The 63063-nt window shown below is 41.3% G+C and overlaps 3 protein-coding genes across 3 annotated transcripts; 1 reads left to right on the forward strand and 2 right to left on the reverse strand.

Moving 5' to 3' along the window:
• Nucleotides 1-24369: 24369 nt before the first annotated feature.
• Nucleotides 24370-27779, reverse strand: LOC136700214 (cysteine-rich, acidic integral membrane protein-like). The gene is made up of 5 exons (XM_066675496.1): nucleotides 25688-27779; nucleotides 25400-25513; nucleotides 25030-25189; nucleotides 24812-24937; nucleotides 24370-24529 (listed from the first exon to the last, which is right to left on the reverse strand). The coding sequence occupies exons 1-5, from the start codon at nucleotides 27777-27779 to the stop codon at nucleotides 24370-24372; spliced, it is 2652 nt and encodes an 883-aa protein (XP_066531593.1).
• A 2354-nt stretch (nucleotides 27780-30133) lies between these two features.
• med10 (mediator complex subunit 10) lies at nucleotides 30134-36518 on the reverse strand. The gene is made up of 4 exons (XM_066675353.1): nucleotides 36217-36518; nucleotides 33228-33311; nucleotides 31360-31462; nucleotides 30134-30459 (listed from the first exon to the last, which is right to left on the reverse strand). Exons 1-4 carry the CDS (start codon nucleotides 36336-36338, stop codon nucleotides 30364-30366), a joined length of 405 nt encoding a protein of 134 aa, XP_066531450.1. The 5' UTR covers nucleotides 36339-36518; the 3' UTR covers nucleotides 30134-30363.
• A 2826-nt stretch (nucleotides 36519-39344) lies between these two features.
• On the forward strand, nucleotides 39345-59687 carry ube2ql1 (ubiquitin conjugating enzyme E2 QL1). The gene is made up of 2 exons (XM_066675041.1): nucleotides 39345-40078; nucleotides 53770-59687. Exons 1-2 carry the CDS (start codon nucleotides 39725-39727, stop codon nucleotides 53899-53901), a joined length of 486 nt encoding a protein of 161 aa, XP_066531138.1. The 5' UTR covers nucleotides 39345-39724; the 3' UTR covers nucleotides 53902-59687.
• Nucleotides 59688-63063: the final 3376 nt, after the last annotated feature.

Here is a 63063-nt window from a genome sequence, read left to right on the forward strand (position 1 = left end):
TAAAAGGGAGATTGTTGTTTCTAGTACTATACTCTGTTACAATGGCAAAAGAGCTGAATACATTTTGAATATTTAATTACAATTATTTATAACACAACTATACAAACAAACAGATCTACCCTAGATTCTAAACTCCAGAATAAAACTAAAGTGCATCAAAGCTGGCTTGGCTGTATTATATTTGGTGTAAAAGGAATGTTATTTTTGGCCAATGGAAGAGATCCATTCCCTGTGTAAGAGCTGTGTGTCATTCACTAATGCAGTCTATAAGTGAGCGTCTTCAATTCAGGCTCTGAGTGATGTGTACAGAGAGGTTAATCTCTCTCTATCTCTCTGCTTCCAGACTGTGGAGGAGTTGAAGGTCCAGGCGTGTGACCCAATGCTCCGCCAGCCTATTACCACATTACATCTCACACCTACCTTCAGGCAGACTGCGTCTAAATCCACTAACCCCTTTTTATCCCCTCATTACCCCGTCCTGGAAGAACAACCTTGGCAGGATGTTTTTTACTCCCGCCTTGGAGTGACGCTTCCCTGCTGTAAACAGGTTTTACTCACATAGAGCCACAGACTAACAGTGGGGCATTGGACTGTTCCCAGTGGTGGTTTTTCTGATGCATCATTTGTATTTGTTCTTTTATTTAGCTTTTGGGAGCTTAATGTATTTTTAATGCCATAGACTCCACTCCACTTGTGGGAAATTGAAACATTTCAGATGTAGACGCTTATATTACTTTAAAACAACAAGATTTATTGAAATTAGCACATATTATATTACACAAGCATTCCAGATATTCCACATATGTGTGTGTGTGTGTGTGTGTGTGTGTGTGTATGTGTGTGTGTGTGTGTGTTGTGTTGTTTTATGTGTTTGTTTGTTCTTTTATAGTTTTGTATAGTTGTCTTATGTTTAATTAGTGAGCTCACATCCACGGATGGCAATGTTTAACTAAATCAAATCAAACGATATTTATGAACCTAAAGAAGAGCTACAGAAACAATCCATAAAAAAATATTTGATTGGAAATTTATAATATAGGAGTTGTGTGTTCTCTCTGTGTCTGCGTGGGTTTCCTCCGGGTGCTCCGGTTTCCTCCCACAGTCCAAAAACACACGTTGGTCGGTGGATTGGCGACTCAAAAGTGTCTGTAGGTGTGAGTGTGTGAGTGAATGTGTGTGTGTGTGTGTGTGTGTGTGTGTGTGTGTTGCCATGTGAAGGACTGGCGCCCCCTCCAGGGTGTATTCCCGCCTTGTGCCCAATGATTCCAGGTAGGCTCTGGACCCACCGCGACCCTGGATTGGATAAGGGTTACAGATAATGAATGAATGAATGAATGAATGAATGAATGAATACATTTATAATATAATAAAAATAGTACAGTGCAGTGTGCAGATATCAATACACTCTTCTCAGAAGGAGACTAGGTTGATTGCCAGTTAATAGTAACATTAATGTGTATAAGGTCCCTAGCTGCAGTGGACGAAGTTGTTGAACATGAAGATTGAAGTGAGTCACACGTGTTTTGTGCATTTCAAAGGCACCCATTCTTTCACTGTCTTCCTGCATAGTACATGACACACCCACACGCACACACACAAATACACCCATCTTTTTGTTCCTGAGTGCACTTTTCAGATGATAATAAAACACTTACACACAAATAAAAGCGTGTATGCTCTCTCTTTGTTCACATTTACATAGTCAAATGAATGTGCAGAAATTTTCCTGTTAAAAGTTCTTGTTAAAAGCCAAAGGAAAGAACAATAATGTGTTGTTTTTACCAACAATAAATCTGCTCTTGTTGTTTTAATTTTTGTTCACTGTGTATATATATATATATATATATATATATATATATATATATATATATATACTATGTATTTATGTATTAACACGTTAATAATACATGCAATCACCTTGTAACAGCAACATAACAACTAAAGATATGCTACTGCTGTTATAGATAGTACACCTTTTGTAAACTAAGGTAATATTCCACAAGTACGCCATCATTGTTTAATCAGTATACTTTCTTTTCTGTAATTACATGTATGTAGTAGGGTTCGAATACACACATCTGTACAAAACCAGATGTTTCTGATTGCCTTCTGTTCCAAACTACGTGTGTAATGAAATGTCTATTAAGATACACTTTGCATTTGTCAACATCATGTGTTTACATAAGCTGCACAAGTGTAATCCATATGTAACAGTAATTACACTGTTGTTGCATGAATTATTAATGTGTAACTGCACAGTTATTAGAGGCACTGAATATAAAGTGGGGCCTTTGTTTGTGCTGTCACTTAAAACGTCGTTGATATGTCTGAGAGCATTGGGCTAAACTGACCCGACCCTGCTCGTCTTTGTGAATGGAGTTATCCAATTAGCTGTGTCCGTCAGTGACTACTGTGTGTGTTACTATTTTAATGAGCATTATCTTCACACTGCTAATCCAAGTGGATCTGCTATCTTTGGGAGGCACAGACAGGGAAACAGGGAGACTGTGTGTGTGTGTGTGTGTGTGTGTATGTGTGTGTGTGTGTGTGTGTGCATGTGATAATGTGCACTGCAGCTCAAATCAAAAGTCTAACTGTGTTAACTCTTTGGGTATACTATAATATGAAATAACACACATACTCTCTCTCTCCCTCACACTCACACACACACACACACACTAATCCAATCTGTCCTGTATTCTGCAGCCTCCCCAGGGCGCTGTTAGGTGTAATGGTTACTGGCAGAGAGAGTGAGAGTGAGAGAGTTTTCTGCTTCAGTTTGTGGCATTAACACATCTGATCATGTGACTGGAGCAGTGAGGTGAGTGTTAATCCAGCAGTCATTTTACACTCTGAGCTCATGAAGTCATCTCCCACAGGGACAAGCACTCGTGCTTTATTAATATCAAGTGTTTTATTGGCCTTTGTTTCAAAACCATGCACATCTTTTTTCGTTATTTATTGTTAATATCCCTTAAATAAAGAATTAAATATCTTACAGAATTACAGAGAAGCATGTATAAATATCATCTGTGTACTGTAGTTCTGTACTGGTTTAAAGGAAAAACTGTTCATTATTCATTTTATATATAGTGATTGGATAAGCGGTTACAGATAATGGATGGATGGATGGATGATTATTTATAGGTTATACGACAGTTAGTTCCGACCCTGCAATGTGATTGGCTGAGAGACGTCTCAGGAGTGCCAATATTACATGATAATAGCACTCTGACCGAAGCTCTTCAGGTATCAATCCGCAAAATACATGTAACCTAGCAACGACGCCAGCGCTTAAAAGACTGGTGGACGGGTTCATTTTCCGTTCACGCAACTTATTTTAAAATAAAGAGTAGTAAAGAGATATAGCGCAGTGGATTCTACTGTCTAATTTGTAAACAAAAGAAATTTGGAAAATAAAAAACAGTAAATTGCTAAGTCTATGTGGTTTCAGTCGAGGCGTGTCTTTTTTCACCTCTGCTCTCCTTCACCAGCTCCGCAGCACGGCTCTGGAGCGATACTCTAAAAATACACTTTCAACTTAAACATAGAGAACTTGGCAGCGTTTAGTGTATGATATATATATCACTACGATCTGAATCCGCTGTAAACAATAGTTAAACCCTGACATTATATTGACTTGATGTGTTTATCTCTGCTTTTGTCCTGATTTAGACGGATTTTACATGGAACTATTTTTCCTCGCGGAAGGTTAATAAACAAACTAAATTTCCCGGTCTTCTTTACCATAAAACCTAATAATAAACAACGACAACGAACTGTGGTATAATCGAGATCTACGACCGCAGCACACCTGTGCTTATATCTCACGTTATTGCACAAACCTCGAGTGCATTATTGCTTAGTGACCGCAGATGGAGTTCATTTTAATACTCCCATTTTTGAGATATATTTGTTTTTCTTCACAAATGATTATTTTCCAAAACAAAATTCTAAATGGCTTAAATGATTTTAATATCTGAATAGATGCCATAACTTTCCTTCATTTTTCAAAGGCGTAAAACCATTTTTAAAAAGACCTACTTTTCTTGTCAAAGATCAATTTATTCCTGCAGTGACTCGGTCTGTTCTCTTTTTTATGGGTTGTAGTTTTGTGGCACTGGATGCAGAACAAACTGCTCCTTTATTATTATTATTGTTTTTTTTTTTTGGTAAAATATTAAAATATGAAGTGTATCATTGGAAAGCAGTGTAGATCGTTTTAGTTTGTCCTGTTAACACCTGCAGAAACACACATTCGGGAAGTGCCCCCTGACATGGCGGTTTAATAGACTTTAAGCATGCAAAGGCACTTAACCTATTACTGCAGGCCCCTCTAATGGTCATTCCACCAGTGAAGTGGAAATCAGCTGATACCACCTTTTTTAAAAAACTGGTTTAAATCTGGCACACAGTGTGTGGACATTCAGGCTGCACAGAGGGAAATACATAAGAGTAGAATCAGACGTGTGTGCTGCCTAGACTCCCATCCTTAAATGATGAACAAAGCTTTCTTCAGTGCTAGGTTTACTGCAATTGTTTGTGCACAAGATCTGCCTTTAATGAACATGTTCAGTAAATATCACATACATTACACAATGTCAGTGACACTTCATGCTGTTACCAGAGAAAAGCAAGAAAAGTCAGTGAAGTCATGATGTGGAACATTTGTGTCTGACCACACAAATCAGATCTGGACTTTTAACTTGGAACGCAAACACACAGCCTATACTTTACAGACAGAGAATATAGGAGAGAGAGAGAGAGAGAGAGAGAGAGAGAGAGAGAGAGAGAGAGAGAGAACGAGAGAGAGAGAGAGAGAGAGAGAGAACGAGAGAGAGAGAGAGAGAGAGAGAGAGAGAGAGAGAACGAGAGAGAGAGAGAGAGAGAGAGAGAGAGAGAGAGAGAGAGAGAGAGAGAGAGAACGAGAGAGAGAGAGAGAGAGAGAGAGAGAACGAGAGAGAGAGAGAGAATGAGAGAGAGAGAGAGAGAGAGAGAGAAGCCTGTCAGCCCCCAGCCTGTTACAGCTGACATATGGCTGTCCTCCTGCTCGATTCATCAGCAGCATGAACAAGGAAGAACAAGAGGAAATGCAAACACATGGCGAAAAATCAAATGCAAAGCCCTTCAAATCTTCAAAGGATTGAGATGAGCCCCCCTCCACTATAATGGACCCTTGTCACTTTAACACTACCCCCCCAAACACACACACACACACACACACACACAAAAGGTCCCTTCCCCATATCTCATATTCAATGCAACATTCATTTACTCCATATTTATACAAAACAGTTTGTCACACTGTAAAATAAATTTACAGAAAAAGTCTGGCAGCAGGAGGTTGGCAGAATTTCACCATAAAAATACGGTCGAAATGTACACAATATTACAGCATAACATTTGGCATTTGTGCATTTTACATTCAATAACTGTTTTGTTTACAATACTTTTCTTAAAAAAAAACTAAACAGATACACACTGCAAAAAATTAACATATAAATAGTGTGACAAAAGAGAGAATGGAGACTGAGATACAGCCGTACTGCGAATAAGCCTCCTATATTCAGTCCTTAAAAGGAGTGCAATGGAACATGCAGTATCTGTGTGCCACACTCCAGCACTCAAACACAGGCTGATGGTGAACTTTCCTGACCAACACACATATCACTAAACACTAAACACGCACAAAAAAACAAATACACACACAAAATAAACACAGAATAATGGCCCCAATGCAACCAAAAAAGCAAAAAGCCTCAAAGAAAGGGAAAAACCAAAAAACTCTGAAAATGACAGAAAATACAGAGGTGCTAGGCATGCTGGGAGCTCCCCTATGCTCCCCATTGTACTGCCCATAATGATTTGTGCATTTAACAGTGACAAAATGTATATTTTACACAAAATAAAAGCACAAATTTCAATGTTATATCAATATTATGGAATATTTTTTTTGTTATAACAAAAGTGTATTTAACTTTGGAATAATACTTTTTTTTTCAGTGAAAAGATTGTTTTGGCTGATATTTACAGTATTTCATCGTTTCCGAAACTGTATTTAAACTTTCACAGTTTATAGTCATTTACTGTCATGGGTTTACAGTTTTTTTACCATAAAACAGACATATTTTTAGTTTTACTTCTGTTTTTATTTTAGGGAACACTTAAGAGTCAGTCCTTTTCATTCATTAATTATCTGTAACCCTTATCCAGTTCAGGGTCGCAGTGGGTCCAGAGCCTACCTGGAATCATTGGGCGCAAGGCGGGAATACACCCTGGAGGGGGCGCCAGTCCTTCACAGGGCAACACACACACATTCACTCACACACTCACACCTACGGACACTTTTGAGTCGCCAGTCCACCTAGCAACGTGTGTTTTTGGACTGTGGGAGGAAACCGGAGCACCCGGAGGAAACCCACGCAGACACAGGGAGAACACATCACACTCCTCACAGACAGTCACCCGGAGGAAACCCACGCAGACATCAAGAGAACACACCACACTCCTCACAGAGAGAACACACCACACTCCTCACAGACAGTCACCCGGAGGAAACCCACGCAGACACATGGAGAACACACCACACTCCTCACAGACAGTCACCCGAAGCGGGAATCGAACCCACAACCTCCAGGCCCCTGGAGCTGTGTGACTGCGACACCTACCTGCTGCGCCACCGTGCCGCCCTAAGAGTCAATCAATTTGAATATTTTCAAACTTTGCTTCATGCCTTAGAAGAAAACAACATGCCTTTATGATCAATGTGAATTAGCTGCGCTGTGATTTACTGCCTTATATGATTATTTGGTGCACACGAGTGGATCAGACACAGCAGTGCTGCTTTGTAGTGGTACTGTGTGGGTCCTGGCCCTTGAAAAACAGGGTGAAAGTGGGCCAGTGTTGTCTGCGAAGCAACAGATGAACTACAGTGTGCAATTGTAAAACACCTGAGTGCACCTATGTAGCCAGTGGAGTTGATAAATGAAACAGTGACTGTTTAAGTGTTTATTTAAGTGTTCTAGCTGATCAGTGTTGGTTTTGGACTCAGGGTGAATGTTACACTTGGAAACTTCATTTTGAACATTTGTATTTAAGACAAAGAAGGGAGCTTTGGTATTCCTGTGGTGAAAGTGGCCCTTTAAAGGATTCCGATAACCTCCAGCAGCAGCAGGCAGCTGAGTCATGGTGGGGACATTTACTGGAACAGCGTCACCTTGGACTAGAACTCATCCGGGAGACGTCAGGCATGAAGAACGCTGACCCAGAGACTCGTCCAGTTACATCACTCAGGCCTTTGCTTCATGCAGTGTCATACATCTTTAACAAAGCTGCGGTGTGAGGCGCAGGGCACTGGAGTTCATAGACACCTACTCGTCCAAACATGAAATTTAAGATACTAATAGGAAGCTTGTCTTACTTTACTACAGTTACAGCCACTATATGACGGCTAGGTGCTGGAACATTGTTGTGAGGATAAGATTATACTTTTTAGGCCACGTAAGCAAGGTCAGGTACTCATCCCAGAGGTATTGGACAGAGCTCTATCACTCAGGAGAAGGCTTTAAACCCTTCCAACCAAACCTTGGCTTTGAGTATGATGACTTTACGCTCATGTGTTGCTGCTCCAGTGCTTCCCATTACACAACCGGACATCAACACTCAAAGATTAAGGTGCTACAAAAGGTTCTTTCAGCGATGCCATGGAAGAACTGAGAGACACCCACACATCTCTTAAACACACTTTTTTTATGAAATAAAAATTGGTTCTACTATGGCATTGCTCAAAGGACTTTGTAGCACTTTTATTTTCTAAAGTGTGTATCCACAGTGAGTGCATCGAAGTAGCTGAAATCATTTATTCTAAGAGGGGCTTACTAACTTTTGGGCATACAGTGTATATGAGGTGCAGAAACAATGCTGGCAAACAAGACCCATATTCTAAAATGCTGCTGCAGCTCCACGTGGACCTCGCAACTATTTCATGAGCTTGATCAGACCATCAGCACGAGAGAATGAACTGGGCCAAAGAGAGGCTTCCTGCAGTAAAGTATTCCCACTCTCATTCCCCACTATCTGTTTGGAGAAAGACAATTCGCTGACTCTGGGTTTGTGGTAGAGTCAGCGTTTTCAGCCTATCTAAATTTGGCTGGCTTCACTGCATTTACAAAAAAAAGAAAAAAAAAGAAGTAGAAGAAAAGCCATCCCCCTCTCCAGGGACAAGCAGGGAGCGGTTATTAATTCTGTCTCCTCATCTTGTGGCAAAAACTAATGAAAATGGATGGAGTAATATATTTGTGAGAGATGCATCAACATTCTGGAAGCTTCAGTGAACACAGGACCGTGCAGCCTCCAGACAGCAGCCTTCGTGGGCTTCGGTCCCAGTCAGAGCATTTATGACGTACAACATTTTGATTCTCAGCACTGGCAAAACCAGTAGAAAACACATATTTAAGAGAAAATCCCACAGAAGCCTTGACAGCTTAATAAAAATGGTCGTCTAGTTTTGCCTGTCCACTCTATGGCTGTTATTAGAGCCTCCATTTTGTTTGTGAGATCTGCTTTGTTGTTCTGAAAAACCCTGAAGAGATATTTCTTAGTTCAGTCCTAGTGTTTTTGTGTCACCATTTCACCCTGTTCTTCAGTGGTCAGGACCCCCACAGAGCAGGTATGATGTGGTGGTGGTGTGTTAGTGTGTGCTGTGCTGGTGCGGGTGGATCAGACACAGCAGTGCTGCTGGAGGTATTACAGCACTCAGTGTCACTGCTGGACTGAGAACAGTCCACCGACCAAAAACATCCAGCCAACAGCGTCCTGTGTCACTGATGAAGGACTAGAGGACGACCAACACACACTGTGCAGCTACAGATCAGAGCTACTGTCTCTGACTCTACATCTACAAGGTGGACCAACGAGGGAGGAGTGTCTCACAGAGTAGACAGAGAGTGAACACAGGGTTTAAAAACTCCAGCAGCACTGCTGTGTCTGATCCACTCTACACCAGCACAACACACACTAACACACCACCACCACGTCAGTGTCACTGCAGCGCTGAGAATGATCCACCACCACATCACACCTGCTCTGTGGGGGTCCTGAGAGACCAGGAACAGCTTGTTGACAATGACACACACTTGATTTTCAGACTCTCACGCTTTTATTTTCAAAGATTCTCAATTAAAGACAGTGGTTCTATGTAAAAGTAGGATGAGAACATATGTATGTGTTAATGGTTTTATGAATATTCATCTACTTTATAATAATACGGAAGTAAATTTACTTGATGCTTTTCCATCACCCAGAGCATTTCCAGATCCACAAACACCAACAAGGAATATAGATGTCCAGGGAGAGCAGGAGTAGTTAATGTGTTCAGGGGATTCACAGTGTGGATGCAGAGTGTAGTCATTATCTATCAGTGTGAAAGCTGTGCAGCGATGGCACAAGAGAGCTCAGTTTACCAACACGAGGGAGTTCTCCTCACCAGCAGGTAGGCGATAAAAGCAGACGTCAGCCAGAAGGACAAAAAACAGGCTCCTACAGGTCCGGGACATGGGAAAAAATGTGAGCCTGAGTGAGCCGTAGTAGGCCGAGCAGCAGTGAATTCAGTCTCTCCCTCTTTGCAGTAGTTAGCATCTCACTCGCTCCACCTTAAATTGTGCCAATGAACATTGTGTTTTAACACAGAGAGAAGTAAATAAAGCTTGGTGTAAACACCCTGAATGGAAAAGAAATGAATAAGTTTGTAATATTTTGTAAAGAAATTTGTAAGATTGTAATATTAGGTGTTCAATTTACAGTAGCTTTTAAGGTGGAATAGGAAATCTTAATAATGAACTGATAAGACTCTAATTTCAGACTTGTGAGTTCATTCATTCATTGTCTGTAACCCTTATCCAGTTCAGGGTCACAGTGGGTCCAGAGCCTACCTGGAATCATTGAGCAGAAAGTAGGAACACACCCCAGAGGGCAACATACACATTCATACTTACAGATACTTTTTGAGTCGCCAATCCACCTACCAGCATGCGTTTTTGGACCGTGGGAGGAAACCGGAGCACCCGGAGGAAACCCACGTGGACACAGGGAGAACACACTAATCTCCTCACAGACAATCACTCGGAGAAAACCCACGCAGATACAGGGAGACCACACCAACTCCTCACAGACAGTCACCCGGAGGAAACCCATGCGGATACAGAGAGAACACACCACACTCCTCACAGACAGTCACCCGGAGGAAACCCACGCGGACACAGAGAACACACCACACTCCTCACAGACAGTCACTCGAAGGAAACCCACTCAAACACAGGGAGAACACACCACACTCCTCACAGACAGTCACCCAGAGGAAACCCAAATGGACACAGGGAGAACACACCACACTCCTCACAGGCAGTCACCCGGAGAAAACCCACGCAGACACAGGGAGAACACACCAAACTTCTCACAGACAGTCACCCGGAGCGGTCCCTGGTCCCTGGGGGTCCCTGGGGGTCCCTGGAGCTGTGTGACTGCAACTCCTACCTGCTGCACCACGGTGCCGACCCGACTTGTAGGTTACATACAATATTTACCTGCAGCAGGATTTAAGGTGGGAACATAAATCTTCCAATCCCCCATGTGCCACACAACGGTGAGTAATGCTGAAATATACCTAACGAAAGGAATTAGAAAAAAGAAAGCAGTATTTTTCAGTGCGCCAAAACATTACATCAGTGAGGAGAGCAGTCACTGACCCGGGAGAGCGCTTCTAGGAGAAAAAGTTCAGAATCCCACTGGAGAGTTTCAGCAGAGTTCTCCATATCGCAAAAGTCAGTCCAGCGTTGATTCTGATCTTTTCTCACTCAGTTAGCGGCTGGTTTTGCAGAAGAGTGCTGGGTTTTTTTCTCAGCAGAGGAACATGTGAACTGGTGTAATATACTAAATATAATGAAGTGCAAATCTTGCTTAGAGTAAGCTTTGTGGGTGGTGAGGGTCCTGTTGGCAAGGTCAAAACAAACATGAGGAGGGCCCAAGTGTCTAGTAGGTGGCCTGTCTTTTGTCCAGAGGGTGAAAATAAGGCCTTGGGAAGAGCAAGACAGCGCAGTGGCTCCTTTCTCTGATCATGACACCTTAATTCCACGACACCTTTACATTGAAATGAGTTGTTTGATGCTAAATAAATGTGTATAATCTCAGATAGTGCACCTTTAATCCAGAACCCTTGAAGAACCACCTTTGTTTTTTAAGAGTGTAGTGTTGGGTTGTTCTTCTCACAATGAAAAGGCAGTGCAGAGCTGGATGTTCTTGCTCTTCAGCTGTTTTCAGCGGTTTTGAGTCCTTTCTTTTATTATTTATCCCATTCTTAACCCTAGTTTTAGCAACACCTGTCTTTTCATTGGTTTATTCTGACTCATGCATGGGTCTCTGTTGTATACAGTGCTGTTTTTCTGATTATGACTATAACGCCATATTCAAAATGTGCACATCAGGTTGTGAAGCTGTTGGATTGGTTCTCTCGACAGCCTGTTAAAGCATGACCCTGCCTAAAGAAACAGACAAGAAATCTTTACTTGAGTCCAGCGCGCTCTATGCTTCCAAGGTTGAGCTCTATGCTTCATTACCTTCAGCAGGTGTTGTTTCACTCAGGTTCGCTCAATAATTTAGAGTCATCGCATCCCACAAACATTCGGGACGCCTTCTGACAAGCACGGCTTTGCTTTTCTGAAAGAGGAGAGAGTCCTGACCCGCTGCTTTTGCTTTTCATTATTTCTTCGGGCCTCTGCATTGCAGTGCTATGAGTTATTCATGGCCAACTACTATTGACTCTTCTCCAAAAAAAAAGCTTGAATCTAGATCCATATTTAATCTCCAGGTACTTATGAAAACCTTGTTTTCTTTCTTTATTTATTTATTTTGCATCCTGCATCCAAACAATCACATCTCTCTAAGTAGCCCGCTGCATTGTTTGCTAAATCTATTCAAGCCCCCTTTTTTTAATTGAATACAGCGTCCAAATAATAACAGGCTGAGCTGCATGCCTGCAGATGTGGGATATGCCTTTGAATGCAAATAAGCTGGGCTTTTAATACATGTGTGCGGCTTAATAGGGATTAATTGGATTACTGTAGTTCAATCAGAAAGCACTAAATTATTAAGTCTTCATGAGGAAATCCTATTTCCGTCTCACACTGCAGTGCAGGCTAACGGTTACATAACATTACGTAATGACCCATACAGCCGCACTGACCTCTGCTATAGCCAAGGCAGGCACTTAAGTACAGAATTAGTGCTGCAGTTAATTTAGCTCTGTTTTTACAAGCTTAAAGTGGGCAGCGCTGACCAAAAACAGAGTTAGCCACAGTGTCATGATAGTATCCATACACCTGTGTACACACTGGCAAGCGGGTATATGTACGTCTTTGTATGTTATAAATTCTGTGTCCTATAGATATTACCTTTATATATAAGAACATGTGTGTAGTACGTATGTCCCTTATGCCTTTGAACACATATGTGACACCCTAATGTTTGGGTTAGGATTAGGAGCATTAGGTGGAGGGCGGGGCTAAGGGTTAGGTTTTAGTTCCTCGCATTAGGAAAAACAATGTAGGATGAACAGCCCTTTCTCACAAAGCTCCTCAACTCTGGAATAGCCCTCCTGTTACTGTTCAGGGCTCAGACATACTCTCAGGGCCCGTCCACAAGTCCTTGTCTGAGTTGTGGCCTCCCGTAGCACTTTTGGTTACTGACTTCTGAGATTTTCAAAAATGGCTGACCAAGGTGGAGATGTTTGAAAACTCCATTTGTCAGTGGTGTCATGTTTACAGGCAGAAACGGAGCCTTTCAAAAACGCTGACGTCACACAGCATATAGCTCATCGTTAGCCCCCAGATAGTGAATTACATGAGTAATAAAACTGCAATGCATATATATACAGATAGCTCTAGGTTTCAGATTCCCATGTATGAATAAATATAAATGTTAAACTGAAATATATAATGCATTATTATTATCTAGATTCAGCAAAAATAGTTGCTCTATTGTTACGATGTCAAGCTTGTTATAATAGAGGAACCATTTTGTTAGGACTGGCGCCCCCTCCAGGGTGTATTCCCGCCTTGTGCCCAATGATTCCAGGTGCCTAATGATTCATTACAGATAATGAATGAATGAATGAATTTTGTTATGATAATGCAACTGATTCTTTTATCAAAGGATCGTTTACTTTCAGGCTACTGCTTCTATTCATATTGCCACTACTTTGTATTAACCCTGTCTTATTTGTATTTAGTTTTCTGGTGACCATCTACCAGACTGTATACAAACTTCTCTCTCTCCCTCATGTCTGTTACCTGTCTGTCTGTCTTCTGACTTTTCTGCTGGGTGATTGTTCCCCTTTTTTTGCCATGAAACCCCTTGTTTTGCCCTCTTCTCTGGTTTTTTTTCTCCTGTCTCTCTCATGCATCAAGATGTTCTTTTCTTGTTGCTCTCCTTGGTGTTGCCCTGATCCAGCCCCTGCCCCTAGGAATCCTGTTTGAGATCTTGGCCTTGCCTCTCCTAGAGTTTACATGAAAACATAGTTTTCATTCTTCCACACTCTCACTTACCACCTCTTGCTCCCTGTTATATCTTCATAACTTAGAGTATATTGTACCTTCATATTACCATAACACATTATCCACTGTTTTATTATTTGTTTTGCTCTCTGCTGTCGACCAAATAAGGAAGGGTTCCCCCTTATGAGTCTTGGTTCCTCTTAAGGTTTCTTCTTCGTGTGCTGAGAGAGTATTTTGTTAACATGGCCTCCCCTGGCTCCCTCATAAGAGGCTTGGACTCAGATCTCTGTAAAGCTTTTTTGTGATTACTTTCTGTTGTGTAAAGCTCTATATAAATATACACTGATTGAGCCACGACACGGTGGCGCAGCAGATAGGGGTCGCAGTCACACAGCTCCAGAGACCTGGAGGTTGTGGGTTCAAGTCCCGTTCCGGGTGAGGAGTGTGGTGTGTTCTCTCTGTATCCACGTGGGTTTCCTCCAGGTGACTGTCTGTGAGGAGTGTGGTGTGGTCTCCATGTGTCAGCGTGGGTTCCTCCTGGTGACTGTCTGTGAGGAGTGTGGTGTGTTCTCCCTGTGTCTGTGTGGGTTTCCTCCGGGTGAATGTCTGTGAGGAGTGTGGTGTGTTCTCCCTGTGACTGCATGGGTTTCCTCCGGGTGACTGTCTGTGAGGAGTGTGGTGTGTTCTCCCTGTGTCTGCGTGGGTTTCATCCAGGTGACTGTCTGTGAGGAGTGTGGTGTGTTCTCCCTGTGTCTGCGTGGGTTTCATCCAGGTGACTGTCTGTGAGGAGTGTGGTGTGTTCTCCCTGTGTCTGCGTGGGTTTCCGCCGGGTGAATGTCTGTGAGGAGTGTGGTGTGTTCTCCCTGTGTCTGCGTGGGTTTCATCCAGGTGACTGTCTGTGAGGAGTGTGGTGTGTTCTCCCTGTGTCTGCGTGGGTTTCCGCCGGGTGACTGTCTGTGAGTAGTGTGGTGTGTTCTCCCTGTGTCTGTGTGGGTTTCCTCCTGGTGACTGTCTGTGAGGAGTGTGGTGTGTTCTCCCTGTGTCTGTGTGGGTTTCCTCCGGGTGACTGTCTGTGAGGAGTGTGGTGTGTTCTCCCTGTGTCTGCGTGGGTTTCCTCCGGGTGCTCCAGTTTCTTCACACAGTCCAAAAACACAGATTGATAGGTGGATTGACAACTCAAAAGTGTCCGCAGGTGTGAATGTGTGTGTGTTGCCCTGTGAAGGACTGATTGATTTGAGGTTTAGGGTTTGAGTTATGGTTAGGTTTACGGTTATGAGTGATATGTCCATATGTCCGACTCTACATCAGCAGAAGAAGGTGGTGAACATCTGCCAGAGAAACACGCTCAAAGGAACCTCCGCCAGAGCCCTGCTGCTGGAGATGTGTGTTTCTGACCGCTTGGGGATTCAATGCCCAGAATCATCTGAATCTCCTAATGAAATCCTGCCTGACAACTGAATTAATACTCATTAACAAAACCAAGACGGGAGACAGCCTCCAGAGCAGTTAAGGGCCTGGACGCCACTGACTAACAGAGCAGTGCTAAGAGAATTCTTCAGCAGTGAGAGAAAAAGATGCAGGAAGGTGTTTTAAGTTGACGTTAGTGCACAATGTAATGGCACACTCAACTATATGGGGTTTATTTATATTTTTTAGGCAAATGGAACAGGTCATAACAGACCACACGAAATGTAGCTATTCCTCTGGGCTCTTTATTGTCTTTATTACTGACTTTGTGATAATACAGTGTAGATACATGGTTCAAAAATGTCCTGTATCTGAAGAGACTGCCCTTTCAGCCATGGTCATTAGATCTACCATTATGGGATACACATCACCTCCCTCTGATCATACGTAATCAGTGGATTCCTGTGACCATTTAAAAGTTGTGTGAAGCTGAACAATGGACACTCGAGGGCAAAGGTCTGTTTTCACAGTGATGTGAAGGATTTCTAAACTTCAGCTTTTTAGACGTAGGGCCGAATAATCATTTGTCACAGTGTTCTGGGTTCAAACAGGCCCTCATTACTGAGAGAACTGAGACTCTTCTAAGCAGTTTGATATGAAACAGATGGATATTAAGGGGTTTAAGGGTGAATTTACAAAGATTTGTGAAAATTGAGAGGGGTTCATCTCTATTAACGACAGTCATTGTAATTTTATAAATTCAATATTGTACTGCTTTTATCCTTTGGTTCTTGTACGTGTATGGACACGGGAACCTGTGAGAACACACCGATTTCCCTTCAGTAATCGATAAAGTGTTATCTTGTCTTATCTTATCCTGATATAATCCAGTTCAAAAATGATGGGAAATAAATTCAGAACATTCAAAGACAAAATGTAAGACACATGATTCTGTCCATTTTTTCATATCATTTAATAAAGCTCCACCGAAATATTACTTACTGCAGCATGAACTGATGAGCCATTTTTCCCAGTGCAGAAGTAAGTGTATTAACAGAAAGAGTGGAAGGACATTTCTATGGATCCACAATAATTAACCGATTAAACCCTCAGGCTTTCTGACTTTCTGATTTTCAGAGAAATCGGAACAGAAATTTCTCCCTTGGCCAGCGGTGAAAAATGCGTTTAATGAGCTGAACCCTTTCCTTTGTCTGGATGTTAAGTGAGGAGGGCTAATCCGAACACAGAGTCAGTGGGGCGTTCTCCTAGCTTTTATTATAACGCACCAAAATTATAGAAATTGTAGCATTAGACAAAGAGGAGGGGCCCCGTTATCGCCAAAGTGGAGTGGAGAAGGACAACAGGGAGCTAATTAAACACTGAGAGGGGAGTTCAGCTTTAAGAATGTGAAACTGCGAAACTTCCTGCCACAGCGGAGGACGGAGGTGATTAAGATGGAATGTTTTCATGTGTGGGATAAAGTGTGTGGATGAAAGGCCTTGAGCTGGAGAAGTGAAGGTGTGAATCATGTGCGTGGGTTTTGTAGTGGGCATCCTCGCTCTTAAACTCCAAATAATCACAGGTTACACAGCCATCTTAAATATTTCTGTTCAGTATCAAAAGTGATGAGCTTTTTAATCTGTGAAGGAGTACCACCTCGTACCCTCGCCTTCAACTAGATTTGCTTCTTTGTATTTAGCACAGCATGATCATGAAACGCATTTGAACAACTGAATGTGTAGAATTTGGAGGCGTCTAACTGTGAACCTTTGTGTTTTCATTCACTTTGAATAAGCCCTTCGTCCTTACACAGGGAGCAGGTCATCTTCCAAAAGAACGACGCATGTTGCACCACAGTGTTTCTACAGTAGCAGATGGAAACCAATCACTGAGTCTGGAAAGTGCCTTTTTAAGCAGCAGCTTAGAAAGGAATGGATGAGGGAGGGGTGTTCATTGTGTTGAAGTCAGCAAACTCACTGCTACATGCCATTGTAATATAGGACTCTGTGCGTTATGAAAATTTCAGCCTGGTTCTGCTTACTTCACTACAATTAAGAATTCATTTTTATCCCGCTTTCTCCGGAATGTGTGGTCATTCACACAACTTTAAATACATCCCTACATTATACATTCATTTACCGTTTTTAGAAGTATTTCCATTGGGATTCTGAAGGGTTTTAGATGTTAAAAATCACATGGAACTAACTTATAACATCCATCCATCCATTATCTGTAAGTGCTTATCCAGTTCAGGGTCGCGGTGGGTCCAGAGACTACCTGGAATCATTGGGCGCAAGGCGGGAATACACCCTGGAGGGGGCGCCAATCCTTCACAGGGCAACACACACACTCACACATTCACTCACACCTACGGTCACTTTTGAGTCGCCAATACACCTACCAACGTGTGTTTTTGGACTGTGGGAGGAATAGCTTATAACAGTATACATACACTCCCAAAAAAAATAAAGGTACGGTAAAGGTAGATTATTGGTCACTAAAGGTACAAACAGTGAAAATGTACCTTTAAAGGTACAACAATGTTTAAAAGTCCAGTTGTGTTCCCTGAAGGTACGTTATATTCTGTTCACCAGAAGCAGAGCGGAACATTTGTTTTCATTATAGAACTGTGTTAAATAAAAAAAGTCCTGGAAATATGGCGTATGAAATCAACTCCATTATAAAATCTACAATTATAACAGAAAAACATACAATTATGTTCCCAAATTATAGGTACAAATATGTACCCTTGAGAGTACCACAACAGTGATAAACTCTCTGACCGTGGACATGCTCACTCACTCTCACTCACTCACCACTCTCCCACATACTCACTCATTTAGAAACTGCTCCACAAGGGGCGCTATTCAGTGCTCTGCATCGGAGACATTCTGAGTCCTTGTTTAATAGGAATGCACTGTTGTGTAATGTCATTTCCAGCAGGGATGACCTACCCCCTATAATACAACAAAATTATACAGATAAAAACAATTAAACAAAATAAAGGACAGGTCAGTGTTGTAACCTAGGATCGTCTAAGCATTCAAACATCAAAAGTGTGATTATATTTGGTTCATAACCATTTATTTTAAGTAAATATCTGCTGATACTGATGTTTTTATCCTTTCTTTCACTAACGTATTATGTAATCGCTGAAAAGTGATGTACTGTGAAGTTAAGTGCTTTTTAATGATTTGACCTTTAACTAAATACTACATTTCCTCAGTCATTCATCAGGACAGTCTGTAGATTGCTAGATCACTGCTTTAATGCATAGTGACAGCTCTAAAAACAATACACATATTGTGCACATACAATTCAAATAACATAATGACGGCAAGATCGGCTCCGAATTAGAGTGAACTCACACACGACCTCCCTCAGAGACTAGCAAACACACACACACACACACACACACACACATGCTCAGGGACAGCGTGTGCTCATGATGGTGGCCCGGAGAAGAGCAGACAGTGATTAATTATGGTCAAATGGCTGAGTGTAGCCCAGCATCTGCTGCAGCACGAGTCAGGAACAATGCGACTCTTTCAGATTACTGGAGCAGGACGAGCGTATCCTCCCTCGATCTCCATTCATACTATTATACATATCTAATCATCACAAGCCTCAATAAACTACCCCACTATAGACCAATAAACTACCCCATAGTCCTTCATCTGGTCTTGCACACACATATGTCTAACAACCATCATCTAACCAGCCTCCAGACAGACGTCATTCAAGTTACACCTAGTGACTTAGATTTGCTCTGTAACTACGAGGCCTTGTCAAATATCAAGGAGCCTCCTTAACCACACTAGCTGCCTACAGCTACTTTTCATGGCCTATATACTTTGGTGAACAAGGTATTCATCAAAGTTTGATATTACCTTGAATCATATCATCAGCTGCTATTGAAAGGTATAATCTGTGTGTTCCCAGTCTGGATGACGGGAGGACGTTATTGTCATTGAAGTGAAGCGCAGATATCCGTCCACAAAGGCGCCTGAAATACGCAGCAAATGGCGACACAAAGGAGGGCAGGGTCCAGCGGGTTTATGAGTCTGGACGTATGCCGTGTTTTGTGTGCGAGTTTTCAGCCGGATGCCTCGGTCACAAAGGAGCGCCTGTCCCCCATATGAGCACTGGGATTACCGCTGATACAAATTAACATTTTAATCAGCTGAATGATTTGCATGCTAATTCTGACCTCTCTCAGTCTCGCACTCTTGTCTAAATAACATCAGGCCTAAATGGGCAAAATGTCTCGTTGTCCAAGATACACAAGGTTCAATACGATTTATATATAAACTTAATATGTACTGCTGTGTCCTTGGAGATCTGAGGAAGTGTATAGTTATAGCTGTATATATGTTGGAAAAATGCTAAAAATTATTAATGAAAGTAAATAATAAATAAATAAACAGTACATTTAGTGGAATATAGATGTTGAGGTTTATTCCAGTGTCATACAGTCTTTTGGAAAAATATCCTACAGCAGTGTTTCCAGCACTGCTTATAGATAATTACTTATGTTTTATTGCATATATAAATATTTGTATTTATATATTATGTTATTGTGATATTGTATAATGGCACGGTGGCGCAGCAGGTAGTGTCGCAGTCACACAGCTCCAGGGGCCTGGAGGTTGTGGGTTCGATTCCCGCTCCGGGTGACTGTCTGTGAGGAGTGTGGTGTGTTCTCCCTTTGTCTGCGTGGGTTTCCTCCGGGTGACTGTCTGTAAGGAGTGTGGTGTGTTCTCCCTGTGTCTGCGTGGGTTTCCTCCGGGTGACTGTCTGTGAGGAGTTTGGTGTGTTCTCCCTGTATCCTTGTGGGTTTCCTCCGGGTGCTCCGGTTTCACACGTTGGTTTGTGGATTGGCGACTCAAAAAGTGTCCGTAGGTGTGAGTGTGTGTGTTGCCCTGTAAAGGACTGGCGCCCCCTCCAGGGTGTATTCCCGCCTTGCGCCCAATGATTCCAGGTAGGCTCTGGACCCACCGTGACCCTGGTTGGATAAGCGCTTGCAGATAATGAATAATGAATATTTACAAGATATGAGAATTTGATTGAAACATGAAAATTAAATTTCAGTTATATGAGCTTACATAAATAGGCCTGTTTTCTCTGTTTATCATCTGTGAAACTGACAGATAGAGCGAACATTATGTTTAATAGTGTATAGAACATGCTCTAGCAAAGATAAACTGTATTTTGTGGGTTTATTTTATGTGCTAGCTGAACATTTTCTGCTTTCTCCTGGGGGAAGAGCTGTATTTATTTATTACAGCACCAAATTTATTGGAGTAATCCTTCATTAAATAAATATGTTTCAAACACAAAGAAGTTGTGCTTAGGGCCTGCAGCTCTAATAGATATAATGCAGAAATGTTTGTGCTATAATTAATTATTATTTTACATTGCTGCTGTCAGGTGAAATAGAACATTAGGAGAAGGGCAAAACAGTGTCAACTTTGAATGGAAGTCAGTGAAACAAGTGTCTTATGGTATTTGATATAAAAGGCAATACTGATATTGTTTTACACTAATAACTAATGCCACACACAACGCAGAACACACCCTATCCCTGATCTGATCCTTACAGCTAAGGAAGAAGCTGCAAAGCGGTCTACAAACTGTTAATTAAACCTGTGGGAACTCAAAAGTGTACGTGCGCTTCCTCGCTTTGGAATTTAATGCAACCTACAATCCACATGTCAGCAAATTACACTAATTCTATTTAAACATAACAGCCCCTCAGGTGGCAGGAGAATACAAAGGTGGGAAAATAAAGAAAAATCTAGTTAGAAACCTAATACCTGGCACAAGAAAAACAGCAAACACCAGCAATTATAGTGCCTCCTGGTCTGATTTTAGCTCTACTTCCAATTCCAGTTTATAATGTGAATAACACACACTTTGAAGGGCATCTGTTATTTTTGAATGATATATTATGATGCTAGATTGTTTAGAGTGGTTTTCTAGAGGGGTATGTTTTGTAGCAGATGTTTGATGTAACTGTAGAGTATTATAAAAAGGGTATGTTCTTTTTATTATTATTATAAATATAGTAATATCAAGAGAATGTATTAATAATCTGCATTAATACTTTCTCTGTTCTGAGTTTGTCCTCTCTGCACAGGTTCCTCATTCTCTGAGAAATCAGCAGTCCAGTCCAGAGCCTGTGGCTTTTTGCCTCATCTTCTTTAATGAGGAAAAGATGGATGAGGTGAGACCACCTATCTCCATGGAGACCAGTGAGATCCATAGCACTGGCCTTTCTCTCCACAACCCTGCACCTCTGCCTCTACACACACTCACATCAGCCTATACTACTGACCTAGAAGAATATGCTCTGGGGTAACTATTGTAGCAACAAACCACATCAAGACAGATCCAAGTCAAAAGACATGGATTAAGTGTGAGGTGCGGTGCTTGCAGTGCTCTCGCTACACTGCATTTGCCTCTGGTGACACTGATGACTAGATGAAGGCCAGGTAAGACCCACATAGAGCCATGAAGGAAGCCAAGAGACAAGACAGACAGAAACTGACGCGCCATCCCTCACAAAAGCCTCAGTACTCATCTTCTTCAAGGCAACCCCCATCGTCTCCCTCCCCGGTAAAAGCTCAGTCACCTGTCTCAATGACTACTGACACTGTTGCACTGAAGTCGACTATGACGAAGAGCTTACGAAGGCTAGTCATGACCCATATACGAAAGAACATACCAGACACCTTAGAGCATCCCCATTTGGTCTACAACTGAGGCTACCTCAGCCCTCTCACAAATGGAGAACAAGGAGTTACGTGAGAATGCTCTTCACTGACTACAGCTCAGCACTTCAGCAATCTTGCCATTACCACTGACCACAAAGATCAGCACACTCAGTACAGCTTAGATCATACAACCGTTGGGGGCACAGTGATATTACATACAAAATCTGGCCAAAAGCTGCCCTGCTGATCCAATAGTTTCTTCTGTAACTAAGTGTATTAATAGGTAGTGTCTTCCCTGCAGCTGCAGCAACAGCTCCTACTCTTCTCAAAAACATTACAGAGGTCAGGTACAGATTTTGAAGGACATTCCAATAACATTCCAAGGATATTACATGGTGCTCTGTCAAACTATCACATGGAGAGCACAGTTCTGCTCTTCCATTGCCCAGGTTGGGGGTGAGGGTGGGGGTCATCAGCTGACATCCCACTCCACTGGCAATGCTCTTCATTAGACAAACTGCTGCATGCACTGACCTCCACATCAATGTCCGGTATGGATACACCTTTTTAAAGGCTGGATTAACTTATTCTAAGTAGTGTGTGCAACCTTTGGGACATATATGTTTCATATGTGGTAAGTGTGTAATAATGTCTAAAAATATAACCTTAAATCTAAAACAAAGCTCATAACCAGAACTTTATCAGGGGAATTTCCTACAAAGAGGGGATGTGTTTTACACCATAAAACACTTACACACACACACACACACACACACACACACCTCCTGACAAACACACTACAGATGTTTAGTGCACCAGGGTATAACAGCTATCAGTCATTGCCTGGAGACACACACAAGATCGCTTTGGGCCCATTTTGGTGCTGGACTATGACTCACAGGAAATCTTTAGCGAATGTAATGAGTTTCACAGCGACACGCACTACTCTCCTGCCCCGAGACTGACCAGGCCACTGGGTTTGATTCATTCTACATTGTTTTGTTCTTGGACCTGAATAACACATCTGAACTGTGGCTGCAAGTGTGTGGACATGCCAAAGTGTGTGTTTGTGTGTGTGCGTGCATGAGGTGAATATTTTTTGTCAATAAAACTACATCTAATCTAATGATTTAATTAACTACATCTATCTATCTATCTATCTATCTGTCTATCTATTTATCGCCATGTGTGTGCTAATGTACCAATGTTAAAGCTCTCTCGCTTACACACACACACACACTCCTCCTCTCCATCCTCTCCCCCAATCCTCAGCATGAGCCTTTGTCTTTCTCAGGGGAGGGCAGAGGCGTTGCCTTAGCGACTGCAGCAACAGAAGGCTGAGGGGTTTCACTGCCTTGTGACCTTCACAGAAAGAGGGGGACCATCTCACTCACACACACACACACACACACACTCCTCTTTTGTCTGTGGAAAGTGTTAAATCACCAACAAATAAGTAAATTAAACCCAGCTACTCTGTATTGTGTGAACAGACACATGCGTACACACCCTCACACACACACACACACACACACACACACGGTCAGCTTTCGACCACCTTTCATTAGCATTACAAAGACATTATGCTAATAAAATAAAAGGAAGCATTATGCAGCCCACTGGCTCTCTAGGGACAAGGAGCACACACACACACACAAAGAGGTTTACCTACATTCAGTCCACATTTAAAACCGTGATCAAAGGCACCAGAGAGGAGAGTTACTGCCTCAGTCCCGTTTCAGTAATGAGCTTCTGTTCACAGCCAGGACATCCACACTGTTCTCAACATCTTCATCCTCCACCCTCTCATCATTCACTTCAACATCTTCATCCTCCACCCTCTCATTTCATCATCTTCATCCTCCACCCTCCCTCCGTTCACTTCATCTTCATCCTCCACACTCACTTCAACATCTTTATCCTCCACCCTCTCATTTCATCATCTTCATCCTCCACTCTCTGTTCACTTCATCTTCATCCTCCACACTCACTTCAACATCTTCATCCTCCACCCTCTCATCGTTCACTTCAACATATTCATCCTCCACCCTCTCACTTCAACATCTTCATCCTCCACCCTCTCATCGTTCACTTCATCTTCATCCTCCACCCTCTCACTTCAACATCTTCATCCTCCACCCTCTCATCGTTCACTTCATCTTCATCCTCCACCCTCTCACTTCAACATCTTCATCCTCCACCCTCTCATCGTTCACTTCAACATATTCATCCTCCACCCTCTCATTGTTCACTTCAACATATTCATCCTCCACCCTCTCGCTTCAACATCTTCATCCTCCACCCTCTCATCGTTCACTTCAACATCTTCATCCTACACCCTCTCATCGTTCACTTCAACATATTCATCCTCCACCCTCTCACTTCAACATCTTCATCCTCCACCCTCTCATCGTTCACTTCATCTTCATCCTCCACCCTCTCACTTCAACATCTTCATCCTCCACCCTCTCATCGTTCACTTCAACATATTCATCCTCCACCCTCTCATTGTTCACTTCAACATATTCATCCTCCACCCTCTCGCTTCAACATCTTCATCCTCCACCCTCTCATCGTTCACTTCAACATCTTCATCCTACACTCTCTCATCGTTCACTTCCACATCTTCATCCTCCACCCTCCCTCCGTTCACTTCATCTTCATCCTCCACACTCACTTCAACATCTTTATCCTCCACCCTCTCATTTCATCATCTTCATCCTCCACTCTCTGTTCACTTCATTTTCATCCTCCACACTCACTTCAACATCTTCATCCTCCACCCTCTCATCATTCACTTCAACATCTTCATCCTCCACCCTCTCATCGTTCACTTCAATATCTTCATCCTCCACCCTCTCACTTCAACATCTTCATCCTCCACCCTCTCATCGTTCACTTCATCTTCATCCTTCACCCTCTCATTTCATCATCTTCATCCTCCACCCTCCCTCCGTTCACTTCATCTTCATCCTCCACCCTCTCATTTCATCATCTTCATCCTCCACTCTCTGTTCACTTCATCTTCATCCTCCACACTCACTTCAACATCTTCATCCTCCACCCTCTCATCGTTCACTTCAACATATTCATCCTCCACCCTCTCACTTCAACATCTTCATCCTCCACCCTCTCATCGTTCACTTCATCTTCATCCTCCACCCTCTCACTTCAACATCTTCATCCTCCACCCTCTCATCGTTCACTTCAACATATTCATCCTCCACCCTCTCATTGTTCACTTCAACATATTCATCCTCCACCCTCTCGCTTCAACATCTTCATCCTCCACCCTCTCATCGTTCACTTCAACATCTTCATCCTCCACCCTCTCATCGTTCACTTCAACATCTTCATCCTACACTCTCTCATCGTTCACTTCCACATCTTCATCATCCACCCTCTCACCATTCACTTCAACATCTTCGTCCTCCACCCTCTCACCGTTCACTTCAACATCTTCGTCCTCCACCCTCTCACCGTTCACTTCAACATCTTCATCCTCCACCCTCTCACCGTTCACTTAAATATCTTCATCTTCCACCCTCTCACCGTTCACTTAAATATCTTCATCTTCCACCCTTTCACCGTTCACTTCAATATCTTCGTCCTCCACCCTCTCACCGTTCACTTCCACATCTTCGACCTCCACCCTCTCACCGTTCACTTCAACATCTTCATCCTCCACCCTCTCACCGTTCACTTAAATATCTTCATCTTCCACCCTTTCACCGTTCACTTCAATATCTTCGTCCTCCACCCTCTCACCGTTCACTTCCACATCTTCGTCCTCCACCCTCTCACCGTTCACTTCAACATCTTCATCCTCCACCCTCTCACCGTTCACTTAAATATCTTCATCTTCCACCCTTTCACCGTTCACTTCAATATCTTCGTCCTCCACCCTCTCACCGTTCACTTCCACATCTTCGTCCTCCACCCTCTCACCGTTCACTTCAACATCTTCATCCTCCACCCTCTCACCGTTCACTTAAACATCTTCATCTTCCACCCTTTCACCGTTCACTTCAATATCTTCATCTTCCACCCTCTCATCGTTCACTTCCACATCTTCGTCGTCCACCCTCTCATCGTTCACTTCAACATCTTCATCCTCCACCCTCTCATCGTTCACTTCAACATCTTCATCCTCCACCCTCTCATCGTTCACTTCAACATCTTCATCATCCACCCTTTCACCACTCACTTCAATATCTTCGTCCTCCACCCTCTCACCGTTCACTTCTACATCTTCGTCCTCCACCCTCTCAGCGTTCACTTCCACATCTTTGTCCTCCACCCTCTCACCGTTCACTTCAACATCTTCGTCCTCCACCCTCTCACCGTTCACTTCAATATCTTCGTCCTCCACCCTTTCACCGTTCACTTCCACATCTTCGTCCTCCACCCTCTCACCGTTCACTTCAATATCTTCATCTTCCACCCTTTCACCGTTCACTTCCACATCTTCGTCCTCCACCCTCTCATCGTTCACTTCAACATCTTCGTCCTCCACCCTCTCATCATTCACTTCAACATCTTCATCCTCCACCCTCTCACCGTTCACTTCCACATCTTCGTCATCCACCCTCTCATCGTTCACTTCAACATCTTCATCCTCCACCCTCTCATCGTTCACTTCAACATCTTCATCATCCACCCTTTCACCGTTCACTTCAATATCTTTGTCCTCCACCCTTTCACCGCTCACTTCCACATCTTCGTCCTCCACCCTCTCACCGTTCACTTCCACATCTTCATCCTCCACCCTCTCACCGTTCACTTCAACATCTTCATCCTCCACCCTCTCACCGTTCACTTCAACATCTTCGTCGTCCACCCTCTCATTGTTCACTTCAACATCTTCATCCTCCACCCTCTCACCGTTCACTTCAACATCTTCATCCTCCACCCTCTCACCGTTCACTTCAATATCTTCATCTTCCACCCTTTCACCGTTCACTTCCACATCTTCGTCCTCCACCCTCTCATCATTCACTTCAACATCTTCATCCTCCACCCTCTCATCGTTCACTTCAACATCTTCTTCATCCACCCTTTCACCGTTCACTTCAATATCTTCGTCCTCCACCCTTTCACCGTTCACTTCAACATCTTCGTCCTCCACCCTTTCACCGCTCACTTCCACATCTTCGTCCTCCACCCTCTCACCGTTCACTTCAATATCTTCATCTTCCACCCTTTCACCGTTCACTTCCACATCTTCGTCCTCCACCCTCTCATCGTTCACTTCCACATCTTCATCCTCCACCCTCTCATCGTTCACTTCAACATCTTCTTCATCCACCCTTTCACCGTTCACTTCAATATCTTCGTCCTCCACCCTTTCACCGTTCACTTCCACATCTTCGTCCTCCACCCTTTCACCGCTCACTTCCACATCTTCGTCCTCCACCCTCTCACCGTTCACTTCAACATCTTCATCCTCCACCCTCTCACCGTTCACTTCAATATCTACATCCTCCACCCTCTCACCGTTCACTTCCACATCTTCATCCTCCACCCTCTCACCGTTCACTTCCACATCTTCATCCTCCATCCTCTCACCATTCACTTCCACATCTTCATCCTCCACCCTCTCACTGTTCACTTCCACATCTTCATCCTCTACTCTCTCACCGTTCACTTCAACATCTTCATCCTCCACCCTCTCACCGTTCACTTCCACATCTTCATCCTCTACCCTCTCACCGTTCACTTCAACATCTTCATCATCCACCCTTTCACCGTTCACTTCCACATCTTCATCCTCCACCCTCTCACCGTTCACTTCAACATCTTCATCCTCCACCCTCTCACCATTCACTTCCACATCTTCATCCTCCACCCTCTCACCGTTCAATTCAACATCTTCATCCTCCACCCTCTCACCATTCACTTCCACATCTTCATCCTCCACCCTCCCGCCGTTCACTTCAACATCTTCATCCTCCACCCTCTCACCATTCACTTCCACATCTTCATCCTCCACCCTCTCACCGTTCAATTCAACATCTTCATCCTCCACCCTCTCACCATTCACTTCCACATCTTCATCCTCCACCCTCCCGCCGTTCACTTCAACATCTAACCACTGCATCTTCATCATCATTGCTATCCACAATTCACTGCTGACATCACTTTGTAGCCATCGTGTGTAACTACATGTTTTTAACATTTTCACATTGACTCAGTCAGGGGTTTTCAAGAAAACCTAAACTCTCTGATCACAAGGACAGAAGGGTTTAAAAGTAGTGCAAGGAGCCATAGCATGAGGCCTTCTAAAGTAATGAACTTTAATGAATCTGAAGGTAAAAGGCAACACTTCATACAGTAAACTTCTGCGTTAACTACGTAAATCTGAGAGTACCCATCATCATCTAACAATGGCCCACAGAAATGAAACTGAACGTGCCCTTGACTGCTGCCCACCAGCCTAACGCCTCTGCTGCAGCTACGCGTTCCTGTGTGGAGAATAACATAAAGAGAAATGTGTACTAAGAGGTAAAAGACTGGATTCTTTCACCTTGCTGCCTCTATAGGAACGCTCACGTCATCCTCCCATGACGTCCTGAGTCCTGCAGTCAAGGGTAATGACTAAGCAGGAAACCAGAGAATATACAGCAAAGGACCAATAAAGGTGGCTTAGATAAAACCCAAAAGACTACTCTATGAATTTCTACAAAATCTAACCCTAACATTGTGAAAAATAAATAAATAAATAAATAAGCATTGGCTAGAAGATTATAGAGCCCCCCTCACCACCGCTGCTTAATTTGGAGGGATTTATCTCCATTTAACGTCAACCAATAACAGCACCCGTCTTTGCTAATGTACTTGGGCTAAAGGCTATGAAATCCTCACAGAAATTTACAAACAAAGTAGAGAGCCTTCTAAGTAGAGGCTGTTAACTGCAGCAAATGGGTACAAACTACCAGCTAATGGAACAGAAGCAGAACATGATTTCATCATCACTGCACAGAAATAGAATGGAAACCACACATACACAAATGATTAGAGGCAGTAAACATACATAGTCAAAGCTGCAGGCAGCCATGTTGTCGCATAGGGAGCAGTTAGGGATTAGAGGCGCTGCTCAAGAATATTTCAGTCGTGGATACTGAAGGCGGAGAAAGCACTGTTCAATCACTACCCCACCCCCACTGTTCCTGCTGGTTAAGCGGACAAAACTAGAGACGTCCAAGGCCCACTTCTATAACATTTCAGCCATGGCTGCCCCACTTCATGCCCCCCCCTTGATTTCAGAAGAGTGCTGTAAAATTTAATTACACTTTTGTTACTCTAGGGGAAGACCAGGAGACAAAATATCAAATCTTACCTTGTGTTCCTTTAAATTAACTGTCTGAAACACAGCGGGTCCATTTCCTGGACAGGGAGACTAGTCCTGCTCTACATTCTCAGCATACTGGAGAATCTCCATTGAGACCGCTGTATAGCCCAGGACTTGGATTAATCCCCGTATATATATATATATATATATATATATATATATATATATATACACACACACACAGGGGTTGGACAATGAAAGTGAAACACCTGGTTTTAGACCACAATAATGTATTAGTACGGTGTAGGGTCTCCTTTTGCAGCCAATACAGCGTCAGTTCGTCTTGGGAATGACATATACAAGTCCTGAACAGTGGTCAGAGGGATTTGAAGCCATTCTTCTTGCAGGATAGTGGCCAGGTCTCTACGTGATGCTGGTGGAGGAAAACGTTTCCTGACTCGCTCCTCCAAAACACCCCAAAGTGGCTCAATAATATTTAGATCTGGTGACTGTGCAGGCCATGGGAGATGTTCAACTTCACTTTCATGTTCATCAAACCAATCTTTCACCAGTCTTGCTGTGTGTATTGGTGCATTGTCGTCCTGATACACGGCACCGCCTTCAGGACACAATGTTTGAACCATTGGATGCACATGGTCTTACTGGTGCAATGTGGAGTTAATGAAGATTGGCCACCAGGCTGCACCAGTTTAGCCTTGAAACCTCCCACACTACAATGACAGGTGTTTCAGCTTCATTGTCTAACCCCTGTATTCTATATAAGTTACTTGGCACAGTCTCCCAGATCCAGATCTGAAGCAGGGGAGGGTGACATGACAGAACTCTCATCATATTTCAGTAGATTTTTTGTAATGCAGCAGACTTAATGTGCTATTACAGAAAAAATCTGCAGTTCAGAAAACTGCTCAATGTTTATGAATGTGATTTTCACACGCTGCACTAAATCTAACTATAGTCTCTTTAAAAAAAAAAAAACATGCAGTGGTTCAGAGCTCAGAAAAGCACATGGTGACATCATTAATGGCAGCAAGAAAGTGCTGTCATTGTACATTTGTGTTTTCTCAACTCTATAAAACCAACCCAGACCGAGGCCTTGTTCTGAAACTGAATCCAAAGTATCTCACACTTTTTATGATGAATATTAAATAGTTCTTTATTAAAAAGAAAAAAACACAAAGAATTACAATATTTTATGCAAAAACCAAGCTCTGTATCAAGTGTATACAAAACATCCCACATCCTTCTGACGCATCTTCACGAAACACAAACACACACTGGAAAATCTGTAAATGAGCAAAACAAGACGAATGATCTGAATTTTATAAAATATATCAGCATTATCTACAACGTGGCTTTAATAAAGCTGCTCAAAGGGCTGGTGCGTCTATGAAGGGGGGTCATCTCCATGGATGGCCTTATACTTGGCCATTTCCTCTGGAAAAACCTTCCCCAGCTCAGTGATCAGGAGACTTTTAAATTTCTGCAAAAAGAAATAAACAGAATTTAAAGAACTTTTCCACTGCAGTATTCCAACTGTTGTATTTGTATTTCACAGTCAAGCTGCTGGGTCATATATAGACTTCCTGTTGTGGACTAGAGCTGAACCAGCCCAGATCACCATCAGTCATGAAGAACTCGTGTCAGATGCTATGTATCAAATACAACCAACATTTTGCTTTTGGTGATAGAAGAATATAGGAAATCTGGGACAAAATTAAATACGTCTCAGGCACATTGTTGTGTTGTATTGCATTTCTCCCGCTCTCATATCCTCAAACTGAATGTGATGTTTCAGCTATTTATTTGCGTTCTCGCTTTATAAAGCACTGTGTTTATTTACACTGTGTGCTGGACTCGTCTCCCACACGAACACTATGGGGAGTCGATTTAAAAGACACAAATCTTTCACTCAGGACATGTCCTGCTAGGTCCTTCTTATGTGTCATTGGCATCTCAACACCATCTGAGCTCCTATTTTCTACAGCAGGCTGTGTAGCTTCAAAACAGAGAGCCAGCCTCAGCCCAGAACATGGGACATGTTAATATCTTTAAACTGGAATAAAATTAACTGTAGAAAGAGGAAGGGGTGGATGAGCGCCATTTTGAAATGTTGCAATAAATGTACTTTAAGCCTTGTTTAAATATAAATGTATCTGTGGCTCGTTAGTTTTTCGTTTATCTGGTTTATTTATTTATTTTTTAAATTAAAATCAATCACCAAAGCTGATCATTACTTACAATGCTAAATATTTCCTGCTGACACTGATATGATTCTGATTTCATAGTGTGTCACTAGTTTATAATCATCTTTTCAGAACAGAATCTAGTTGGCAAAACTGAAGCTGTTACACTAGTAAAAACGGTTAAAGGGTTGACTCACCGTCATTGTGTCTATCTTCCCCTTCACTTGCTCGTTTTTAGCCAAGGCTCTTTCCAAGCACTCTTTAGTGTAGAGCTGAGGATTGCGACCCTGATCAATGTATCTGTGGAGAAAGTTAAAACCCATACTCCTCAACTGATGAAGGGCAAAATCCAAAGAGATTTTAACACTTGAAGAATAGCCAATCACATGACCAGCAGTTAATAATTTAAAATGAATGCATTACATAAAAATACTACATATTCTACCATTGACCAAAGACAGCATATGTCCCTAATTTATCAAAGGGTGGGTCAAATGAAATAGTCCTGCTCCATCATATGTATATGAGAGCTCAAAGACGAGGTTAAACAGAACAAAGTAATCATAATGAGCACGGAGAAATAAGGGCACAGAGTATAAACAGAGAAAACGAGAAGAAAGAGAACAGAGCAAAAACAGCACAAAACCAGAGTTTCTGCTCCTCGCTCCTAAGCTGTGGCTCATTTTTATTTAAAGGAAAAGACACTGGAACTGGTCTTTCTGAACAGGGCTGTTTAGACGGGGAGAACGCTGCTGGGGACGCGATCCTTGTGGCATTTTGACCAAAGCATGTTTCATTAAGATTCCAGTACCATGTTACATTGTGGAAACGGGAGGAATATATCTCTTTTAAGCAAGAATTCATTACCCCAACAATTATCGTTGTGTTCATTGTGAATGTTTATTTATTACATTGTTATCGTCTTCCAATGAACGGCCATTTTTTAGTGAATTATATTCTGCCTGTTTGATTCATGGTCTATTGTTTTTAAAGTAATTAACAAAGTAGGTCCTTCTTGCAACCAATAAACAACTCCAGCAAACTGTTGCATCTAAAGCCCCTACCTGCAGTAAATACTCAAAAAAATTTACATTTGGGGTGAATCCCATGTCACCCCTCAGCCCTATGCCTCCATTTTGCCTCCTAGGGGTATGGGTGTCTCAGGGGAGGGCGATAGTTCCTTCAAATGAAATGTCAGTATTTTATCCTTTGATAACTGTTGTATTATCTTAGTTTAATGTAGTTTTAGTGTGTCCAGTCCCTTCACTTCAAAACAAGCATAAATCATTGCTAGAAGTTTGCTGATTTCTCTGAATTTCCAGTTTCACCTTGAATAGTAAAACAATTACATTCTGGCGCCTGTGGCTACTGCAGCATTTAAGGTGGAACTTGAAGCTTCATAACACAGAGCTAGGAGTGGGTGATAAAATAGGATTGTGCAGCAGGATGCCCTAAATTTAACTATGTTAAAGACCAGAAGCACTTCTCTGATACCGAAGCACTACTCGTGTTTTGTGTGCTCTGATGATGTATAAGGCTCCTGAAAGTTTGACCCATTTTGCAGAAGATGGGTTTAACCACTACAACTTGTAACTCAGTTCAAGGTGGCAATATAATATTCTAAAATGAGGGGTAGGTGTAAGATTATAAAATGGGATTTACACATAGACCACATGAAAATGTACAATTTTAATACTGTGTAATGCCAGGGTACAGCAGACTTTATTGATTACGGGTTGTATACCTTTTTCTCCAGTGTTTTAATCTTTGATTTTAATAATATTCTCATCTTCCATTTGTTTGTTGTACAGGCAGAAATGCTGATGAAATCTGAATTGAATGAAAAACTAACACGCGCTACAGTACGGAGAAAGAAATGACATTCTAATCAGATCTACTGTCTAACAGCAATCTGGCTGTAGATAAATTCTACCTCTTCATGTTTCCTTCTTATCACAAACCACACTTATCTATGAGATATTAATTTCATAGAGGAAACATAAAGGACATTCTGTAATTCATTTACAGGTTGCAGACTTGTGTTTTAAATGGTCAAAACACTCACTCAAATGCTTCCAGAGGTACGTGGATGTCATTAAGCTGCTGTCGACATTTCTCAATGTCCTGCAGTCCTGTGATCATGAAGTTCCTGCAAAGCAGCAACACAAAATTTAGTAAAAATAATGCCCACCTCTAAACATATAATAGAAATTGGCAAGAAAAGTTTGCAGGGTTCTTTATTATGTGAGCAGAGTTACAAAAGTTTGTAGATAGATAGATAGACAGACAGACAGACAGATAGTTTTTACAAATGTTTTTGGCTCACAGTTTTTGACACTGTTTGATGTATTAATATATAAGTGTATAGATGTAGAGCTCAGTTTCTGGCACTGTTTGATGTATTAATATATAAGTGTATAGATGTAGAGCTCAGTTTCTGGCACTGTTTGATGTATTAATATATAAGTGTATAGATGTAGAGCTCAGTTTCTGGCACTGTTTGATGTATTAATATATAAGTGTATAGATGTAGAGCTCAGTTTCTGACACTGTTTGATGTATTAATATATAAGTGTATAGATGTAGAGCTCAGTTTCTGGCACTGTTTGATGTATTAATATATAAGTGTATAGACGTAGAGCTCAGTTTCTGGCACTGTTTGATGTATTAATATATAAGTGTATAGACGTAGAGCTCAGTTTCTGACACTGTTTGATGTATTAATATAAAAGTGTATAGATGTAGAGCTCACAGTTTCTGGTTGAGCACTGTTTGGTCTATTATTAATAAATTAATGTATAGATGTAGAGCTCACAGTTTCTGGTTGAGCACTGTTTGGTCTATTATTAATAAATAAATGTAAAGATGTAGAGCTCACAGTTTCTGGTTGAGCACTGTTTGGTCTGTTATTAATAAATAAATGTAAAGATGTAGAGCTCACAGTTTCTGGTTGAGCACTGTTTGGTCTATTATTAATAAATTAATGTATAGATGTAGAGCGCACAGTTTCTGGTTGAGCACTGTTTGGTCTATTATTAATAAATAAATGTAAAGATGTAGAGCTCACAGTTTCTGGTTGAGCACTGTTTAGTCTATTATTAATAAATAAATGTATAGATGTAGAGCTCACAGTTTCTGGTTGAGCACTGTTTGGTCTATTATTAATAAATAAATGTATAGATGTAGAGCTCACAGTTTCTGGTTGAGCACTGTTTGGTCTATTATTAATAAATAAATGTAAAGATGTAGAGCTCACAGTTTCTGGTTGAGCACTGTTTGGTCTATTATTAATAAATAAATGTAAAGATGTAGAGTTCACAGTTTCTGGTTGAGCACTATTTGGTCTATTATTAATAAATAAGTGTATAGATGTATAGCTCAGTTTCTGGCACTGTTTGATGTATTAATATATAAGTGTATAGATGTAGAGCTCAGTTTCTGGCACTGTTTGATGTATTAATATATAAGTGTATAGATGTAGAGCTCAGTTTCTGGCACTGTTTGATGTATTAATATATAAGTGTATAGATGTAGAGCTCATACTTTCTGGCACTGTTTGATGTATTAATATATAAGTGTATAGATGTAGAGCTCAGTTTCTGGCACTGTTTGATGTATTAATATATAAGTGTATAGATGTAGAGCTCAGTTTCTGGCACTGTTTGATGTATTAATATATCAATGTATAGATGTAGAGCTCATACTTTCTGGCACTGTTTGATGTATTAATATATAAGTGTATAGATGTAGAGCTCAGTTTCTGGCACTGTTTGATGTATTAATATATAAGTGTATAGATGTAGAGCTCAGTTTCTGGCACTGTTTGATGTATTAATATATCAATGTATAGATGTAGAGTTCACAGTTTCTGGCACTGTTTGATGTATTAATATATAAGTGTATAGATGTAGAGCTCATACTTTCTGGCACTGTTTGATGTATTAATAAATAAATGTATAGATGTAGAGTTCACAGTTTCTGGCACTGTTTGATGTATTAATATATAAGTGTATAGATGTAGAGCTCACAGTGTCTGATATTGGTCTATTATTAATAAATAAATGTATAGATGTAGAGTTCACAGTTTCTGGCACTGTCTGCTGTATTAATATATAAGTGTATAGATGTAGAGCCATACTTTCTGGCACTGTTTGATGTATTAATATATAAGTGTATAGATGTAGAGCTCAGTTTCTGGCACTGTTTGATGTATTAATATATAAGTGTATAGATGTAGAGCTCAGTTTCTGGCACTGTTTGATGTATTAATATATCAATGTATAGATGTAGAGCTCATACTTTCTGGCACTGTTTGATGTATTAATATATAAGTGTATAGATGTAGAGCTCAGTTTCTGGCACTGTTTGATGTATTAATATATAAGTGTATAGATGTAGAGCTCAGTTTCTGGCACTGTTTGATGTATTAATATATCAATGTATAGATGTAGAGTTCACAGTTTCTGGCACTGTTTGATGTATTAATATATAAGTGTATAGATGTAGAGCTCATACTTTCTGGCACTGTTTGATGTATTAATAAATAAATGTATAGATGTAGAGTTCACAGTTTCTGGCACTGTTTGATGTATTAATATATAAGTGTATAGATGTAGAGCTCACAGTGTCTGATATTGGTCTATTATTAATAAATAAATGTATAGATGTAGAGTTCACAGTTTCTGGCACTGTCTGCTGTATTAATATATAAGTGTATAGATGTAGAGCCATACTTTCTGGCACTGTTTGATGTATTAATATATAAGTGTATAGATGTAGAGCTCAGTTTCTGGCACTGTTTGATGTATTAATATATAAGTGTATAGATGTAGAGCTCAGTTTCTGGCACTGTTTGATGTATTAATATATAAGTGTATAGATGTAGAGCTCATACTTTCTGGCACTGTTTGATGTATTAATATATCAATGTATAGATGTAGAGCTCAGTTTCTGGCACTGTTTGATGTATTAATATATGAATGTGTAGATGTAGAGCTCACAGTTTCTGACATTGGTCTATTATTAATAAATAAATGTTTAGATGTAGAGCTCACAGTTTCTGGTTGAGCACTGTTTGGCTGCTCGGCTGAAAGTCGCTGACTATAATCCCCAGCTGGCGGATGTTCTCGATGAATTTCTCCAGATGTTCCTCCAGATTGTCGAACTTCTCCGCCATAGTGAGAGAGGAAGATCACGGAAACAGAAAAACAAGAATAAAATCTTCACAAAAAATCGGCCTCATATCAGCGCCGAGCTAACGCTGCTACTGCTAACTCCAGCACACCGCTTTCCGGCAGCTCTCGGACCAATCAGAGAGCTGACGACAGGCGACGCGGACTGCTGAAAAACGCCGGACAGACTCAGAGGGCACAAGTGCAAATGAATCCCTTCTCCCTACATTTCCCTCGTTCACACCTACTTCACGAAGCTACGGCTTCTACACCCAAAACAGGACAATACGTGTTCGTCTGGGTGTCGCACGGCGTATAGTGACTTTGTATAGACATAACATTCAGTATTAAAACCCTTTTTAAAACTGTTATTACTGAACTATGTAGTGCACACTACATAGGGACAAACATCATTTGGAATTCAGCCTTTGGTTATCGTATATAATATATATTTTGCTAAAATTTCACCTAAACGTAATACCACATAAGCTTTTGTTCTTGAATTTCCTTTTATAATTTTCTTATTGTATTATTCTTCAGTGCTTCAACTTACCATGGTAGAATATACACATGCATTTACTTTACTTCGCTTTAGAAGCAAATAAAACATATTTAATGTAATAGTTTAAAATATTAAAGGAATGTTTTATTTGCGTTATTTCTGAATAGAATATTTCCTCCGATCCAGTTCTTCACAGTGAATCATTCGAACCGATTCACAGGTCTCAGTGAAAATAACCTTCTGTGATGCAGTGTTTATGTGAGGAAGACTAGTAATAAATCTCGCTTATATTTCAGAATCCCATATTTTAAAAAAAAGCAAAGTAACACATGCCAAAATATTTTATTCGTAACATACTTTGAATACAAACCTGTGTGACCCGTGTGGAGACTGAAACTACATGGTCCTCTCTGGTTATTGTGAGTTTCTGATGGGGGCTGTTCGAATGTATCTTTTCGGTATGTGTCACTGACAATTCAAAGATTCGAATCAATTGAATCAATTCATTGTCATTAAAAAGATCCATTAATCTTTCTTTAACTGTAATAAAAAAATTCTTATACCCTTGTGTTCGAGATTCATTGGAACGTAAACTGTTTCTGAAAAAAAAAGTGTGATTAAAAACCAATGAATTTATGTTATTTTTGGATATGCTTCATATTTCATAGCTTTGCATTATACACCATCCATAATATTATGACTACAGCTCCACTGAACATACAGGAGCACTTTGGAATTTTATAATTACAGGGTGTTGTCCACCTGTTTCTCTGCGTATCTTTAAAAATTCCAGTAGCACTGCTGTGTCTGATCCACTCGCACCAGCACAACACTAACACACCACTGTAACATCAGTCACGGCAGCACTGAGAATGATCCACCGCCCAAATCATAACAAAGTATGCATAGCAACTACAGCCTGTGTGCAGAACAACAAAGTGGACCTGTATGATCAGTGGAGCTGAGCGGATGGACACTGACGGATTGCCACGGGACTAGTAGTTCAAATGGATCGATTCAAGGGAATGATTCATTCTGTGGGAGGAGCTTTGTGCTGACGTATTACAAGCTCCTCCCACTTCTCCTCCGCTCACATTCCCAGCACCACACACTTCATTATTCATTCTGTGCAGGTACAGCGGAATAGAGCTGAGCTTCGGACACACAGCCTCAACCCTCCAACGCTGTGTGTCTATGTGTGTGTCTTTACGCTCCTTCGGTACCGGATAATCGGACTGTTTTTTCCACGGAAACATTAGAACATCCAGAGTGCTTCCAATTCGGTCAGAGCAGAACACAGAGCCGCAGATCAGGAGGGAGATCTCCGGAGCGCTACATCTCCATCCGTCCGACCATTTTGAACCGTGCAACACAGGGCAATCAACAAGGGTAAGTCCTTAAGGGCAGACGAGAACAAACACTCGCCTTTTCTGGGAACGCACAGGAGCTTGGATGATGCTTGTGGGCTGTTGGGGTTTGTTGATAGTGGACAGGAGGCAGGAATGGAGCTGCAGCGAAAAACAAAACAGGCAGTGGGATGTCGAATTAAATGAATGTAGATGCTCATATCCATATCTGCAGTAAAAAAAAAAACAAGGGACCAGGGTATAAGCATATGTGCTTATATACAATAATAAGGGGGACCCAAGTACCTGTGTACATATATAGAATAACAAAGACATAGATGCTGTAGACAATAATAATAAGGAATATGAATGCATGTATATTAATATACGACAACAGGGACATAGATGCTCATATACATATACAGTAAAATGGACATGGAAGCTCAAGCACTGACATACAATAACAAGAGGCATACAGCCTCGTATTACAACAGCAATGGGGACATTAATGCTGATATGCTGATGTTTGTAAGAGCTAAGGACATATGCTTACGTCCAATAAGTGACACAGATGCTCTTATGCATCTCATATGCATTTGTCTGGTGCTGATTTTCAGCTCCGGAACTGCAGCACCTCAAACAAGAACATAGATGTGGATGTGTGTGTATGAAATAATAAGGGAGACGGAGCCATGTCATTTGTCTTAAGCTGCATTCCACTTTCTAAGCTGATGTGAGACGGCAAAAAGGGACAGAATCAGTTCAATTGTTGATGTGCATAGTGCTCAGACATACTTGAGCCTTTGCTGCATTTTGCTGCATCTTGCGTTTAATCTGCTGCAATGCAAAAATAAAAATATAAAAATAAATAAATAAAATACTTCCTTAAATGCTTCTTTTGCATTTCAGCTTGACTGGAAGGATGCCTCGCTGAAATAACCAAGGGGGGCTGCTCGTGCACATCCGAGCTGGTTTCATCTCCCCCTTCCCCTTCTCCTCACCTCCCCTCCCCCCTCCCGCAGTGTTTGGCACCCCCCCCTACAGACCCTCCTCCCACCCCTCCTAACTTCCCTCCCCCCCTCTCCCCACCTCCCCCCACCCTCCCCGCACCCCAACGTCACAACTCATGGCTACGCTCCTGCGGAAGATCGGCCTCATCCGGCTGCACGACCGAGACACGGAGGACCCCAAGCACCAGCAGGGCTCGCGCAAGGCAGCCAAGCCCGCCAGCCAGAGCCAGAAGGGGGGCACCAAGCACTGCAGCGCAGGAGGAGACACCAGCATCCTGGGAACGCCGGAGATTAAGGCCAAGAAGGCCTCGGACGTCCGGGAGAAGAAGGCGCCCAGCAAGGAGGGCAAGGAGAAGCAGCAGCAGCAGCAGCTGCAGCAGCAGGAGAAACAACAACAACAGCAACAGCAACAACAACAGCAACAACAACAGCAACAGCAGCAGCAGCAACAACAGCAGCATCACCATCAGAAGCAGTTGCAGCCCCCTGCGCCTAACCGTCAGCACTGCACACAGGTGCGCACCCGCCGGCTCATGAAGGAGCTGCAGGAGATCCGTCGCCTAGGAGACAACTTTATCACGGTGGAGCTGGCCGACGACAACCTGTACGACTGGAACGTGAAGCTGCACCAGGTGGACAAGGACTCGGCGCTGTGGCAGGACATGAAGGAGACCAACACTGAGTACATCCTGCTCAACGTCACCTTCCCGGACAATTTTCCCTTTGCGCCACCCTTCATGCGTGTGCTGGCGCCTCGGCTGGAGAACGGCTACGTGCTGGATGGAGGTGCCATCTGCATGGAGCTGCTCACGCCCCGGGGATGGAGCAGTGCCTACACCGTGGAGGCCGTCATGAGGCAGTTCGCTGCCAGCCTCGTCAAAGGGCAGGTGAGGTTGGAGGTAGAAGGTGCTGGTATATGGGTGAGATGTGGGTGTTTTGGTGGCAGTAGAGATCATGGCTTGAGTCTTCTAAAGAAGAGTTGCTGATTTGAATTGCTGAACTGACACCGAGCTTTTGAATTATAGGAGAATTCCTGCTGTTTTTCAGAATGTCTGTATAATTGAATCATTCTGGTGCAGATACAGTCATTCAGAATAGTTTGATGGCAGCTGGTGCATTGTAGAGAACTTGCCAGCTTGGATTTTTTTTAAAGTGGTGGTGGCAGGACAGAGGGGTCAAAATATTTGATGTAAATATTAGGGTTAGAAAAATGTGTGTGTGTGTGTGTAAAATACGGCCAGAATGGATTTAAATTTAGTGTGATTTGCATGACAAACTGCTAAGAGGCAACAACCCTTTTTTTACTTTATTATGATATCTTTGTGTACAATTGATGACTTCATATTAGAGTCTCTTAATTTGCTGAGTAAAAGTTGGAGGAAACATTAACACAATAAACACCCCCAAATTCCAGCTTCAACAAATTTTCAAGAGATAAATGAAGAGAGTGAAAGTGAGAGAGAGTGAGAGAGAATGGAGTTAATAGGAAGTTGTGGCCAAATTTAGTAAAATGTTTAATTAGCATGAAAAATAAATGTGTTAAAATCCTGTGTGTTTATGTGCGTTAACTCATTAATAGTGACAGAGCTAAAATACAGCTATTTCTTTTACCATTCAACTCAAAACAGTGAATCTGTATGTATTGCTGATAATAAGAAAAATAACGGTAAATCCCGAACATCATACGTTTCCGTTGTGTGACAGGGTTGGGTGTTTTTGTTTTTCTCACTCACTCACTCACTCACTCACATTTAGCAGGCTGAAAATCCTCCACAAGGGGGGGCTTATAGTGGTAGTAGTTCTTTTATTATTCATAAGAATGGTGTTCCACATCAGGGAAGCTCTGCGTCACTGGTGTTAAACACCTTACTGAAGTGACTCCTACAGTGCTGCAGTCACTCTTACAGGCTTCATTTTTCTCAGACAGGAATTACATAAAAACTATGGGTCAGTTTCCTGGACAGTGATTAAGCCAAGTCATACACTTTGTTTTCCTATCAGTGGATGATCTACATTTCCAATGCTGTGTAGTTTAGGATTAGGCTTATTCTCTATCTAGAAAACTTAACCAATAAGTCGTTTTTAAACACTAGGTATTTTGCTGTGATTATCTGGTTGAAGTGAAGTGAATCTCTGAGAGGTTTGATGTGCAACATCTTCTTGCTTGTAGCTGACTTGGTGTGAAATGGTTAATTGTACGAAAGCTGACTAATACAGATTTTTTACAGGGCTGGGGATGGGAATCAGCTGTCTTTGAACCATTTAAAATGTGCAGAAATTCTCCTTTTAACATCTAAATAGTTAATTAAATGAGCTGTTAAAAACAGGTTAAAAACAGGGGAACATTTATTGATATTAAAACCTGGTCTTAAAGACATCTAATCACTCTTACAGTACTGAGTTGGCATCTACCGTGTTAAATCTACTTTGCTATATATGTTGAATATCTATATCAACACATCTATATATGTTTAATTAATATTTGCAGTGTTGTCAAATCAAAATGGGTCAAACAGATCTTTATTGTCATCACAGCACTACACAATGCAGTACACAGTGAGATGAAAAACAACATTCCTCCATGACCTAAGGTGCAGCATACATACATACATGGGAATAAAAGCATGCAGGTCAGGGAAAATACTGACAACAATCAGGGGCATGTCATACCATCAGCATGACTATTAGACACAGTAGTGTTGAATTTACAGCTGCTGTGTTGAATGAAAACGGTGTGTTGGGTATTTGTTTGAATAATTTTGCTGTATTAAAGTATGTGGTGAAAAGTTGGCTTGTGTACTACTGAATCAATACCTACTATTTATAGTGCAAGTGTTGGCAGAATAGAAAAACTTAGAGATGCATCACAAAATGGTAAAAACAATGAGTGCAAATATTTTTAGTCATATGTTTAAATACTGGGCGGCACCGTGGTGTAGCAGGTAGTGTCGAGTCACATAGCTCCAGGGACCTGGAGGTTGTGGGTTCAAGTCCTGCTCCGGGTGACTGTCTGTGACGAGTTGGTGTGTTCTCCCTGTGTCTGCGTGGGTTTCCTCTGGGTGACTGTCTGTGAGGAGTGTGGTGTGTTCTCCCTGTGTCTGCGTGGGTTTCCTCTGGGTGACTGTCTGTGAGGAGTGTGGTGTGTTCTCCCTGTGTCTGCGTGGGTTTCCTCTGGGTGACTGTCTGTGAGGAGTGTGGTGTGTTCTCCCTGTGTCTGTGTGGGTTTCCTCCAGGTGACTGTCTGTGAGGAGTGTGGTGTGTTCTCCCTGTGTCTGTGTGGGTTTCCTCCGGGTGATTGTCTGTGAGGAGTGTGGTGTGTTCTCCCTGTGTCTGTGTGGGTTTCCTCCGGGTGACTGTCTGTGAGGAGTGTGGTGTGTTCTCTCTGTGTCTGCGTGGGTTTCCTCCGGGTGACTGTCTGTGAGGAGTGTGGTGTGTTCTCCCTGTGTCTGTGTAGGTTTCCTCCGGGTGACTGTCTGTGAGGAGTGTGGTGTGTTCTCTCTGTGTCTGCGTGGGTTTCCTCCGGGTGACTGTCTGTGAGGAGTGTGGTGTGTTCTCCCTGTGTCTGCGTGGGTTTCCTACAGGTGACTGTCTGTGAGGAGTTTGGTGTGTTCTCCCTGTGTTCGTGTGGGTTTCCTCCGGGTGACTGTCTGTGAGTAGTGTGGTGTGTTCTCCCCGTGTCCGCGTGGGTTTCCTCCGGGTGCTCTGGGTTTCCTCCCACAGTCCAAAAACACACATTGGTAGGTGACTCAAAAGTCACCAAGTGTGTTGCCCGGTGAAAGACTGGCGCTCCCTCCAGGGTGTATTCCCACCTTGCGCCCAATGATTCCAGGTAGGCTCTGGACACACCACGACCCTGAACTGGATAAGGGTTACAGATAATGAATGAATGTGTTAAAAACCAGGTTGACAAATCCAAGCTCTGTTGTCTTGGTGAAATTCCGGACCAATGTAAATTTAACAGTGGGTCTTACTTGTGGCATAAAACAAGCAATAAAAAATTCTAAAGAACAGTGATACAGAGATCCTTAGTACAATACAGCACCTGTTTTAATGATTTACTGTTTGAGTGTATCCTGACTGATCATGTCTGATTTATTATGTGAATGCCATGTACCCAATCGGTGCTCTTTTCAGCTGTGGTGAATTGATGTAAAATATATTGTTGCTACTAACAGAGGAATCCATTTTGCTTTGCTCTTCTTCCCTTCATCAGACACCGTGTAAAGAAATGATGCGCTGAAATGAAATTTTGACTAATGCCAAACTGAACAGAACACAATCTGAAACTAAAGCAATAACAAGGTCAGAGAATAAAGAAACACAAAAACAAGCCAGGATTCACAAATATCTGCTCCACCTTAAATGGTGCAGCAGTTACATCACTTCATATTCCTCAGGGTTGTGGTGGGTCCAGAGCCTACCTGGAACCACTGGGTGCAAGGGAATAGCCCACACTGGACAGGGCACCACACACTCATCCAATCACACACAGGTATGGGCCATTTTGCAAAGCCAATACAACTACCAACAATGGTTTTTGTTTGTTCATCAGTCCACCTTAAAGGGTGACACATTTGCATTCTGGCACACAAGACTTTTATTTGAATTTATTCAGTTTGCCTTAAAAATCCATCCATCCATCCATCCATGCCATTTTTAGGCATCATGGTCATTTTTGTTGTTTTGTTTTATTTTTAGATTTTTTTCCATAGCTGAAATGTAGCTACCTTCCTGGTGTGAAGGTTCCTCAGGGTTAAAAATTGCATCTTGTTTTATTTCATATGAAAAAATCTTGCTGTGTGTGAAAAGGCCTTAGCTCTGCAGGGTTTTATATCTTCAGGAACAGGGCTGCCATCTGTCTTACACAAGTTCTTTTTAGCCTCAGTGGGTGGGAGGTGGGCTGCAAAGGCTATAAATTCATTACAGTGTGAAAAAATGCTTCATCTATTGTTTGCTGAGTATAAATTCTTCTTCGTATAGTGAGCAGTGGATTTTTTTTTTTTTACATTCCTAGCATTGCTGTTTCATCACTGCCTCGTATCGCTATTGTTACGTGTTACTGTCCTGGAAAAAAAACCTTTCATCTCTCTCTTTTAATTTTCTCCAGATTTAAATTCTTCTACTTAATTAGAACTCACCAGCTGCTCTTCACACTGTGTCATAATAAATGCACCAGTAAAAACCGTCCAGAAAAAACTTTCCATTAACTTGAATGTAAATTTCAGAATGCAGTGGTCTGCTTAGTGAATGTAACAGAATCCATGACAGCACAGGAGAGTGAATGGGACTTAACTGTTAACATACCTAGCTGCTGGAGGGCTGATTTCCACATGAAAGTACGTTAAAGGAATAATATCAGGGGAAAGATGCTGACCCGCCCTGTGTCAGTTTTGAGGTGATAATTGTGTTTGTCTGTCCTTCAAGGTGAGTGCAAAAGGCTGTGGGCAGCTTTACAGGCCTCTCGCCTTCAGGAGAACCTTTTCATTAAATTGCCAGAAGCATTCAAGGGCAATTACCAATCGAGACACTGCTAACACAGCAGACTCCCCCAGGAGCTCAAACGGAGGTCTGCTGCATAGAAATGCTGAGATTGATTGCAGATACTGAGAGAGATACATTATACGACCTGACGTATTTAGACACTCACTCGGCTAATGTTTCTTCTTAAATCAAGGGCATTAATTGTAGGTTTATTCAGATTGTTGTGGCAAGAACATCGAATGCTATTTTTGGAAGGTTTTACACTGAGTGTTGGAACTTTTCTGTTAGCATTAGACTGCGTTTAGCCACCTAAACATTTGTGAGGTCAGTTGCTAATGTTAGATCATCCGAACTCATTGGATGGGCATCCATTACTCCAGAGCAAACATATCGCCACTGCTCTGCAGCTCAGTGTTTGGGCTGTACACCCTTTTGGCCGCTATTTAGCATTGGGTATGGTGAAATTGTGCTGTAGAGATCTTTTCATTCATTATCTGTAAGCGCTTATCCAATTCAGGGTCACAGAGCCTACCTGGAATCATTGGGCGCAAGGCGGGAATACACCCTGGAGGGGGCGCCAGTCCTTCACAGGGCAACACAGACACACCTATGGACACTTTTGAGTCGCCAATCCACCTACCAACATGTGTTTTTGGACTGTGGGAGGAAACCGGAGCACCCGGAGGAAACCCACGCGGACACGGGGAGAACACACCAACTCCTCACAGACAGTCACCTGGAGCGGGAATCGAACCCGCTGGAGCTGTGTGACTGCGACCGCCCGTGCTGTAGAGAATCTCATTCTATTCATGTGTGCAGTTAAATTCCTGTGTCAGCATTTAGAGGTGACCCTTAAATGAACTGAAATTGCTCATTAGAAACGTCTACAAAGCCTCGGACATATATTTTAGATGCTTTTTTTTCGGCTGTTGACTTTATCAGGTTATGTTTGTAGCAATTAGATGGTGAGCTTTATTAAACCTCATCTATGAATATTTTATTTGCAGGTTTTCATTAGTTTTATTCCAGGATAATGCTTTATCAACTGCTTCTGTCATAAGAGAGTGTTTTACGCAGCTCTGTGATGTAACCAAAGTAGGCTACTGTCCTCTGCAGCTTGGAGATGTTTGTGTAATTTTAATTAATTAAACGTGTTGCTGTAGCTACTGTGGCTGAGGATTATGTGTCTCCTTAATGGTACAGACATGCTGGAGTGAGGCAGTGAACACATGAGGAGAAACATCATGTGTGAAACGTGATCTAAGATCTGGACGTCTTGTTATTATATTGTGAATCAGATTTAGCAGCACATTTGATAGATATTATATTTAATATCCATAATAATCTCCATTTAAAAAAGTCTCTGTCTCTATGCAGTTTTTATTTGTTGAATTCTATAGCAGGCTTTGGACTGAAAGACTGCCGGCTTGATACCCAGGAAAAAATGGGGGCAGGGCAGTGAAGGGGTATTCATGGCTGAGATGCCCTCAAGCAAGGCACCTAACTCCCAAACTGCTCCCCAGGTGCCGAGGTGTCTGCCCACTGCTCCAGGTGTGTGTGTGTTCACTGCCTTTAATCCAAATTTCACATTACTGCTGTGCAAAGATGACAAAAATGCACATTTCAGATTTTACACTATCACCAGCCACTGGTATTCAGCATCCATTTGTTTAACAGAGCTGCTGTTTACACTGCGCTTGTCTAGATCCTGTACTGACCCAGAACATAAGGTTAAGGAAATATTTCAAATGGAATTCTGGCTCTAAAAGCCAAGAGACTGGTTCCTGTCCAGGGTTTAGACGTGGAAATGATACTTCCATTTGAAAAGCTGCTGGCTGTTTTGCCAGGTCTTTCTTGCTGAGAGTGTGAGCAATTCTCAAACAGTGCGAATCACTGAAGGGTTCATATTTATACCACATTATATATTAACTGTAGATTTTGTAGTTTTGTTGATTTCATGTGAGTCCTTTTATCTACAGGAATAATATGCAGATTTTTTTATTATTATTTCATGCAGTTCTATAAAGAAAGAAATGTTCACTTCTGTAGAAGAGAGTGTAATGGACTTTAAATCACTGCTGTATCTTTTTAAAAAGTACATTTATTGTAGCTTTAGGGACAATAATGTACCTGTACAGTAACTTGTTTTCTGACAGTGTATAAACATCACAATTAGTGTGTTATTTACAGAGGTTTATAGAGGACTATTAACTCTAACCTTATTATTCTGTTATTTACCTTAAAGGCTAAGCACCACTTAATGGACCTCCATGAATATTTCACATTATTTTAATTACTGACATATGAATTAAAATGAAAATAGCAGCTTAATTTGCTTTAAAAATGACAATTTTATTAAATTGACGGAAAAACCCGAGCTCGCTACGGAAATTCTTGAACGCGACCGTGACGTCACTGGTGGACAACAGCTGAACAACGCCGCGGTAAAACACCGTTATGACTGACTGTTATGACAGTATCTAGCTAAATAACCAACATTATTCATGACAATAGCCTAGCAATAAGCTACACTCAAATGTAGAGGTACCATTATTCTTGTAAATGTGATCGAAGTCGAACTCGAATTCCTCCGACACTATAAACCTCCGTAATGCAGCTACGTAGCCGAGTATAATCTGAGACACCGAGTTTAGCGAGTCAAGCTAACGTTAACTAACACCAACTAAAACAGGCGAAGTGAGTGTCCTTACCCTGTTTACCTCCATGTTACAGAGGCTCTTGAACACCTTTCGTTGGTGTCCTTACATGCCCATATTGTTGGAAAAGCGCCAGTGAAATGAGCTACAGATAACGGAGTGAGCGGAGGGTCCTTTCCAAAGTGCCCGTTTAAAGTTGACAGATTTAGTCCATTTTCTGGATATTTTGGGATCTTTGGGTCATTTGTTCACAGATGTCCCACTGTACATTGAATGATTGCAGCCAAAAACAACACACCTTTTCATCATTTTGTATTAAATTAAGTGCAGCTTCTAGAGTGTTGTCCACCATCTACGTCACAGGCAAGACGCCTATTAGAGTTTCCCAACACCGTTTTAAACCTTATTCCTTCAATTAGTAAGAAATAACGTGTTTTCTGACTCTCAATAAACACAAGTTAGGAACTCAAATTCCACTGTATTTAGTTGTTTGACACTTTCATTAGAGCTGGTGCTTAGCCTTAAAGGTGACTTTCAGGAATGTATTGAATAAAAAACTTCAAATATTCAGATGTTTCCTCACCATTTGCTAGCGCTGCAGTCTGTTTCCGTGCTCAAAAGCATGAACCCAGATGAGATATTGCTGTATTCTTGCTCCATAGGTGCATAATACTGACGTATTTTTGATGTTTTGGATTAATTAATGTGGAAATATCTCCAAACGCGGGAGACGATTAACTGCATTATCGAAGGTGTTACACAACTAAACAACTCGAGTTACAAATGAGTTTCTGTGGTGATTCAAACAGTGAATAAACTCACAGGTATAGTAAACTTCAGCCACATACAAACAAGAGTCGTTATACTCCTCAAACCTACTGTTCCACATGAAAAAAACGCAGAGCTTAAAGTAAACAAACTGCATCCCCTTTAATTCGTACTATTCAGTAATTACTATATAAATTATGCACTAATCAGAGTGAGGGGTGAAACTGTTGATTGAGTTTAATTGTATTGCTAATCCACATAAACATAGTCTCGGTTTCTATATTTCTTAATGTTTATGAACTACCATTGGCAAAGATGTACAAGGAAATATGTTCAACATCTCTGCATGGTCCAGTATCTATCCGTCCCATATTGCTTGTACATAATTAAAATGCCAGATGATGTTTTAAAATGGAGGACAAAAAAAAAGTAAGAAAACTGTTGTAGGTGTTTTTGATAAGACTACAGCAGTACAAAGAGATCTGCTTAGTCAGTTCATCTTCAGCTGTGCCTGTGTAAGGTCACTAGTAGGACGTACCCACGATGTCTTGATGTGGTTTAAATCCCTCGCTGGCCTCGTGTGTGTTATGTAAGAATGGCAGCTTGGGTTCACTCACAATGCACAAAGAGCAAATGCGTTCACTGACTGATCCCCATTCAGGAGATTACCCATCTGGCACCTCACACACCTCTCTCACAGCTTCCGCGTGGAGCTCGAAACATTCTGCACTAAGGCAGCTCACGCTAACAGTCACTACGCCTACAAGCGCTACAGTGGTTCTGTTTGAGTCTGAGCAAGAATGATGGTCTAACGAAGCAGTCATCACAGAAAGAACATGGTTCAGTTGTTATAGTCTAACTATGGTATTAGTCAAGCTTAGTTAGGCATGATTAAAACATGGTCCAGGCCAATAATATCCCGGCTATTTCAGATTCAGACATGCAAATGCTTAGATAAGTCTTCTGGCTTGGGGATGGTGCTTTTGTAACACATTGTGAAAGGATCTGGGATTTTTTTGTAGATCCAGTTGGGCCCTATACAATCTGTTTCCTTTTTTACAATTTTCTTTGTTATGGATTTTTTTTTTCCATCGTTCTGAATTTTAGGTTTTTAAAAGTTATTATAATTACAACAGACATTAACATTTGTATTCTTAACAATCTGTTTGTCCAGTCTGTGCAAGCCAAACACTCTCTATGACTGGCATACTTTACAGTTAACACTTACTATAGAATCACATAAGCAGTAGCCAGAACAAAATGGTGGGGTTATTTGAGTCAAAAGCAGATTTCTTCAGATTTTACCAATGATTTCAAATAGCTGTTGCTCTGATTTTAATTTTGTGTTTTAAAGCTTCTCTTCAGGCAAAGAGTAACGAGCCTGGTCTTGTATGAGTGGAAACAATTACTCAGTATTATTGCCAAGATGGCTGCCGAGTGGACACAGCGTCCTATCAGAACTGACACAAATCGCAAAGGGGTTTCCCTTTTGACCACCGGAAGTCATGTCCTTAAACATTTGAGAAAAAATGCTATTTGATATTTAAATGGATTGAGGAAAGAGGAACATAGATACGAACAGGAGGAGTGAAAGAACAGCTCTGTCTCCTCCCTCAACATAGCTTGAGTAAGGCGCCTAATCCTACAACTTCTCCCCAGGCCCTGGGATGAATATCCCACCCCTCTGGGAGCATACTCACTACTCCTGGTGCACTAGTGTGTGTTATTTATAAAGCATGTCACTTGTAGTAATTCCATTGTAAATGTGAGGTTTATTTATTTATGTATTTATTTATTTACTTATTTATTTACCCTGAATAAGAAGTTGCAGTTTTATATGAATGTGGAGCCTGGAAGCAAACCTTATACATGTGTGTCAGCGTTCTTTGGGGAGCCCTCAATAATATTCTCATATACAAAGGGGGCACTGGAGAAGAAATTTGGAAATTTGTAATGTCTTGTTTTATCTCTCCGAGATTCTAGAGCTTCCTTGGATTGCTGCTTGTGTGAAATTTGCTTCATTAATTGTATCAAATAATGGATGTGTGTGTATTTTATGGGTTAAACGGGCAATCGACACAGCCTTGTGTCATAACCACACTTCCAAACCATAACTAAAGCCTACTATATAAACTCATTCATCCATTATCTGTAACCCTTATCCAGTTCAGGGTCGCGGTGGGTCCAGAGCCTACCTGGAATCATTGGGCACAAGGCAGGAATACACCCTGGAGGGGGCGCCAGACCTTCACAGGGCAACACACACACACTCACATATTCACTTACACACTCACACCTACGGACACTTTTGAGTCGCCGATCCACCTACCAACGTGTGTTTTTGGACTGTGGGAGGAAACCGGAGCACCCGGAGGAAACCCATGCGGACACAGAGAGAACACACCAACTCCTCACAGACAGTCACCCGGAGGAAACCCACGCAGACACAGGGAGAACACACGACACTCCTCACAGACAGTCACCCGGAGGAAACCCACGCAGACACAGGGAGAACACACCAACTCCTCACAGACAGTCACCCGGAGCGGGAATCAAACCCACAACCTCCAGGTCCCTGGAGCTGTGTGACTGCACCACCGTGCCGCCCTACTATATTAACTGTGATCCCAAAACATAACACGGTTACATTAAAACAGTATAAAAACGTGTCTTTCCTGCAAACCAAAGCAGGGGAAATTATGGTTCGGTCTGTGTTTGATCTGTTTAGTCATCTTTGGTCCTCTTTACTTTCACACTTCAAATGAACCACACCAGAGTTCGTTTGGAAGTGGACGGACACCGACCTCCTCAGTGGCTCTTGTTCTATTTATTTTGTCTGCAGCAGTTCCAGTAGCAGTGTTCTCTAATGAGCCGCTCTAATGGAGAAACCAAGCCATAGTTCATTTCAATAATAATAAAAAAGACTGTAGTAAAGCTTTTGTCTGCATATAAACCTAGTTAGTGGCAGTTTAGCAGGAAATGGCTCAGATGGACCAATTCTCAGCTCTGTTCTCACACCACTCTTTCTCTAGTGAAGCCAGAAATTCAGTGTGGCTTAATTAAGGTCTCGTTTGCTTGCGTTAATCCAAAAATCACAGGCTTTTGTGAGTGCGGTTAGGACACTCTCCTCTCAAGTGAGTGCACTGCATTACTTCTGGGCCATTACACTGCATCCCGCCCGGAGAGAGCCTGTGGCAAGAGCAGTTATTTCTGTCCCTGTGTCCCTGCTGCCTTACATCAGCATTGGCACCGCTACGACCTCATGGCTCACCACACCACACTCTCACAATCAGTGCAATATATGATTAGTTAATTAGTATCAATACATTTAGACTTTCCACAGCTATATCACATTTACACAGAGAGCTAGGATCAATACGCTGCTAGGTGTCGTGAGTTGATATCAGCAGAAATGCAGGATTGCATGTCAAACGGAAAGAAGCACTAAGCTTATTTAGTGCTGTAACAAATCTAACCTGAAATAGCACAAACTGTGTGATGTGTTGTTGTCAGCTGTGTGTTTCTTTGCACGTTTCAGTCAACAACACAAATGGAGGCCTTTTATTTGCTGTCCAAAATGACCAGTAAATCTACACGTGCCTTCTGTGTTTTATAGTAATATTAGCGTATGATATACAGTGACAAACCTGAAATCTGAGTTTCTTCTTGGCTCTAATTTGCCTCATAATGCCTTTAATAGACCTCTCCGTCATGAAAGGTATTACAATGTCAAATCTCAGAGCTATCAGATTACACTGACTTACGCATGCATTCATAGCTGTTTCATGCATTAACCCGTGAAAATTAGCACTTAGAGACATTTAATGATTTGAATGAATCTTATGAAGTAAAACCAGCTTTGGTTCATGGATCAGAGCATTGATAGATCACATCTGTTTTCCTCAAACATACCGTTTATCTAATGAGAGTTGCCATTAGTCGTCAATAAATTCATTTATAATGCTAATACCAAAGAGTCCCAGTAATTGTGTCCATGTGATGAAGCCTGTGTGTGTGAGAGAGAGTGAGAGCCCTTTAGGCCCAAAATTGAAACTCTGTCCAAAATAATAGTGAGGCAGCATATTTAGTTCATTACTAAAGTTATATAAGGAGCCATTGTGTTTGTGTCTGAGGATGTGTTAGCGTTCCATGCTAACTTTAACCCTGCACAGAGACTCATAATTAGCTCAGTGAGCTAACTATTTAAAAATATAGATTTTACACTTTTTACAAGTTGCAAAATGATTTACTGAGAATGTATGGAAATAGAGAACAGGAGTAAATAGAATTTTAGCATAAAATTATATATACATTTATTTATTACTTATATAAAATGTAACTGTAAAATAAGGCAGTGCCATTTCAGGAAGGCCTTCATTCTATTTAAATGCAAAGCGTCTTTGGGCACTTTAATGTGAAGTCATCTTTAAAATTATGGCTCGTGGTCAACAGCCATTTTGATCAAAATCAAGCCCTGAGCAGACTTTCTGCTCCGCTGCACTTCTCAGAATGAGAGAAATGCTAAACGTCTTTCAGGGCCAAGTGATTAAGATGATTGCTGTGAAAAGCTTTAGGACTGACTTATTTTCCCCTTACTCTATATTAAGGGACTCTGAGTGAATGCAGTTGTGTTTATCAGTCTGTTCAGACCTTATCTTGTGCTGGAATAGGTCTCTTTTTAAATCAACTTTTATACATTCAACGTTCAACATTTTCATATTTTTTTTTAAATAATTCAAATGATGTAAAGATGTCTTTCAGGGTGATTTAGCCATTATACACATAGCCATTATAAGTGTAATATAATGCTGATAACTGTAATTTCATTTAAAAATGTAATCATACAACAATGTCTCAGAGAGTGTGTTCATATCCATTTCGGGTAACGTTTTGAAAAACAGCTTTAAAAAGCATTGAACTTTGGCTCCTATCAAAAACACTGAACAATTCAGACTCTAGATTTCTCTAGAAAGGAACATTCCTCCATCAAACCACTCTGAATGATGTGCTTTGAATATTGACTGTTACATTATTCAGAAATGTTGAAAAATCAATGGAATTCTCCTTTAATAAACACCCTGAAGAGCAGGAGTGGATTTTCCACTGCTCTTCTTCACCACTGAAAGTGTCCCGTTGCACTCGTACACGTCAGGATCAGATTATCTTGATATGACTGGACTTGGACTCGGGCCACTGCTTTCTGGAGAAAAGCCGGCGTCCTAAACCAATGTCAGAACGGCTGACCTTAACATCTAGCCCTACTCAGCATTACAGCAGTTTATTACATAATGAAGTTAGCTGTTTTCCCTTGGTGTCCTCTGATGATTTGCAGCTCTTTTTAGGCCGGAGGACACTGTGGCCTTCTGGGGATTAGTCACAGCTCCCAAGCAGTACCAAACAGTAACCTGATGGCTTTAAAGGCATAGTTTACAAAAATGCGTATATATATTGGATCAGTCAAGCTGTGTTTGGGGTTTTCAAGTGTGCTTCTTTAGTTATGCACTTTATCTATGAATCTAATGTGGCTAACAAGTAATGGAAGGGTATAGCCACCAATTAGCAGTGTGTTGACTGTATATTTCACATGAAAATAATCTTTAAAGAACATCATTCACTGTGTATCATCTGTTTCTATGCAATTTCCAAAACAGTTGTTCGTGTTTCTGTCCTAGGGCCGGATCTGCAGGAAAGCAGGGAAGTCTAAGAAAGCCTTCAGTCGTAAGGAAGCTGAAGCCACCTTTAAGAGCCTTGTGAAAACCCATGAGAAGTACGGCTGGGTGTCTCCTCCAGTTTCTGACGGTTGACGAGCTGAAGAAGCGTCCCTCCCTCTCCCCATCCACGTGGCTTACTTCAGTCGGGTTTTGTTGTTGTTGTTGTTATTTTTATTTTTCTCACCATCGAACTTTAACAAATTGAAAAAAAAAAGAAAGAAAACAAAATGCAACAAAAAAGCTGTCATGTCACACCCTAGAAATGTTGCAGACTTATCACGATCCACGTCCACTGCGTCCATCTTCCCTCGTTCCTCATCCAGGCGCCATGGACCGGTCACTCGCTCTGACACTATTGTTTGTTCATGATGTGGATACAACTACATTAAAAAGACAGTCAGTCTGCTGCTGGAGGACTGTGGGAATGAACAAGGCCCTGAGGAATGTAATGGCCCTCCGTTTGGGACACGCACCCCCCACCCTAACCTCCTCTTCAACTTCTACTTCTGTACTATACCTCTCTGTCACCTCTATACGCCTCTCTCTCTCTCTCTGTTCATGTGTGTACTTGTGTTTTGTCTCCCTCCTACTCTCTCTTCCACCTCCTCTTGCTCTTGCTTTGTTTCCCCCTTTTATTTCTTTCTTTTAAGAGCTGACAACGCATTGCACTGAACAGCATCAGCCTTTCCTTCATTTACATGCAAATGACTCTGTTAATATTTAATAGATAGGCAGATTAGTACAGTACATTTGAGGTTCACTTCTTTTTCTTTTCTTCCTTTTCTCTCCTTTGGCTGTGCTACGTTTCACAGTTCAATGCAACATGACGATTGTAATTTATGTAGAGCTGCTCTCTCTCGCTCTCTCTCTCTCGCTCTCTCTCTGCGCATTGTTGCTAAATTTAGACATCACTGTGTTGCGTAGATGGTGATTGATTTCTAATGGAGATTTAAAAAAAACATGTGTTGCTTACGCAGAGGTATAGTAAAGATAAAACAAAAAAATAAGAGTGTTAGTGAGCCATTCTTGCTAGTCATTATCATTTATTATTATTATTTCATTTCTTTGGAGAAGACCAAAAGCATGTAATTCTGATGATCTTCATACCAGATGGCAGCGTCGATTGTCAAAGTCCCAGCTTGTGTGTGTGTGTGTGTGTGGGTGTGTGGTAGGCATACTGAGCGGAGGCTAGCAGTAACATGTGCTGAGCACTGTGGTGACGTACTGTACACAAGGCTTTTGAGGGATGTGCATAGGCTCTAGTTATGAAATTGTCTCTTCACATTGTTGAGCTCCAGTATTACATGATGTAATGGCTACATTACAACACTGTACCCACTGTATGGACAGCGCTGTGTCTTAGCATAACAACACAGTCACTCAAAAAATATATTTTTTTGAGCCTAGAGATTAAACACACTGACCTGCTGGACTTTTTATTTTTTTAATCTTCGAGATAGCTTTGATTCAGGACCAGTTTTGCTTTCCGATCTGTTGTTTCTGGTTCCTCGCTAGGCTAAAACTTGCTAACTCAGTGCAGAGGAAGCAAAATGGCTGACAGCTCAAACAGGAAGGGCAATAAACCATTGGCAATTCAGAGGCACATATTTTAAGTTGAATGCTAACTTTTTAAGTAGTTTATATTATAGGGACAGAACATATGACATATTTAACCATAATTATATTCATATAAACAGTGACTGCAGAGTGAGGACTAACCCTCCTTCAGTTTGATTTAATTATATAGCACTTTTTGTACCTTTTGACATTTTTAAGCAGCAACACCTGTGGATTTTTGGCAGGATGTTTTTTAGTTTGTTTAGTTTAAATGCTGAAGGAAAGGCAGATAGCTAATGTTTATTCTTTCAAAGCAAAGCTTTTTCTGACATATAAACAATAGCCAATAAAAGTAGAGCGGTTCCAGTTTTGCATTTTCTTGTTCCCCTAAACTTGCATGGCAAAAATGGTTGAACAAAGATAGGTTTGTTGTTTCTTTCGAAGGGTCAGCGTTACATTAATGCTTGTGTTGTCCAGTTTGGCTAACACAACAAGGATTCAGAGTATATTGAATTGGCTTAGTAATGCTGGGAAACGTATTGGACTTGAAGAATGAACACAAGATACCAATAATAATCTTGAAATAATGCAGTGCTACTGAATATGACATGAAACCACAAATTACATAATTAAATTTGAGTTTGAGGCTGTTGTTTAACGGCTCTTTCTTTTTGGATTTAACACTCAGAATGCTGATTAGTCCCAGACTCTGCTTAATGTCTGTGCGGACCATCTTCTTTGTCTCATTAAAAGTCCAGACTGGGCCTAAGCAAGACTCTCATTAAGTACATCATGTCACTGCTAATTTAGCTATTATTAATAGTTGAATTAAGGCAGATGTCAAGGAGTGGTGTAGAGTTTGTTTGTTGTCCAGCTGCTGTGTGGATTGTTAGCAGCTCATTCAGTGACCTGGTGGAAGCTGAGAGGCACATCTTTGTGTTATTGGCTGCCTCTCCAAATGTCAGCGTGAATCCAAACTGGCATGAGCTGCAGTTTGTCTGCAGAAAGCACACAAGCCTGAGCTTGTTCGAGCTACTATAGTATAAATATGCCATTAGGCCGTCATCTGGTGAAGATAAATCTCTGCTCTGCGTGCTGAAATGGCTCTATATCTTATGGCTTGGCAAATTTTCTTCAGCAAACCTGCATATAGCCTGTAATTTCCACATCCATTTTCTCTTTCAAGCCATCCCTTGTGTGTTGTTTCTTCTCTTTATTTGACATTTTAGTTGGAAGTGGAACACTTGATTATATCCTCCGGTGCCCCAGGCCATTTTAAATGTCATAAGGAATGCTGCTAATTAACATGGCATTATTAAAGAGAGGACGAAGAAAACAAAATAATAAACACTAAGTTTCTCACCGATGTCAATTTGATCAGAAAGATATATGGCTGCTACTTTGGTTGGAATAGCGTAGCCTTTCACAGGGAAGACTACAATTTAATTCTTAGCTAAGACAGGGACACTATGCTAGATCAATACGAGTCCTTGGGCAAGATACCTAACTCTTTATTAGCCTGCATTGTATGTCACTCTGTATAAGATCATCTGAAAGAGCAAGAGTACCTACTTCAGAAAACCTTGAGGTCTGTATGGTACACTTTGAATGTCATTACAAAATCCTTAAAAAGCTCCCAACTAATATTAGCACATTTTTTTTCACATTAATTATACAGCACTATTCACATTGGATATGTTCAGAAAAGACTTTCCATCCAACAATAAACTAGTTTGACTTGCGCACATCAGCCATCTTTTATTTAAATAAAGAAAAAAAAAAGCCTTTGCCCAGGAATCCATTTAAAGAAAATGTATTGACTTTGAACATATTTACACCAGAATCCAACGGACAGGTCCAGAAGTACCAGCCCATACAGCTCTATTAATAATCTATTTCCAATGAATATGTTTTCTTAACATGTATAAGAACATGGATTGAATGTTTTTGCCTGTGGTACTTGTCCATAAGCTACATATTAGGAATATAAAGGTAATGTTGAAAAAAGTTTGCTTTAAGGTTTCCCTACACTCATTATATAAACCAAACAAAATAGACTTTCTCTACAGATGCTTTTGTGAGACTGAGGGAGGGCAAATATTGGGCACACTCTCTGTTTGTGTGTCCTGAGGCCCATGAGAGAAAATGGCTCCTATGTTGGTTTCTGCTAAAGATAAGGCGATTTGATTAATTTGGTCACATCTTTGGTTTTCTTGTGTAATTATGAGGAACCTGATAGGCTTCAAGGCAAAGTTGGTCAAAGCATCAGCCTCCAGTCTAAATAACTGGTGACTGCTCACAGTCAGATGACAGCTGTTTATTACATAGTTTGTATTCCATGGCATTTGTACTTAATCAGTTACTGAAGTCACATTATTTTGGCCATGATATATGTGTTCTCAGGAAAGACAGTTCTGTTTTTTGGGTTAAATTATGAGAACAGACAAAAGTACCTTCCATACGAGCAGTAGCTCAAAAAAGTACTTAAGCGCTAAGTAACTAATAGAAATATAATGGGATTTCTTAATGTTTCCAGGAACTATCAAAGGAATGGAAGTGCGCACCACTCTTCTTCTTCTTTTAGATGATTGTAATCTACTTCTAAAAAGCTGCAAAACTAGTGGTGACCAATCACAAAGCAGCAGAATGACTTTAAATGAGTTAAGAGCTTAATATGAGTCCTGTATTCACTGATATACCTGAGTAAGAGTATTGCAATTGAGAGTCCATTAGTATTTTACAGTGCAAGTAACTGAGTAAATGTAACTAATGCCTGCCGACCCCTTCTGATGCCTGTTGAGTGATGAGTAAGTGATGAATAACGTGTTTCTTCTGGTAAAAGCAGACCTCATCACTTCTGATGTGCTCTTGGTCTTCTCTGTTTGGACGGTCATTTGAAAAGTGCTCGTGTGCGTATTCATATGGACGTAGCAAAGAGGAGATACTGTAACATCGACTAATTATAACCGGTCCAAGTTATCTCAAAAGTGGATGTTTGCTGGCTTTAAGAGCATAATTCTGTGATAGTTTAGATTGGTAGATTGCAGACACTAACTGAGTTCATTGTCCAAACAAGTGAGATGATTCTATTGTATTATAATCTGCATGTAGTCCGTGATTGTTAGGTAGCTTACGATTTTTATTATTTTTCAAAGAAAAGCAGGAAAAATAATGGGGGGTAAAAAAAAAGAACAGAAAACTTCTTTGTGTTTTTTTTTCTGTTCCTGTCATTTTACTTTCATTATTGTCTTAAATGTCAGATTGTGTTCTATGAATGTTTGTGTTTTAATTTATTTGTGGTTTGCCAAAATGAAGATTTTTGAAGCATGTCACAGGTATTGTCACTGATTAAAGAAAAAAAAAATGAAAAAAAAAAAAAAAACTTAAGGCAGAATGATCTTGAACCTGGACTGAGCCGGGGGTCCTCTGTATGGGACCACTGACTCCAGACAATGAGGAGTAAAGGACACGACAAAGCGTATTTTACAGATTACACAAAGCAACATCACAGGACACGGTCAGAGCAAAACCAAACAGGAATGTGCAATAAAAGTTGTAGGCTTCTTAAACCCTGCAGAACAGTGTTCTCCTCCTTTTCTTTGAGTCTCTCTTCACTGTCGGTGGTCATTACGCTACATGACCACCTTCCCATTGGAAAGACGTGCCCTTGATCCAATATGGCGGCTTTCAAGATTGAGGCCATGTTCTGGAGCCTAAAAGATAGCCCCCCCCTTACCTCTTACTTGCTAGAATCCTGCGACTTTTGACTCACCCTGTACAATAATCAGCCAAAACATTAAAATGGCTTCTTTGTTTCTACATTTATTATGCATTTATCGGCTCTTTGTTAGCTTCTTTCACCCTGTTCCTCAACGGTCAGGACCCCCACAAAGCTGGCATGATTTGGGTGGTGGATCATTCTCAACGCCGCAGTGACACTGACGTGGTGGTGGTGTGTTAGTGTGTGTTTTGGTGGTACCAGTGGATCAGACTGGGCAACATCCTGTGTCCACTGATGAAGGACTAAAGGACGACCAACACAAACTGTGCAGTCTCTGACTTTACATCTACAAAGTGGAAGAGTGAGGTAGTAGCATCTAACGGAGTGGACAGTGAGTGGACACCAGCAGCATTATTGTATCTGAGCTTCTCAACGACTTAGTTGAGTTGTTAGTGGCAGGGTTAAATATTTGGTGGTGTTTTACACAAAGAATAAAAAACAGTGATGCATTATTAATAGGATTAATAACAACACAAATGATAGAAAAACTCAGTACATTTAGAGAATAACCTGTTATACAGAAAACAATAAAAGGGCCAAATAAATTGGGTTATCTTCACCTCAGTGCTTCAAACGCATGTTTTGTTATTAATCAATTGTGTTTATTTGTACATATTCATAATTGTACTTAATTAATAATCAAATAACTTGATTATTATTATTATTATTATTATTATAGCCAACAGCCTCAGAGTGTAACAGATGGGATTTTGATAGCGATGAATGCACGTTTTGATCGTGTGCTTCATGTGGCGTTGTATGTTGTAGTGCCATGATTTCTAGTTCCTACCAATGAAAAGTGTTTGTGTCTATTACAGAGGAAATATATGTGTACGTCTAAAGCTGAGCTTCATTAGTAACAGCTCAGGTCACAGATAAATAGCAGGGAAAAGATGACATTATCTCATTGTATTTTATCGGGGCAAAATGTCCATTTGGTTAATGGGTATATTTCATTGAAAATCTAATAATGGTGGCTGCAGTTTTTTATTTTATTTATTTTATTTTTTAATGAGAACCAGTCTGACACTTGGATGATATGTTTCGGACATTCGCAGCACCAATCTGCTTGTCAATTATTTCCTCATTTTGTCTCGATCATTCTCTCTTTTCACATCTGTTTTCATCACTGAGAGGTGCGTGTGTTCTACTTTAGATACAAGGACAGTGTGTTATCAAGAGAGTTGCTGGGTACAGCGTGTTCTTGTTCTGAACACAGTCTCCGAGACCAAATGATGTTTCGTTATCATCAATTTTGCAAGTGGCCACACTTCGAGAGCTCCTCAGCCTCTCTGTAAATGACCAGTCCGTGGGTTTGATGTCCTCAAAGCTGCATAAAAAAAAAGGCCTTAGGGACAAAGAGAAAGATAACTGTCCTTGGACAACGCTTCATTATTTTTTCCACATCAAAGGCTCCACATAAGTCTGTCCTCCATTACTGTGGGAGCCAGACATAACATGGATCACCCTGTTTGCTTCCGAGATGGTGATAATAGCGACAACAAGCAACACATGGCTAATATACCTTATTTTGGCTACTTCAGAATGGTTATTATGCTAAAAGGGTCTGAGGAGTCAGACATAATTCTTAAATCCCACATAATTTATTTGTAGCTGCTTTTGTATCAGTGCTCTTCTCTGAAACACACACGTTAAACAGTGCAACGCAATTTAAGCCCCTTAGGAAAAGTATGAAGACACTCTGAATGGGACTCTGAAGCAGCTGCACATGAGTCTAAGGTCATCACACACTATCCCAAGCACCTTTGCCATGTGTCGTGTGTTAGAGGTGGAACCTAGGCCTTTAGCTGGAACACCATCACTAGTGCAAGTTATTGGTAGGTTAGTCCAGTGCAGAGCAGACTACCTTTGGAATGAGCTGAATCCATTCGACTGCTGTATGAACACTTGGAATGTTTTTGCTTAAACTGAGCATTAATTGATATTGCGCGAAGTGGAGCCAAAATATTAATGAGTGCATGCTTCCATAGTTTTACCTCTAGCATGAATTTATGGCAAGTTTTAATGTAAAACACACGGGTTGGGATTTGAATGTCAGTACCACAGAGGGCCATAGTCTCTTTTCTGCTTTTTTTGATGAGGCACATATCGATGGGTTCCCTTGGGTAGGTCATGAGGTCTACACACATTTCTGTCTGAAATGAGCAGGCCTTATCCACACAACTGTGGATATTACAGAAACTCTGTGTGTATGAGAGGTTCTTGGCCAATTTCATGGTTAACAGCTCCTCTAATTGATCCCTGAGCACAAGCTTGTTTGTATGGAGTCTTTGTTTCTCCATGTATTAGGAGAGAAAGAGTCGGAGGGGAACATTAATAACTCACAGGCCAAATAAACTGTATTTGCACCTTCTGGATCTCAGAGAAGGCATAAGTCATTTTAGAATCTTTGTGCCAGTGTTAAAACACAGCAGACCTTGTAATATACTCAGTTCAATGCTAAGCTATGGTTTCAAACACGAGGGTAAATATGCTTGAAAAGTGCTCAATCAGAATTCCCTGTGGATAAAGCCAAGCAAGTCTTCACAATAGTTAGGTCTTCAGGAGCCGAACAGAAGGCTTTATAGATATCAGACTAAGTCTGACACATTTTGAAAGGGGAAAAAAAAGGGTAACTCAAGCTGGCCACGGTTTTCCACTGGTGACATCATCAGGTGGTTCACAAAATCACAAAAGGTTTCTCTGCTTGAAGAAAATCCAGGTTTTCTATTATAGATGGCTTTACTGTCTAAAGCAAGTAAAACTGTGCTTTTCTACACTCGCCCAAGTGTGATAAAGATGCAGAGTTCACTCGGTCAGTTTGTTTCCCACAAAAACAGGAAATAAAAAAGCCATTTCAGCTCTGGAGATGAAAGGCCATTTTTTTTTTGGTGGTCGATAAAGAGAAGTTTTGTGGCTCAGGATTAGAAGCAGTCGTCTGGCCGGCCTGCTCTGTCTGAGAAACTGCTTCAGACAACACACTTCCAGTGAGAAACTGTAAACAAATGGATGGCAAATGCCAGTCTGGCAGTAAATAACATGCTTATGCTCCTCTCCTGTCTGTCGGGCCTTTGAAGGTTATTTCTACTCAGAACCAGACGAAACAAAACAGGACTTGAAGACAAACAAAAGCCAGAGCTGATAAAGCCGCAGGCTTATTTTCGTTTGAATGGAGCTGGGTGGGGCTGATGTGATTTGCAGTGTTTTGGCATGCGTCCCGAAATGCTAGCCAAGGTGCAGATTTGATTTCCTGACCTTTGAGCCGTGGAGAAGGGCCGTCATTCCTGACAAGGGGCACTGGCTTCATCTCGACCGGCTCAAGCTCCCAGCATCTTCTGATACATATTCCTGATACAACACCCAGCATCCTTCACTCTGTTCGATATTCACTGCACACATCTCCTCTCCGCATGTGTCCAATCTGTCGAAAAAACAGAGTCGGCACTCTACAACAACACCTCTATAGACCCTCAGTCAACACCCAGCATATGTATATATATATATGCTTCACCACCTCCATTACAAAACAGAATCAACCCCCCACAACAATAACGTCAATCATCACCAAGCCCTCACTTCCACTGTGGGCGTCCCTCATCCGTTATTCATTTCCACCCCCAACACTTATATTTAGAAACATGAACAAATGGAAGGAGTGATCAATAATGGATGGCTCACGGCATGTTGAGTCCATAATGTACGCTGGCTATGCTTTACATTATTGTTAATGTTTAAATACTAAGGCTTGCAAAATAATAATTGTCAGAAACACATACAAATGAATATCAATTCCCATGGTTCTGAAATGAGATGTCCAACGATTTCATACGATAGATAGGTAGATTATTATAAAAGATTCCTGTAATCCTCCATCAAAATGCACATATTTTGGCCCACATCTAAAATGTCTTCTGTGT

The sequence above is a fragment of the Hoplias malabaricus genome, chromosome 6 (assembly GCF_029633855.1).
Source record: "Hoplias malabaricus isolate fHopMal1 chromosome 6, fHopMal1.hap1, whole genome shotgun sequence".
Classification (NCBI taxonomy): domain Eukaryota; kingdom Metazoa; phylum Chordata; class Actinopteri; order Characiformes; family Erythrinidae; genus Hoplias; species Hoplias malabaricus.

What these genes read in the sequence shown, in the direction of transcription:
- LOC136700214 (XM_066675496.1), bottom strand. Translation starts at nt 27,779, where the DNA reads ATGATGATGAAGATGCAGTGGTTAGATGTTGAAGTGAACGGCGGGAGG. An exon ending in TGAAGATATTGAAGTGAACG is followed by an intron (nt 25,514 to 25,687) that starts GTGAAAGGGTGG and finishes AAGATATTTAAG; the next exon opens with TGAACGGTGAGAGGGTGGAG. An exon ending in GAAGTGAACGATGAGAGAGT is followed by an intron (nt 24,938 to 25,029) that starts GTAGGATGAAGA and finishes AAGATGTTGAAG; the next exon opens with CGAGAGGGTGGAGGATGAAT.
- med10 (XM_066675353.1), bottom strand. Translation starts at nt 36,338, where the DNA reads ATGGCGGAGAAGTTCGACAATCTGGAGGAACATCTGGAGAAATTCATC. An exon ending in ACAGTGCTCAACCAGAAACT is followed by an intron (nt 33,312 to 36,216) that starts GTGAGCTCTACA and finishes GCTGCTTTGCAG; the next exon opens with GAACTTCATGATCACAGGAC. An exon ending in GGAAGATAGACACAATGACG is followed by an intron (nt 30,460 to 31,359) that starts GTGAGTCAACCC and finishes TTCTTTTTGCAG; the next exon opens with AAATTTAAAAGTCTCCTGAT.
- ube2ql1 (XM_066675041.1), top strand. Translation starts at nt 39,725, where the DNA reads ATGAAGGAGCTGCAGGAGATCCGTCGCCTAGGAGACAACTTTATCACG. An exon ending in CCAGCCTCGTCAAAGGGCAG is followed by an intron (nt 40,079 to 53,769) that starts GTGAGGTTGGAG and finishes TTTCTGTCCTAG; the next exon opens with GGCCGGATCTGCAGGAAAGC.